The sequence below is a fragment of the Malaclemys terrapin genome, chromosome 1 (assembly GCF_027887155.1).
Source record: "Malaclemys terrapin pileata isolate rMalTer1 chromosome 1, rMalTer1.hap1, whole genome shotgun sequence".
Classification (NCBI taxonomy): Eukaryota; Metazoa; Chordata; order Testudines; family Emydidae; genus Malaclemys; species Malaclemys terrapin.
In genome coordinates, this window is record NC_071505.1 from 248,737,795 (window position 1) to 248,809,883 (window position 72,089).

Here is a 72,089-nt window from a genome sequence, read left to right on the forward strand (position 1 = left end):
CCAGGTGGCTACAGAATTACTTTGCCTTTCTGTCCCAACCTCTCCCTTGGTCCAGAGCTGTGTCATTGATAGCCCCATTGGCTGGATGGGCCGCTGAACCCTGAGGTTTGCTGGCACCAAACCCCAATGTTCCCCTTTTCTAGTCTGGGGAAGCAAGGGACCGCCTTGCACCAGGAAACTCCTCAGCACCATTGCCTTTGTCACCACCAATGTTACCATGGTAGCTCTCACCACCCTCCACTTCAGCACCATCAGCTGCTTCGGTACCGCTGCTGACTTCAGAGTCGACACCACTTCTGGCATGAGTATACTCAGTGCTAGTGGTACTGCTTCCATCATCGGGGCCGGTCCCTGCCTCATTCTGGGTAAAAGATGAGTCAGACAGATTACTCTCTCCCTCAGGACTGGCTCTACCTTTATTCCCAAAAGCCCTACACTACTCAGCATCAAGGCTAGGATCTTCCTCCTCCCGTTCTCCATTGCCCGAACCACATTGGGGACCATTTATGGAGCACTGCAGACATCAAGATTGGCACTCATCTTGAGGTTGGGATGTGGCCCAGAGCCTAATGGCCTATCCTCATCAGTGGCCACCATGGAATCTGTGTGATGCTCTTCAGTGGTTGCACTCCTCAGTTCACTTTAACAGGAGGTCACTGGGCTTCAGTGGCTGGAACTGTCGACTCACCACATGTTCAGGCACCAGTGAGCCTTCCCTGTGCGGAGTCCAAGGAGCTGCCCCTTCCAGCACCATCAGTCCAGGAATGGGAGCCAGCCTTGGCACAGTTAACTGCTTCCTCTTCATCCCTGGATGATTCAGCAGCGCCTGGCGCTTCCTCTCTTCCAATACTGGAGGATTTCAAGACCTATCAGGACCTTTTTCAGCACATGGCTGTTTCCCTGGGCATTCAGGCAGAGTTCCTGCAGGAGACCACCCATAGTGAATATCCTGCAGCCATCTGTGTCTAGGAGAGACTCCCTCCCTATCAATGATGTGCTCATAGAGCCTGCAAAGATTCTCTGGAGTATGCCGGCTTTGGTACCACCTATTGCAAAGCACATGGAGAAATGTTATTTCATCCTGGTGCAGAGATTTGAGAGATTTTACTCCCATTTGACCCCCAAATTCCCTATTTGTAATTACAGTGAATAATAGAGCTTGGAAGGGCAGGTTTTAAGCCCTTTCTCACATATGCATTACAATGCACTTACCCAACAGTCTCATCCTAAATACCAGAAAGTCAACATGGGTCCCCATACAGAAAATTGAGTTAATTGGGGCCCTAATAGTCTGTATGAGTTTGAGAGCAATTCTGCCTACCAACCATTCCCAGACAATTCATCGCCTTTGCCTCGGTTTTCAGTCTCAATCTTCCACCACAGTTCACATGTCCCTGAGACTCTTAGGCCACATGTCCCCATGCACACAATTAGCAAGGTTATGCCTTCACCCTCTTCAAATGTTGCTCAGGACTGCTTACCATCCAACCTTTCACCCTCTGGACAGGTTAATCCACCTCCCTCCATTGATCCTGGATTCCTTGCTGTGGTGGGACGTTCAGGCGAATGTATATCTATGCATTCCCTTCGCCCTGCCCCTTACCAACAAGGACTGTTGTCAACCACACTTCCCTCAGAAGCTGGGGAGCACATCTGGGATAGCTAAAGGTTCATGGCCTGTGGTCAAAGTAGGAAGCTCCACTGCATATCAATGTCCTGGAGCTTCAGGCCATCTACAATGCCTGTCTCACTTTCCTAGACTGCATCAAGGGTTCGGTAGTTCACATGCTTACCAACAATATCACCGTGGTCTATTATGTGAACAGGGAAGGGGGACCTCACTCCAGGGAGCAGCTTGTGACAGTTCTGTATGGACAAGAGTATCACTTAGATAGCGGAACACTTGTCCAGGGTCCACAATCATCTTACAGACCATCTCAGCAGGAATTTTCCCTGAACCACAAGTGGTTGCTGTAGCCCAATGTCCTGAGAATCATCTTTGCAGTGTGGGGCAATCTGATGATCAACCTATTTGCTCCAGGGGGGAACAGCAAATGCTGTCTGTTCTGCTCTCAAGGTGGCCTTAGTCTGGGCTCCCTGACCGATGCTTTACACATCAGCTGGTAATTGGCTCTCCTGTACCCTTTTTCTCTAATCCCAATCATTCCACAAGTCATCCACAAGATGAAAGCAGATCGGGCCACACTCATCCTCATTGCCCCAGAATGCCAAGGCAGTGCTGGTATTCCAACCTTCTCGCGCTGTTGATTCATCCTCCCACATCCCTTTCTCTCCATCTGCTCACTCAGAATCATGGTCACACTTTGCATCCCTCACTCAGCTCCCTGAATTTCATGGTGTGGATACTCTGTTGTTGAATGAGGAGGAAGAGTGATGTTCAGCAGCTGTTCGACTGGTTCTTCTCAGTAGTAGAAAACCCTTTACCAAGATGACCTATTCAACAAAGTGGAAGCATTTTCCGGTGTGGTCATTGGCCCGCAGATTTTAGCCAATGCTGGCTAATATCCAAAACATCTTGGAGTATTTGCTGTATTTTTAGTCATTGGGCCTTACTCTTAGCTTGTTAAGGGTGCATCTAGTGACAATCTCAGCCTTTCACCCATACATCCATGGAAGATGGGTGTTTTCCAATGCCATGATGGCAAGATTCTTCAAAGGAATCCTTCCTCTCCATCCACTGGTGCAGGAACCAGTTCCCTTGTGGGACCTTAACATGGTCCTAGCTGCTCTCAAGGGACCTCCGTTTGTGCCTCTGGCAGCCTGCCCCTTTCCTCTCTGATGCCAAAAACCTGCACTCCTCATGGCGATAACATCTGTGAGGAGAGTGTGTGAGTTGCATGCTTTGATGGCAGAGCATCCTTACACATAACTCTCCAAAGACAAAGTGATGTTGACAAAATTTGAGTCTAGAATGGTCCTTCCATTTCATTTAAACCAGGCAGTATATTTGCCTGTGTTTTTTCTCTGGAGGAACAGCATCTTCACAGATTGGCCATCAGATGATATCTGGCCTTTTATCTGGCAGAACTACATCCTTTTGGGTTTTCCTTGCCTGTTTGTGTCGTATGGCACACCATATGAAGGGACTGCTTGCAAGTCACCTAAATGCATCTACTCAAACAAGAAATGGTTACTTACTGTAACTGAGGTTCTTCAAGATGCGATGCAGACATGTATTCCACAACCTACCCTCCATCCCCTCTGCATCACAATCTAGTCTCTGGATGTTTGCTGCAAAAGAGTTGAGTATGGTCGAGGCGGCGCCACCTCATGTAGCCTGGGGAGGAGCTGTGGCCACATAGTGTGAGCGCTGCTAGGCAAGATTCTCCAGCTCCAGTGCACTGGGAATGCACACATCTAAGTGGAATACACATTTGCATTACAGCTCAAAGAACCATCGTTACAGTCAGGGCCAGCTCTACTGTTTTTGCCACCCCAAGCAGCGCGCTGAATTGCTGCTGAACATAGAAGCTGCCGCCGAATTGCCACAGCTGCGGAAACGCGCGTGCCGCCCTAACGGCGCATGTTCAGCAGAAGCTGCTGCCAAATTGCCACCACCGCGGAAACGCACGTGCTTCCCTAACGGCGCACGGACTGCCTCCACCGTCCACGGCGGCAATTCGGCGTGCTGCTTGGGGCGGCAAAAACACACGGACTGCCGCCCCATGCAGATTGCCGCCCCAAGCACCTGCTTGGAAGGCTGGTGCCTGGAACCGGCCCTGGTTACAGTAAGTAACTGTTCCTTCTCTGCCTGTGGCACACAATAGCCTAGTCTCCTGTGGGTTGCAATACCTTGAGGTCTAATTTCAGTTGTTGGGTTTTGCATGTGGGTGCTGGGTGGTATTAGTGGCTAGTGATATACAGGAGGTCAGACTGATTGATCTGGTGGTCCCATCTGTTCTCACGTTCTATGATTCTGTGACTCTATGGTGAATTTCATCAGGCCCTGCTGACTTGAATAAACCTAACTTATCTATTTATCATATGTTTCATTTAGAGCACCTGAGAATAACACTAAGAGATTCATCCCTTAAAAGGATACAATGAAAATTTGGTAACTCTGGTGACTATATGGATCTCTGTTGTGCTGTAAATACATAAGAACAAGGATTTGTAATAGTCTCACTTCTTATTCTGTTCAGTATCTTGGTACTATACTGACTAGAATTCTATAAAAACAGTATATGGGTGCTATAAGAAAATAGGTAGACATTCTACAGGCTTTAAAAATATGCATGAGCAGCACTCACACAAACAACTCTTTGGTCAAAAATAAATGCTGTCCCAATTCTGCCATGAAATATACCTGTAAATCTCCCACTGACTTGAGCTGCTATATCCAGAAGGAGGAAATGGGCATGAAGCAATTGTTGTTTTTAGGATAACACACATCAATAATCACAGGGCAAAGACAGAAAACAGCTAAAAATTTGCATGGCTCTGCATTTAAAATAACTGCGTTGGGGGAAAAAAATCCCCTTTACTAAAGACATCAGACATTAGAGTGAATGTAACACTCAAAAGTTTCACTGGATCCTGAAGAATTATCTTGGAACCTGCTAACTGGTTCCCAAATCCTGCTAACCAGCCTACCTTCATCAAGTACTTAAAGGCTTTCCTCACATTGTCAAAAGTATTTTAAGCAAACGCAGCACTCAGCTGCATACCATGACAAATTTTGCCTGAAGGCAGTTAAAGTAGCTTTAAACCAGTGAGGCACGCTCTAAAAATAATAATAATAAAAATAATATTATAAATTGTACATATTTCCTCCCAGGCAGAGTTTTTGTTTGTTTGTTTTGTTTTTACATCTCCCAAGCCTACCAATGTTATTAATTAATGAACTCACATATTTTCATTTTCAAAATACAGAAAAACTAGGAATTGCCAATCATATGGGATCCTCCTGAATTAGGTGGACGCTGACATTTGCCATGTGTCATCACAGTTGCCTACTCATGCCCTTGTAATGCTCTAAGCCAGTGACCCCTTCCTCTTTGTCACACATTTCAGGTAGCACTCAGAACTCATTGTGTGCAACTGAGGTCAACTGCCAACCAACCAAGTGCTCTGTCCTGCTCACACAAAGCTTTCCCTGAAGGCAAGAGAAAAGAATAATAAAAGGGGGAAATGGCCTGCTGAGCAAAGGCTCCGAGTCTTTTATAACAGGAGGTCGTTTTTGATTATAGGAAAAGAACCTTCTGTGGCCATGGAAACCAAAATGCCACACAAAAGCCAGAGAGTACTTGGGAGGTAAACAACTACTACCGGGTAGTATAGATGAAAGGTGATGATGCTTTTAATCTATGTAATCAATGTACTTAGGTGACTTTAATTTAATCCATGTCTGACTAGCCCTTGCCTTTTGTGTACGCTATTGTCCGCATTTTTCTCCTGCAACATTTTTAAACAAATGGAAAAAAACCCAAGATAGAATAAAAACAATGCAGTGGCCAACCCTGATTGCCATTCTGATGTAACCATCGACGTTCTCATTTATCCATATGAATGTCTAATCCTTCTTATACAAATACAAATTTGTGTGACTTTCTTTTTTAAACACCTATAGTGATGAAATGCTGGAGGTAGAGACAATGACATTTGGCAAGGAAATATTTTCCATCATAGAGATGGGCTTTGGAGTGTTCTAGTGAAAACTGGTTTTGATTTGGTTGAGTTATGAACCCTTGCAAACAGCACATCACACATGTTTAGCAGTTTTTAAATAACAGTAGTTTTAGTGACAGCTGAACATGTGGAAGGAAGTTTCACTGTGCTGTGCATGTATGCGTGGCTAATTTACCTACTCACTGAAAAACAGACTTAAGGGTAGTGCACTGATTGAACCCTTACATTGGCTTGCACAATTGAAAACCGGATGCGTCTAGTGCATAAAGTTTTCCATGACAACTGAATGTTTTCTAGGTGGGATTTTCAAAAGCACCTAAGTAACTTAGTAGCTCAAGTCCCAATGGGACCAAGAAAGGGAAGAAAAAAGTGTCAATGGGACTTGTGCTCCTAAGTCAGTTGGGTGCTTTTGTGCATAATATTCTCAAATGTGTAAGGTGCCCACACTTGACACAAGATTGTTCCTTGTGCAGTTGCACTTCAGGGGGTAGGAAGATGCAAAGATCTTCACTCCTTCCACCCTGCATGTCCCACATAAGGGCTGGCCACAGCTGCAGGTGCAGTTCTTTATCTGTGCTCCTGAGGGTACATATTTGTGCTATTAGAGGATGGAAAAACAAAACAAAACACCTTTCCAGTAAGTTAAGACCTTTTCTTAAACCCAGTAATGCAAAACCAACTGGAACAAATCCTCCAAACTTTGCATGTGCTGATAGATAGTCCTTTATGAGGAATGGGCTCTTTGCTACATTTCAGGAGGAAAAAATTTAAGTTAAAAAGATAAGTGACTGAAAAATCACCCTGAGCATGCTTAAGTCAACATCTGCTGAGATGTGTTGCAGATCATAATGTATGGTTTCCTTGCCTGGCCTAAGAAGCCCAGGTTTTGCTGCTAGGATAACTTGAAAAACACAGAACATTTGGGTATGTAGAACAACAGCATTTGGTCTAATTTTGGTTGTTGGGTTTAGTACTTGGGCTCTGGGTGGTGTTGGTGGCTTGTGATACTAGATGATCTGGTAGTCCCTCTGGTCTTAAACGCTATGGTTCTAAGAATAAGGAAGTGAGGAAAAGGCATCAATCAATACCTGGTAGAGAGGAAAGGGAAGAAAAATATTATTGGCTAGTTGTCTCAACATAAAGAGTCAGAAAATGGAAAAGCCACTGAAACTGAGGCTGACAACAATGTAGTGAATGGTTATGCTTTTTATTGGCCTGAAGGAGATGTGAATAACAATGAGACAATGAGTATCAATATGCAGATCAGGAACTGAAAGAACAGATACACAATGTTATTCTTGAGAGGTACCTGATGTATTTTCTTGACCCTGTTGCCTCCAGGATTTTCATGCCATTTGTAAATTTCTTCACATGTTTGTCACTTGTGCCCTATGTGTACTGTTCTTTGAAAATACCTTGCAGAAGGAAACACTATTTACATCTATTGTTGTGGATGCAAAAGCTCACTTTAGTGGTACAAACCCTTTGACATAACTTGGTAGGAAATAAATATACCCAACAATCTGAACACAACTAGCTCATTCTCTGAGTCCAATTCTGGCATAAATTATACTATGTAATCCTGTTTATGTCACTGACAGGATACAATTTGGTGCAATGTGTTTGAAAACTCTATGCTCATGCAAACCAGTAGAAGAATGATTGGAATTGTTCCCAGCTGATTCTTCCCAATGATGGGTGAACCTGTAAAGATTTCTAATGTAATGAAATGACTAATGTGTATGTATACTACTGGCCTCTAGAGTGGGTTGGAAATTTTCTGACAAAATAAAGTTTTGTTGGCAAATGCCAATTCATCAAGCCTTAAATGTTTGCCTAAAACATCTGGGTTTGACAAACTTTTGGCAAATCCAAGGCTGGGCTTCCACTGGACCCTTCCTGGATTCCTGATTGGCTGCTGCCAACCACAGTGCTTTTAAGGTCCATGATTTAGGGGCAGACTCATTAGGAGTGAGGCTGCCTGCTGGAGCTGAATGCCGTGAGAGCTCTGGCAGCCGCTGAGTGAAATTGACAGGTTTTGGAGAAGGAAAGGATGTTCACTCCCTGTCTATGGACTCAGATGACATGGTTATGGGGATGGTATTAGAATCTCAACAGAACAATGGATCCCTGTGAAGTTCCAAGAGTCTCTAGCATGCTGCTGAGTAACAGAAGCACCAAATGGCCAATTTATGCAGCGTAGTGACCGCCATGAAGTTGTACGGGACCATTGATTTTTCATTTGATTTGAATACTTATCCAAAACTCTTTGGTTAAGTAATTGTGCTTTGTCATACTTCTCTCTTCTTCCCCAACTGGAAATATAAATATTGTTACATTATGCTAATCCAACACCACTTACCAAGAAGCCGAGGTAAGAAAACTGGCTCTTTTAAAAATTAATGAGCCTTGGAAGGAAATGAAGCTGAGAAAGAGTCTGAAATGATGTGAATTTCTCCTATTTGGGAGAACTAACATTCATTAGACAGTAACTCTACAATGCTCAAGGATCTCACCCATTTCAACTGAAATTTTGCCTGAGCAAGGACTGTAAGATTTGGCCAAACTCAGAATCTGTGTTCCCACCTACCTGGAAAAATATATTGGCAGGTCTGTAGAGGGGAAATGTGGTCAAACAAACAAACAAACAAACAAAAACCTTTGTTAGGGCAGCAGATCCTAAATACATGTTAGATGTAATAAAATTTGGTCTTGGAATAAACCCTACATGAAAATTGTAGGCTTAGACACTGCTAAATTTGGGGGCCACCCGATGGAACATCTGCTTTTGCTGCAATTCCAGGAATTATGACATATCCACAGTGCAATCTGTAGTCCATTGGCCCTTAAATAATACGTTGATTCTCTCAGGTGTGGACAAGTGCAACATAGCAGGTTACAAGTTTCACCTACTAGAAGGTGCTAGCACCTGGAAGAAGGAAACGTAAAGGGGCTTTATATCAAACTGTATAAAAGCAGATTCCTTTTGGTTTTCCCTTTTGATATGTAATTATTTTTATTTGAGGGGAATAAAACACACTATTTTCTCTCCTCCCACTTAAAATATAGGGGTATGGGAAGCTAGAGAGACAGAGAGAGTATGTTGTGTATACTTATTTGTTTCTTTCCCACGCTTGAGCACATCCTCTCACTTCGACTAAGGAAGTGTGAGCTTCTACCTTTCTTTCTCACTTGCAGGGAAAAGCTGCCTCACAAGAACTCAGCCCCGGGCAGGAGACTAAGTAAGATAAGAATCCTTATACTTATAGTAACCTTCAGCTCTCTCCTTTTGGGTCCTTTGGACTTAAATTTTTCATATTTAGTCTTTATCCTGGGCCTGTACCAGAACAACAATGTTGGTTACTGAAATAATTATACCAGTACAGCCCTTTGCACTGTCACAGCTATACCAGTATAAAGGTGACTCATATTGATACAGCTTATTCCCATTCTCTTATGGGAATAAACCAGGCCTGTACAAGCACAGATTATACAGATTTAACTGTGCCTACCAGTTGGGGTTTGTACTGCTTTAAGTGTATCATTAGTGTATATCCATTATATATAGTTCAAGCGGTACAACTTTTGTGTGTAGACAAGCCCTAAGGCTCTGAGGTTTCTGCAAAATGCAGCTGTGTATTGTAAGTGAAAGGAAGAGAAGTATCTTTCTTGTTAATTTTTAGGAATTATGTTACCTATTTGTATGATTGATAAGTCGCATCTATTCTTAACATGTTTTTAACTATATTCTCACAGCTGGGGATATTAAAAATAATTGTGTTTTACAGACATCTTTGCCTTTTGATGTTGCATCTGGTTCATCATCAGTCACAGGGAAGATAAAGTGCTATTTACAAAGGTGGGGTCAAACGACTCTGGAAAGGAGATCTGAGAAGTGCCCTCCACTGCTGGCTTCCTAAAAGGCAAGCTGAACACAAGGTGAATAGCCAAAGGAAGAAATAGACAGAGTCTATATTCCCCTCAAACCCAGAGAATTATCGTCTTCAAAATAAAAAAGATTCTGTTTTTAAATGAAGATATATGTAATCTCCGGCAGGCCGGAGCCCATAGCATCGTGCACCTAAATCAACCTTGTTTTCTATCACATATAGTCTGTGGTCATAAAATCAGAATAATGTTCAGGCGCTGGTCACCAGAGGGAGCTCATAGAGTTCAATGGCTATATTGCCAAACTGATAAATAAAATTTAATATTTTGTACCAGGACTCACAGTGCTTACAAAGTACATCCCTAGTCCATTAGCAGCTCTACAGATGTGCATGATTTCTTGAAAATAACATTTAACTTGCCCTTTTTCCCCCCATATTCAGCAAAGAGAAAAAGAAGACAACTACTTTTTTGCCTCAGAGGCTACATAGTTTTCCATAAAAGTGACCCTGCTGCATTAATTTTTGTATGTAGTGTTAGAATGAATAGGTACATTAAAATAATACAAAAATAATCCTTAATATGTATTGCCTTAGATTTATGATAAAGCTTCAGTTGTGTACACAACAAAAAGCAGTATATTTTTTAATTGGTTACTAATGCATGCACAAATATGTTACCTCATCTTCTCTCTCTTTCTCAGTCCAGCTGTCTTTAGTGATATCTATAGCCACATAGAATCTCAAACACTACACTAAAATGGAGTTAATGTTGCGAGTTAATATTAGTAATTTAAGGTAAAATCATTACAGCTGATGGTATAACTATCTCAAAAGTAGAGCTGGGCAGGACCAGCAGTACCCAAAGGTTAGGGGGTTAAAGAAATCCAAACATTTAATGTATGGAAATGCAGTCAGGACACCCAAGCAACTTCAACTCTGCCCTATAGTTACACCATGCAGAAACCATATGATTATGATGAAGGTACTTTAGTGGTTTCAATCCCAGGTTAGTTTAAAATTATTTTTAAGAACAGATTAGACTTTTTTCTTCCCTCCCCCCCCGAGTGTCACTACAGGGCCAAGCTACTGTGAGCAGAGCAAAGCATCCAGAGCAGAGTGGCCAGTGAAGATGGTTTACAAATACTTTCCTTCACCAGAACAGTGTGATCCACCTAGAGCATGCACCCGTATCCCGCTCCTTCCTGTCCCTAGGTTCCCAGGCCTCTTGCACTTCCCTATCTTCCTCTGCACTACCCCAAATATTCCCTCCGTCTTGCACTTGCTGCATTCCCTGGCACACACATGTCCCAGTTTTCCCTTTCGTCCTGCACATCCTACATTTCTCTGTGCTCATGCGCACGCGCACACACACACACATTTTGCCACTCTCTCTTGCCATCTCTGGTGAGTAGATCTGGTGCAATGGATAACTTTTGAAATTTAAGTATTTAGGATTAAGGGCCATTTTTTCTCATTATTTTTCATAACTGACAGTTTCTGTTAACAGAGTCTGGTGCATCTTCTCCTTCAGACAAAATCATAAAATTTGCAGATGACAGAAAAAGTAGTGGAGTGGCAAATAATGGTAGGGAGAGGTCAATTGCAAGGTCATACATCTAGCAACCAGGAATGTAGATCACACTAATAGAATACGGGACTGTATTTTGGAAACAGTGACTCAGAATAGGATTTAGGGATCATAGTGGATAAACTGAACATGAGCTCCCAGAATGATGCAATGTCTAAGAGAGCAAATGCAATCCTTGGATGCATAAGCAGGGGAATACTGTGCAGAAGTATGGATGTATTATTGTATATTGAGAGCATCACTGGAACGATGTGTCCAACTTTTCAAAGGATGTTGACAAATTGGAAATGGTTCAGAAAAGAGCTACAAGAATGATTTGACATCTGGAAAATCTGCATTACACTGAGAGACTAAAGAAAATCCGTCTATTTAATTTAATCCAAGAATAGGCTCATAGGTGACTTAATTACAATCCATATGTATCTACATGGGGAGACAATTTCTGATACTTGAGAACTCTTTAATCTAGCTGAAGCTAGAAAATTTTAGGATAGAAATAAGGCAAAAAAATTTTATCAGTGAGGGTAGTTCACCATTGGTACAATTTACCTAGGGAGGTTATGGATTCTCTGTCATTTGAAGTCTTTAAATCAAGATTGGATGTCTTTCTAAATGATATGCTCTCTACCAGAAATTATGAATTTAATGCAGTAATTTATTGGTGAAATTCTATGGCGTGTGTTATTCAAGCATTCAGAGCAGATAATCATAACGGTCCCTCTGACCTTAAAATCGAATGTATGCAGACTTGCCCTTTTCAAAATGGCCACCATCGTCCATTGTTTTCAGTGAAAGTGAAGCCAAAGTAAAGCCAAAATTTTTCATTTTTTTGATAAAAAGTTGAAATTTTCTTCAGGGAAAAGAATATTCTGACCAGCTCTAGAGTGTATGTATGTGTTTATTCACATGTGTACATACACATTCACATATACACCTCACTATCATTTTAATGATGTTGACAACGGTACAGATGAAAATCTACTGAATATCTATATTATTTAGACTTTGGACAGATATACAGTGGAAAATAGATAGTTCTCTAAGTAATCATTAGTCTGATTCAGCAAAAGCAATGCTATAAAGCCACCTATATGTTCCCCTGATCCAGGGGCTTGCCCAAACCCTGTTGTAAATTAGGGCAGCTCACCTTAACTTAGGCTCCGCTGCCCACAACCTCAAGGAGATGTTTTGGCAACCAGGGGTCTCTGGAGAGTAGGGACTCCCCAGTCATGCCTGCTTTCTCCCAGTATTAAGAACTGCAAGGGAGTGTCACAGAGCTGTTGTGTGAACTCTATACCACTGGGAGCTGCTATAAGAACTTTACACCACCTGGGAATGCTCCTTACATGAGAGAACTCCTCAGAAGGCCAGATCAACTGTCAACTTTACTGCCATAGTGGGGCTGAGAACCAAAAAGTCAAGGCCTCATTTCTCTCCAACACTGAAGGATTCTTTTTTTAAACTAAACTATCTGTAGTTGGAGCAGAGAACTTCAGGTTAGAAAACTGAACAATGAACTTAATAAAGGACGGGTGGAATGCATGAAGGGAGGGTCTGTATTCAGAACCGATTGAAAACTGTGCTCTCTGCTAAGAAGGAAAATAGTTATCCTGAATCTGTGACTTAGAACATTATTATATTGGACTCTCATTAAATAGTGTAATGTTTGTTGATTTAAAATGAAGTAAATCTAATTAGCTAATCACTTAATTAATTAACCCCGCCACCACCCATTTTGTGGCATCTGTGTTGCTACATTTATTGAAAACAATCCAAAACATTAGATAAAATATAAGACCTTTTATAATCAAGAACTTTATAAACAAACACACACATGTACACACACACGTACACACAGACACACCCCACCATATCCTATTGCTAAGAATAATCTAACGGTCATTTAACCGCTTCACTGAACAGACAAGCCTTACATTGCACTCTCAAATTCGCCAAACTCGGGCTCTGGCGGCTTGCCAAAGGAAGCAGGTTTCAGAGGCACGGGCCCTCCACTGAGAATGCCCTACCACCAGTCCTGCAGAGCTGGAGCACTGCACATTCATTTTATGTGTAGTGCTCCTGTGTCTTACAACTGCTATGTTTGATATTTTCTTTATGACTTCAGCTTATTTGCAGCTTTGGCTGCTAGATGTATTTTCACACAGTACTCAATACAAAGTCTAAAGTGAAGCTCAGAAATACAGTCCATCAAATTGAACTGAACTAAACTGATCTCAAGAAATAATTTAGGGAAGTAAGCAGAATCTATTTCTACGTATTTTTAACAATTTCAGGCACTGTTACACTGAAAATCTAATGCTGGAAGAATACACAAAACTTAGTTGTGAAGATATTAGGGTCGCTATGCATACAGCTGACACAAACCCACAAAAAGCACAGAAATGAAGCCACTTTACAGTAGATTCTCCTCCACTTCCCAATATTCTCAGCTAGATATGTTTGATGTAGTGGTATATAGTGAAGGGAGAGACAGCTTGATAAAAAAAAGATAATGTAAGATTGGCATCCTTAAGAGGCAGTTGCGAATGCGGGATGTGTGGTATATGGTAGATGTGGTAATGATAAGGTGTGTACCTGTGGGTGGAAGATTGAGTATCTATTGTTAAGGTGGCTTAACTGCTCATCTCCTCCTGAGGTCTTTTCCAACCGTAATCTTCTATGATTCTATGATTTTATGATTCTATGATCTTCTTGCTTTTGTGGGTTCCTCTCAGATATGTTATATGTATAGCAACTCGAAATGTTACATAAAAGTTTTCGTGTATTAATTTCCAAGATTTTTAAATGCTTAAAATTGGTTGCACGTGTTGGAAAGAGGACAGACCTGTGGAGGGTAGAAGCACAGCTCCTGAGGGAAAAGATTTTGTCCATCCACAGCTGCATATGAACTCTTCTCAGTTATATGCAGGTGCAGCTAAATTCTTATGTGTCAGCAGCTGCACATAAAACTTTTTGTTAGTGGCATAGAATCTTTCAGAAATTATTAACAATGGCTAAAAATTACCTTAAACTTTTTTTTTAAAGTTACATGTTGCACCAAATCCACTCATGATATACCTCTTTACCAAATTTTATAAGGAGAAACAAAACTATATAGCAATTGAAAGGGCATAACAACTAGCACTTTTAGAAAAAAAAAACAGAGTTCATGTTCCAGTATAAGTATATTTTAGAACACAGTCCTAACTATGGGGTTATTATTAGGTGTCTCCATAACAATAGGCTTTTAGCACTTAAAAGGAAGAAGTATACTATGTATATTTCCTATCAATAACAATTTAAGTTCTTTCTCTGCTCAAGCGGCTTTTATTAGTACAGCAGGGGTGTTAGATGTTGGAGGGGATGCTAGAGGTAGTTAAATAGAGTAGTGTGAAGAATCTTATTTATTATTTATTCTGCCCATATCATTCTTATACTTGAGTACATAATACAGACACTTGGGTGCATAATGCAGAAAAATACTCATGCCAACAATTGTTGTAAATCAGTTTCTCTCCAATAGCTATCATTCCCACCCCAATAGCTATCACTCCCACCAACTGATGAGTGAAACAGCTGCTGCCTACAGAGCCAAATTAAGAAAAGACTAGAATGAGCAAATGTCTTTTCTGCACCACCATAATAATTGTCCAAACTGAGCTCTGGAGGGCTTTAAGTGAGAAAGACTTCCGGAACCAAGGCCCTAACTCACCACAGCACTTAAGCATGTGCTTAACTTTAAGCACATGAGTAGTTCCATTTGACTTCAGTAGAATTTAAGCATGTGATGAAAGTCAAGCATGTACTCAAGTGCTTTGCTGAGTCGCGGCCTGACAGTTGTCCATCAAGAACACCTTGCCACCTACCTCTAGGTGCTCAATTCTGAGACGGATAGCAAGAACATTCCGGTAGAACATAGCTGTAGTGGTCATTTACTTGAAAGATGGGATATAAAGTACCTGTCAGTAAAACAACATACCTGTCAGAAAAAAAAATTGATCTAACTATAAATGGGATAAACACCAAAAATCTGTCAGGAAATAATTGACAGAACAAGTTTACAGACTAGAAGGGAGTTTTTGTTGCTGTGCTTCTTTAGGACTATCACGCTGATTACAAAAATGTATGAAGTGAATATCCATGAAAAACAGTTTTCCTCTTCATAGGATAATATAATATTTATTATATAGGACCAAATTTTCAGCAACTTCTATTTATATACACAAACAGACATTGTGATGGTAAAATAGTTAATACAGAGGTACCATAATAAAGGTTTTACGGGATTAAACAAGAGTCATTCAAACCAGAAGAAAGGTTTTAAAAGAGACCATTGTACTAATAAAAAGACCATTTTGCAAATATAACTGTCCATTTTCCATGAACAAATACCATTTTTGTATGTCCAAGTGGGAATTTGTGCACATGCATCGGGTGCATTCTCCCATCTGTGGGAGCAAGTTAGGTGGCTAACTGTAAAAATGTGGCCCCAAATTAACAATGAATTTCAGTTCTAGGAGTCAAATGCTACAGTAATGGAATGTAGCAATGTAACACTATAATGACCTCAGTTGTGCAAAGTATTTTCATCTGTATAGTGGGAATAAGAGTGAAGCTTAAAACAAATATAATCATGGCTTTAGAGACTTATCGTACTTAACCCAAAAAGCTGTTAAGTAATTAAATAAATGAAGAACTGGTTTTGTTTTTGTGGCTGAAACTGTGAGGTTGTGAATTGTCATACATAATTCTGTAATCACAGACTTTGCCTAGAGTGTCCCCAGAATCCATATCAATAATAGCTTTTCTCCAGCCCCTGCAGAGCAAAACCTCCTCAGCATGGATTCATCGTGTTGAAGGGTTTTGCTGGAAACTCACCACATTTGGTCAGTGTGGGTTGGCGAGTGCCTGATTTTGTCAGCTAAGTCTGCCCACTAACCTTACCACCAAAAGCTGAACCTGCCAGAGACCACTTTCCCTGATGGCACTAAAGAGAGATTCTTTGTCAGACTTGGAATGGGCAAATCAGTTTGCATAAAATAAGAACTGACTTAAAACTTTATCCAAAATGCAAAATGTGCCCAAACCAAATCAGATTTGAGGTTCAGAAAAGCTGGGATACCCTATTCCTAATTACATTTCATTTTGCACCCATCTTTATATTTCCTGGTTCCAGTCTGGCCTATAAACAGAAATGTAAAATGCCAAGGGAAAACTTTTCCTTGTGGTATTTCTTACTGGAAACTGGAAGTACCATAAAGCTCATAAGGAAGTCTCTCTTCACATTTGTTTCCAGCCCAATTTTACAGATTCAAGAGGCTCAGATCAAACCAATTTGCATTTTACTTTTAACTAAAAATCTGCGTAGTGGGGACATCAGCTCTTTTTCAGTTGAAGCAAGGACCAGAAACTGCTAGGCTGAAGTAAGAGCTCAGCAGTGTGACCAGTGAACTAAAGAAATCTAAGTGCTAGCTGTATGAAAAACAAGAAAGTCAATGAAAGTCTGATTATTTGAGAGAATATGAGACAAAGTATATGAACAATTAGGATGACCATGCAAATCAAATCACCACTTTCCATCAACAGTCCACACCTTTTACTTGGGAAAAGCTGCTACAGGAGCAAATCTGTCTGTTAGGTCCATGTCTAGTCCAATGTATCACAGTGCCTGCAAGACAAGTCAAATTTTCAAAAGCTTGTACTGAGTACAAGTTCTTTTTTAGTACACATTTTGGGAGGTGGTGCAAGCAGAAGATGTGTAAATTCGGGATTAGACCTGATCAGAATATTTTTGATTAAATATTTATTTGTCAAATACGCTGTTTCACCAAAGCTGAAATATTTAATGATGAATTGATTTCAACAAAGTTTTTGATGGAAGATTCCTGCAGTCCAGGGTGGATTCTCTGGTTATTTCCAGAGAGAAACCCCAGATCAAAAACCTGAACTTTTTGATCTAAAAATTGGATGGTTCCACTAATTCTGTTCCACAACAATATTTTAAGTTTTGTTTTTATTCCAAAGAAGAACAAAAACAAATGTAAAAACCTCAAAAGTTGTCATGAACCTTATTGAGGATATTCAAAGAGTGTGGCTAGATGTTGCTTGCAGGGCCCGAGCTGGTAGATGCCCTCTGAGCACACCTACCAGATTGGGCTTCTCAGGTGAGTTCACACAAAATAGCTGGGGTTGGGAAAGGAGGATGAGGACCTCCCTCATAACATTTATTACAGTGGTTAGGAAACTCACCTGGGATATACGAGACCCCAGTTCAAGTTCTCCCTCCGCCTGAGGGATCTACCACCTAGTAGGTGAGTGCTCTAACCATTGTGCTCTGGGTTAAGTCCAAAGCAGACTATGAAGAGTTACAAAGGTATCTCACAAAACTGGGTGACTGGGCAACAAAATGGCAGATGAAATTGAATGTTGAAAAATGCAAAATAATGCACATTGAAAAATGTAATCCCAACTATGATGGGATCTATATTAGCTGTTACCACTCAAGAAAGAGATCTTGGAGTCATTGTGGATAGTTCTCTGAAAACATCTGCTCAATGTGCAGTTGCAGTCAAAAAAGCTAACAGAATATTGGGAACCATTAGGAAAGGGATAGATGATAAGACAGAAAATATCATAATGCCACTATATCAATGCATGGTATGCCTACACCTTGTATATGACATGCAGATCTGTTCACCCCATCTCAAGAAAGATTAATTAGAATTGGAAAAGGTGCAGAGAAGGACAACAAAAATGATTAGGGGTATGGAACAGCTTCCCTATAAGGAGAGATTAAAAAGACTGGGACTTTTCAGCTTGGAAAAGAGATGGCTAAAAGGTATAAAAAAACTTGACTGGTGTGGAGAAAGTGAATTAGGAAATGTTATTTATTCCTTCACATAATACAAGAACCAGGGATCACCCAATGAAATTAATAGGCAGCAGGTTTAAAACAAACAAAAGGAAGTACTACTTCACACAACACACAGTCAACCTGTGGAAATTGTTGCCAAGGGATGTTGTGAAGGCCAAAACTATAACAGGGTTTAAAAAAGGCCGAGATAAGTTCATGGAGGTCAGGTCCATGAATGGCAATTAGCCAGGATATTAAGGGATGCAACCCCATGCTCTGGGTGTCCCTAGCCTCTGTTGCCAGAAACTGAGGACTGGATGACATGGGATGGATCACTTGATGATTGCGTGTTCTGTTCATTCCCTCTGAAGCACTTGGCATTGGCCACACTGGGCTAAATAGACCATTGGTCAAACCCAGTGGTCTATTTAGATGTTCTTATGTTTATGTTCTTATGGATATGCTGACAGGGAACTCCTCAATCTGTACTGTTAAAGCTGTTGCACTCCAGATAAATAATTAAAGAGTCATTTGGGCCAGTGAGAGAGCATACAAGTCTGGTGATTAGAGCTGAAACCCTGGTTCCAGTCTCCCTGCTTCTTGCTAAAATTGCATGGACACCTAACTCCAGAAAAATGGTTCACACTGAGAATTACTAGCAGAGATATGTGCCTATCTGCATGAGAGAGGAGAAGGGCTCAGCAAGTACCCACATTGGCTAGCTTAGGCGGCTTCCTTCATAGCAGGCTGATTTTTGTGAATCGCACTCTAAGGTGATTCTCTCTTCCCATTCATTGTATCAGAAGCCTATGGATATTCCTGTACAGCTTTCTGGAGCCAGGAACAAGCCTCCCAGCCCAGATCAACAACTTGGGCTCGCAGGGTTCACACTAGTACTCTAAAAATAGCTGTGTAGACAGTGCTTTGGAATTGTGGCTTGGACTGGAGGTTGATCTCTGAGGCCTGGGGAGGGGGTGGGCTTCAGAGTCCAAGCTCCAGCCCGAGCCACAACTAGTGTGAACCCTGCTAGCCTGAGTCTGTCAACTCAGGCTGGGAGGCTTGTTTCCATGGGCTTCAGAACACTGTGTAGACATACCCTACATGCCAAACTCAGGCTTTGTGAATCACAGTGATTTTTCTAGGCATCTAAAAGTTAGGCGCTATGACACTCAGCGTCATCACACCAAACTCCTTTGGTGCATCCAAGTCATAGCTTATAAAAGTGTAACTCTAAAGATATATTGTGCATTACTAATCCTAAACTAGCTCCTAAGTGACTAGGGTAGATAATGTCTATAAAATAAATATTTCTGAAGCTGTTGTAGTTTTTCCTACTTGGTAGGAACATCCATGATCCTGTTGTCTTCTTGCTCTTCCCCATCACTCCCTGTTTTTTTGTTATGTTTTTATCTCCATTTTCTTCACTCAAATTGTCATTTCTTTGGGGCAGGCCTTTCTGTTTTCTTAAGGGTCATGTAGTGTACACAATATATCTGTAGTATATGGTGCTGTGCAAGTACTATATAAAAAAAAAAACACTGCTGGAATATAAGGGACAATTTTACTAGCAAAATTAATAAATAAATTGCAAGAGAGAAACTGGTAATGATGCTTCAGTAGTTTGATCAGTCAACCAAAGCACAAATCTTCAACAACTGAAATGGACTGGTTATCAAAGACTACCATCTCACTCAGGACACTGTGATTTCTCTTTATTGTTGGAAAATTGATTTTCCACAGCCTCCTCTGAGCTCCACAGTCATCCATAATTAGCTGTGTTGTACCTGTTGGGGGCTGGATTTCAGTTGGAAATACATGATGCTCTCTGTTAACCCTTTGTTGAGTATCCGAGTAAATACAGGGTGCCTGTTTTCCACCTGCTTTCTTACAGAGATGTGGGGGAGACTCATTGTCTAGAGAGAGATTGTGGCTTTACATAACTTCCAGGCAGCTTTTGCTAGTTTAGTGACACACTGAGAAAAACTCTCCTGCTATGGTTTGCTCCATATTGCTGCCCTAACAAAACGGGGGGTGAGGGGGGGGGTAAACTTGCCATATTGGTTGTTTGGGATGCTGAATGTCCAAATATGTGACTTGAAACTGGACTCAACATGTCATCTGGCCACCACATGGTTATCCAGTATCTTTATTCTGATTAGCATGCTGTCTGAGAGATCCTAGTCACCTTCTTTAATGATGGATTTGCATACAAATGGAATATGAATCAAGGGTCTCATCATCTCCCTACACCGTACTAATCTATAAGCAATTTGGCTGAATAATGGTATAAATTGGAAAAACAGAGCTGATAGGCTGATCGAATGTCTGAATATTCTAGCCATTCACCCAAATAAAGCTTGAGACTGAGGGGGTCTGTAGTGAGGAAAAATGATAAGAACAACAAATCCCATTTTTTGGCACAGTCAATTTGGTATATACAGTATGTTTCCTTTTCTTGTCTAAATTTTATAATATACATACATGCATGGGCCTCCTGGTGTATGCTTTTAATTAAATGGCTATTATAATAAGATTATTTTCCTCTGAAAAGATGTCTGTCTCTGTGAGATTTAATGACAATTTATTATTTCCATCATAACTAAACAATGCTCTAGACTGAAAACAGGTACTTTTGATATCGCCATGGGTTTCATATATGATACTGAATTACCTTCTTGGAAGTTATACATATGCATAAACCCTGCACAAATACCAGTATGGAATAATGACACAGGTTTCCTCTCTATTCTTGATTTTATGTGTATAATATTAGCATCAATATGAATATAATTCTGAGTGCCTTTTGAGAAACAGAAGGAAGGTCTGAGAGTTGGGCCAAATTCTGGGGTGAATTATTCATTGACAGTGACATTTGCAAATCATATACTCTAATGTGAAACATACAGCAAGTAAATAAATTATTCCTTTTAGATATATTAAATTCCTTATATGGAATAGATACTACATTCTCCGATTAAAAAAAAAAAGTAGATCAGAAATAGGAACAGACTGTTTGCAATTTTCTGAGATCATCAGAAACTGCTGAGCCAATTGGTTATTTCTACCCACTTGCTTATTTCTCAATTAATGCTCCTGTAACATAAAGAGTAAACAAGGGTTGCTCTGCTTGTTGCTTAATTATCCATAACAAAACTTTGTGAAATGTGGTACCTCAGCAATTGAAGGTACCACAGTTGTATGCAAGTGCCTGCCAATAACAATATATGAAAAACTTCATAGGCCTGCCAAGACTGCTTCTCAGTGAAGCTGAGGCTTCTCCAAGTTATATGAACCATTTCCTGCATATGGGTTCCACTTTTTCCTTCAACACAGCTCGAAAAAGAGATTTATCATACCCGGCTATCTTCGCTTCAGTCTGCAGTCTTGGGCTTGCTTCTGGGAAAGCTTGAATAATTCACTCTGTGTGCCGTCGGTTAAGGATGTTTCAGAACCATTTTTTTTTCTTTTATCACAACTCTATGTTGCAGCCAAGTGCTGCAGTTCTACAACATATTATAATCTATATAACACTGATTTCCCACAAGCTGCATGAGATGACAGGAAACTTTCGCATACTGTCTTGTATACTTAGGGATAGATTGTGGCTTGGTCTGCCAGGACATGTACATATAAGGGAGTCAGGCACAATAAGAACTCCCCTTAAGCACCAATGCAAGCTAGTTAGATCATGGGTCCAGCTGCACAGGAAAAAGTGAAGCTACTCGCCTGTTGACTCCCTCCTCAGAGTCGGTGGCCATGGATGGGAATGCGTGGAGCCATGGCTCCACTCTGTTGCTCACTAACCAGAGTAGCCGAACCAGCACAGAGCAGGGGGTAATTTGATCCCAATATAGGCCAGCAGTAAATTACTAGCACTTGGGAGCAAGGGGGAAACAGAGAGGAAAGTGTGCCTCAGAGAATTATCCCTGAGTGACTGTGCTTCCTAGGGCTATTCCTGAGTTGGGGCCACTTATGCACCACCCCTTGCTCAGGGGAATGTCTAAAGCTAAAATCTAGCTCTTACAGAACACCTATTATGGGCAAGCTTTTCAAAACTGCATGCAAAATTGGCCAATTTGCATACATAAACATGCATATGATTTTTGTGAGTGTATTTGTGCATGTACAGCTCTGAAAATGTTGCTCTGTATGTTATGTATATATGGTTTATTTGTGAAGATAAGTACATAGAGATCATTCCTCTGTAAATATACAGTTAGAGATGTGTATTTATATACAAATACTTTAAATCCTCATTGGCTGTAAATATTTCCTCCCGCAGTTATGTTTTTCAGAAAATCTTTTTTATTCTAAACAGACATTCACCATGCAACAAAAGCAACAGTAACTTTAATTCCAACTTGGCATAGAAATGTTCACTGTTTTCTTAGATTAAACTCCTTTCTCCAGCTGTGTCTATTTTAAGGGCCTGATCAACTCCACAGTTGGCTCTCATGCTTCCTTAGGGTAATGAAAACTTGTGGAGAACACAATGAAAAAAGAGCAGAGACCATAGTCTTTTTCCAGAGTCCAAGAGCCTCCCAAAATTCAAGATTAAATTAGCTCACAGTATTTCTCATTAGCTCCTAAATGTCTAGAGTGGATAATGTCTATAAATAAATATTTCTGACGCTATTGTGATTTTTCCTAGTTACGAGGCCCTTGGGTGAAAATTTGATCATAGTCCCAATTCAGCAAGGTACTTAAACACATGCCTAACTTTAAGACTGGGTGTAGTCCAGTTGTAATCAATGGGACTATGCACCATTTTAAAGTGAGGCACATACTTCAATAGCTTGTTGAATCCGGGCCTATGTACAGATCACAATGACTGAAACTGAGATTCAGTCCATGTTACATGCAATAACTAATAATACTTGCTGAGAAGAACCACGGCCCATCTCGTAGCAAGTCAGAAAAGAATGATTACAAATCACATTGAAGCTTTCTAATCAAACAATGCCCCTTTGTAATTCTGTTTTCAATATGTTACGCGTGTGGCTTCCAAATACCTTATACTTTATTATTTGTTCATTGATAGCATTTGTTGAGTGCCATTAGTGCATGTGGAGCAATACAGTACATACAGGGAGACACAGAGTGTGCCCAATCTATTTTAAACACCAGCCGAACAAAAAAAGCTGTCTAAATGCAGTTCAGCCTTAATTGACAGAATATATGGGCAGTAGGATATGAGATGAGAGGTACTTGTTTTAAAACTATTTATTTTGGGAGACTGTGAAAAGCAGGTTTCTCAAGCCTTATCTACTAATGTATAGTAGAGTAGCAGGTGATAATGAGTGATATTTCTACAGGTGGTAATAGAGCACATGGTAATTCAAAAGGGAGCTTGGAAAACAATACTTTAGTGAGCTTCAGTTTCATCCTTCATAATAGGCTAGCCTGCTAAACAGTTTGAAGTCAGGATTAGATTCAGTCATTAGGTTCAGCTGGTGGAAGTAGATTGTGGGCCTTTTCATCACAGATCTACACTGTGACATTTGCACCTGTGCAAAGCAATTACAAATTGGCTGTAAAAAGCTACCATTCTGCTTTGGTGGAATTTTACGCCTACTTCACAATTCTTTTGCACAAATGTAAGTGACTACACATGGTGCAAGGCTGTGACAAAATCAGGCTGCCCATCTGTGTGGTGTGTTATATTTTAGACATCAAGAGAATGAATTTTGTCAGTCTTAGCCAATATTTGCTTGCTTTATCCATCTCTCTAGCTGTTTATCCAAAATATGTGGGTGGCACCAAGCCCTATAAAACGATAGATGAGACAGACAAAATAGTTTTTGTCTTGGGCTTTTTGTTTGTTTGTTAGTTTTGGTCAGCCATAATAAATGGGGGTATGTGCGAGAGGGTACAATTTGGTTTGGAAGAATAGTCAGTAGAAAAGAGAAAATGGAAGAAAAAAATCTGTTTCTGATTAAGCTAAGTAGATATCTTTCTGTAATCTACATGAGAATAGACGGAGAACATTCATTTAGATTAGGGACATTTTAGCATTGCAGCTGGTTGTCATTTCACAAATTTTGAGTTTTTGACAACATTTTGAAATGAAAATTTGGTTTTGACCAATATCTCCCTCCTTCTCTCTTCATCCCTCTCCAAAATGAACATTTTTACAGAAGCTTTTATCAAAAATGTTTGCATTTTTCAACAAGCTATAAAGTTCATCAACACCTTTTATAATCTAAATTTTTGACATTTCAAAATATTGACATTTTTCCATTTATTAACGTGTTGCCTTTTTCTTGCCGTCCACCTCACTACTTCATCATTGCAACATTTTACCTATTGGGAAAGCAGATTAGCAGCTTTCTCTCCAGTGTGGTTCCAGGCACTGCTGTGTAGGGTGACCAGATGTCCTGATTTTATAGGGACAGTCCTGATTTTTGGGTCTTTTTTTTAAATATAGGCTCCTATTACCCCCCCGTCCCAATTTTTCACACTTGCTGTCTGGTTACCCTACTGCTGTGTATGGTGCCATTTGGTTAGCACAGTCCTTCCTGCAGACTAATATTACCACTCTCTGAGGTTTGATGCACTCCACTATATATATATATATTTAATAAATGGAGATATCCTATCTCCTAGAACTGGAAGGGACCTTGAAAGGTCATCGAGTCCAGCCCCCTGCCTTCACTAGCAGGACCAAGTACTGATTTTGCCCCAGATCCCTAAGTGGCCCCCTCAAGGATTGAACTCACAACCCTGGGTTTAGCAGGCCAATGCTCAAACCACTGAGCTATCCCTCCCCCTTGATATTTGTACATCAAGCAAGTCCACAAGTCATTCATTAATTTTATTATGCAAGTTAACACTGTACATTTTAGTGCTGATGTAATGGGCTTACTACTGACTCAGTTGGAACCATCACACCCTGTGCTTATCCTCAAGGAAAGCTATAAACTACTGCAGGGGTAGGCAACCTATGGCATGCGTGCCGAAGGCGGCACGCGAGCTGATTTTCAGTGGCACTCACACTGCCCGGGTCCTGGCCACTGGTCCGGGGGCTCTGCATTTTAATTTAATTTTAAATGAAGTTTCTTAAACATTTTAAAAACCTTATTTACTTTACAAACAACAATAGTTTAGTTATATATTATAGATTTATAGAAAGAGATCTTCTAAAAATGTTAAAATGTATTATTGGCACCCGAAACCTTAAATTAGAGTGAATAAATGAAGACTTGGCACACCACTTCTGAAAGGTTGCCGACCCCTGAACTACTGTCTATTTATAAACACTTTAAAAAGAAATTTGCCTAGAGAAAGCCAGGAATCTTACCCCTCACCATAAGATTGTTCTTTCATACGAGACATCACCTCATCTGTGTGCAGATAAACCTTAGAAAAGCTGTTCTTGAGAGATCACCTATCTCTGCCTCCCGACACCTACCATACACTGCCTGACCTTGCCCTTAGCTTGTGACCTCCACTCACCATTGTTGTCCACAGGATCATCACTCCCTTCCATCCATGCCGGGGGACGGCTGGTAAAGGCCTAGACAAAGCAGCACATATAATTTTGGATACGATGGCAGCCTGTACTGTCAGCACCTCCAAAGAGGGAGTGTTTTGGGGTGGCAAGCTGGCGCTTCCATGAAGCTGGCAGGAAGTGGAGACCCATAGGTCTGCTCCCAGATGACAGCAAGGGTGAGTCATAGCCTTGAGGTTCAGTGAGGAGGTCTCAGGCCTAAAATTCTCCAGCTGAAATTGGTCTTTTGTATTATATGGATTCAAAACAGATCATGACCTGGCATTCCTGATTCAAATATCCCTGAATACAGAAGTATTCAAATCTAGAGTTATGGCTCATCTCTACTGGAAACTAACTAGCATTTTGACCTAAAGCTTGAATGTAGCAACCATGAAAATACATCACTTTAAGTATTATGTTAACATGATTCTATTCTATTTTCAGTCTAATCTCCATCTATTTTACTATATATAATAAAATAATAATTAGTTACAGCTCTTCATATGTTGAGTCTTTCATCCAAAGATCCTAAAGCAGTTGACAGACTTTGCAAACTATGTGAATATCCTACCATCCTTATTCAGGCATATCTCCACAGGATGCAATGGGAATTTACCTTAGTAAGGACTGAATAACTACTTTCTACATAGCCCTGTAGATTCAGGGATCAGAGAACCCAGCACTGAATTCAGCCATCTTTTGGATAGATGGCAGACGCCTTTAAGCAGCTCACAAACATGCCATGCAACAAATGAGTCAAAATGAAGTATATGATGTTTGTCTCAAATTCTGGGGGGTTTATGCAGGCAAAATATATTGCTCAATTTGAATTTAGTAGAACAATCCACTTGCAGATGTGGCTTGAGATTTTCAATGACCACAGGTGGTCAGCATTTTAGTTAACATGTACTCTAAAAGAAAGCACCTCCAACAGTCCAGTCCCCCCTCAGGCCACGTTGGGAAATGACTCATTTCTGATTCAGAAGGAAGACTCCTACAAACTGTATCACCAATGCCACTTCCTATAGCACTTACATTTTGCTTGGTAGCAATCCGCCAAATCCAAAACAGTTTGGAAACCAGGAATAGAAGCTGAGATATACTGTGTCGTATATCTTATTAATCCAGTCTTCTACCTCTCTCTGGCATCTGATAATTATTCAACTAGTATAATGAAGAAGCATTACAATCATGATATCTACTCAAACTGCAGGCAATATTGCTTCAGAAATTCTCTGTAATGGCATGTGTTATGCAGGATTTCAGACTAGATGATCATGATGGTCTCTTTTAGTCCTAACAACTGTGAATGTATAAATAATTGGTTGTTATCTTTCACTTAACAATGCCCTCAAACCATTGCTTTCAATTTGATAAAGAGAGATTGCTCCTTGAACTTGGTTTTTAGAGATTCTGTAAAGGAGGTAAAATTAATCTACAGTTTTTATAGACAAAAGTTGCCTCTAATTCTTGATTAGCTGATTTGAGGAATGGTTTAATTACATTGTTTACTTGTACTGACCTAATCTAATACAAATATTCTACTGGATTGCATTAACTTCATACAAACGTGACCTTGTAATGTTAGACAGCTACAAATGTTCTAAATCCCAGCTAGAATGGAAATATATGCAATTATATGAAGTTCCACATGTCATAAAAAGAGAAGTGCTTAAAAGCATATAGTATTATTAGGCTGGATTTCCCAGAAGAAGAAAGACTACTCTGAACACAAAATCCCTTTATTTTTATCCCTTTAAATCCATCTTTGTGTTACAAATTTCCTGATTTTCAAAAAAAACCTTTTCCATGTTGGAGCTGTGCAGTCTGTTATAAATATTTCAGTTAGTACAACTGCATATAGTCCCTGGCTGATACAGTCACTACTAACTCAAGTTCAGACCTTTAGACAATGTAAGATACGATGTACCGCCAGTATTTTCATGTGTAGTGGGACTCTCATTAAGGGTGTGCCTCTTTCTCTGGGGCAGGGTAATTTGCAGGAATATTCAGCAATATTAAAAATTTCATAAAACTGTTGCAGTGTGTAAGAGACCATGGAAATAGCATGAATAAGAATCAGATACTTTCAGTCATATCCCCATATCGCTGGTAAGTTTGGGTAGGGTTCAAAATCTCTCCAGACCATTAAAAATCAGATCTCCTAAATATCCAAATTAGACACCATACCCTCATCTTTACAATTCTCAGTGTCTAGGTACAGTCATTTCACAAGAATACTAATAGAGATTTGTTGTCTTCTTCACCTGTGTTCTGTCATGAAGGTTCTTCTATTACCATAAACCTCACTGTGTACATTTATCTGAAATAGACAAGGAAGTTCCATGTCATCATTTTCACCTGCAGATTGGTGGTCCCATTATAGTACTATCCCTACCTGAAACAAACAAAAATGTACCTTAAACCTCAATAAAATGTTTATTTGTATGCTTGGTCAAATTCAATTTGCCTGGCATTTGAAAATCTACATCTGTTCTGTATACAATTTGTATTGCCATTTGTTACACAGATGTGTAACAAGACAAATACCTGTCCAGGCTTACATGTGATTCAGAAATGCATATGTTGATCAGACTGGTGGAAAGAGGTTAAGGAAAAGACAATAAATCAGCCTACAAATAGTTTCACTTGGAAAGGTCTCGGAGACCAGGGTTATTTTTATCTTAGGATGCTTTTAATTTGAATCAAAAATGCTTTACCACATGTTCAGCCAGAAGTTCAAAAGGATTGGTAACAAACATTTAATCTTTTTTATTCTGGGATTGGCACTAAGCCTTCATCAAAAAGCGTATGCAGTCAAACAGCTTATCTCCACTGAGCTGTTTCCCTTAATGTGTTCCTAATTATAATCCTATATATTGCTCACTGTGGCCGATTGAACAATATGGCAGTAATTTCTTTATAGGCCTCACTGTTCTTTGAACTATGAGTACAGAGGACTAGAACGGAACCAGATCAATGGGATTTGAGTGCTGGCAAATCAAGCCAGATGCAATCTCTGGAGAATACATTTCCAGCTGTTCTCCAGAAAGGAACTTGAGCAGCCAGCTGGGAACTTTGCTACCCCTTACAAAATATACCTAAGTAGCACTATGAAAGGTGTAACCATTGTTATCTCTGTTGGATTCTGTTTCTATGGAAGTTGTCCTATACCGCACAGAATGGGGCAAAAGTTCACAGCAGGGCAGGTGGGTAGAAACAAGGCCAAGTTTATAGGTATTTTTCTACCACTAGAATTTGTTAACCCTACTGAGAAGTTGCCAAGGATTATTTAAGATCAGTTTCATGCAAATGTTTCCATAAACTGAATACCGTATTTTAAAGGTGAATGGGGAAAAATTGAGATATCACTATTTCTTTGCTCTTTTTTTACTGTAAAGAAAGTCTGAGGGATTCATGTTTTTTTTGTTTTTAATTCTTTTAAAATTAGGAATTCAGGTGCTCTCTACCTTCTTTTTCCTGAATGAATAAATGGTTAAATGGACAGAGACGATTACGACAGGACAGATATCAAGCAAGTGACATTGGTTATGGTAATTGACATGATATTTATTCACGGTTTAAAGCACTGTGTTTTTCATTTGTTTGTTAACACATATTTAACACAAATTCCATATAAATATTCAAGATAACTTTGCTAAAGATCCAGTATCCTGCCCTTTGAATAAAAGTTCCTTTGAAGATCACTTTCATGACATTTGTACAGTTTGTGTAAGATGATGTTTTGCAAACCTTACCACAGATACACTTAAGATGAAATTACCCCAAGCATGGATGGCCCATTTTGCATCACTTAAGCCTCAAAATAGGGGTGCACAGAGCAGCAAGATGACTGAAGCATCAATGTGTTCCCAGCTTGCTGCATGGTGAGGGGCCCAACACAAGCTTTAAGAAAGCCAGGGAAAGAGGTGAGCACTGCATTAGATGGCTCTAGCAACCCCCAAATCCCATGTAGGAATTTCAGAGTGGCAGTGACCACTGTTCTAACCCAGAGGCTGAAATAGCAGCCCTGGAGAGGATGCCCTGCAGACCTGTAAGTTGTCTGCATCTGAGGGGTTGGAAGGAATGACATCTCACAATCCACATGCTCCAATACTAAGGTTCTTTACAAAAAATAAAATTCGTGGGCTTTGGCAGTTATTTGGGGGTGGGGAGTTGAATCTGCAAAGTGTATAGGGGTCATGCAGAGGTTCTAGAAGTGGAACAGCTGCAGGGGGGGTGCCTGCAGAGATTTGTCCATCATGGAAAGAGCATCGGTGTTGGTCCTGCATCAACAACCACAGAAGCAGTGTGTTGTATTTAATTTAGATTGCATAAAGGGTCCAAAGGTGTTAACATGACCCTAAATCTGTCCAACATTAAACAGTTTTAAATAAGAATTGGGATTTGATCTACAGAGACCTCAGCCTGCTTAGTTCCATGGCAGACACATTAAGAAATTCATGCTAACATTTCGAGATTTATTGGTTAGGTGCACAAGAGGAAAGGAACTAAAAGATATTCTAAAGCACTTTAAAATTGAAATTGGATGGTTACATAGAACAAACTTAACCAAAACCTATCAACATCCCCTTTTAAAGGATATCCTCTAGTGCCTGTTATTTTGTGGGACAATCTTTTTGGTGGGAAGGAAAAGGTTAGTTTTGTTGCTCAGCTCTGCGATGCTAAGAATGGTCACTTTTCCTGCTTTTGACAAAGAGATAGATATGAGGGGGAAGACAGATAAGGTAGTAAAGATGGGGAAAATATAGCTTTTGATGCTCTAGGTGGCAGGTCAGTCAGACAGATGCTTTGGGTTGGCAGGTTAGCTACGACCACTGTTGTCCTGGGCTATGGCTCCTCTGCTGGTCTGGGACATCATGTAGGTGGTCTGATGCAGAGCTGTCTGTCTGTCTCTTCTCATTATGTTGGTGCCATGTAGTACATTACAAGGTCACGTTTGTATGAAGTTAATGCCATGTAGTACAGTTGACTTCAGGATCAGATGAAAACCAGAGAGACAGACAGACAGGACAGGTCAAGAGGAAAAACAGTGGTGCAGAAAGAAAAACACAAGGGAAATGGAGACACAGAGCAGGATCTTACATGTCTCTGGCTGGAGTCTGCGCTGATGTGGTGGTGATGGCCAGGTCTCCTTGCTGATGGGCTGAGGTCTGGACTTCACAATGCTGCAATGAATTATTCTACACCACTAGACAATATTTAGTTTTAGATTTCACTTCCCATAAGATCACTGAAGGTTCAGCTTTTGGTGGTAAGGTTAGTGGGCAGACTTAGCTGACAAAATCAGGCACTCGCCAACCCACACTGCCTAGTTTGAGTGGCGGAACAGGCTGTTGATAGACTCCCTCACTTCATGGGAATCTCCCTCAGAGATCTCCAGGAAACTCTTGTGAAGATATTGGGCAATCCACTGCCGCAGGTTCCTCGGCAGAGTTGCTTTGTTTCTAGCCCCATTAACGGTAACTTTCCCGTGCCACTGTGTTGTCATGGGGGGTGGGATCATTGCTGCACACAGGTGAGCTGCATAAGGGCCAGGGCAGAAGCTGCAGGCTTGGAGAAGACCCTCCCTTGATTCCCTGCTCACCCTCAGCAACTCAAATTGATATGCAAATTAGACACAATCAATTTAGGTTTGAATAAAGCCTGAGCTTTACAAACATTGAATCTATCTCCCCATGTAAGTATTCTCACACTTCTTATCAACCTGTCTGTACTGGACCATCTTGATTATCACTTCAAACGTTTTTTTTTTCTTTTTTTTTTCTCTTACTTAATTGGCCTCTCAGAGTTGGTAAGACAACTCCCACCTGTTCATGCTCTCTGTATGTGTGTGTATATATATATCCTCAATAAATGTTCCATTCTATGCATCCGAAGAAGTGGGATGTAGCCCACGAAAGCTTATGCTCAAATAAATTTGTTAGTCTCTAAAGTGCCGCAAGTACTCCTGTTCTTTCTGCGGATACAGACTAACACGGCTGCTACTCTGAAATCTCAGCAGTGAGATATCTTCCATAATGATCGCATCCTGTGGAAAGTGTGGGGACAGGAATGATTATCAGGTCCACCCTACAGAGCTGGCTCTCCGCAAGAACCACGTGCCCAGTGTACAGCAGTATCTGGGAAGAGTGATTTACCCTCCCGCTGCGGCTACTCACTATTTGGGGGATCTTGTGGCTCATGTGTACCTGCCTGGGGTCGGCCAGTTAGTGACAGGTGTGTGAATACTGGCTGTGTTTTAAAGCACTGAGTTAGTGTTGTCTGTGTTGCAAACAATACTGCTTCTCTAAAATGTTGCATTTAAACTTCACAGAGATGACCTTGGGAGCACAGCCCTCCTCTTTGTTATCGGTGGTGGAACAGCTGCGCAGAATTAGAAAGCGGCTAAGAAGAACTAAGGAGGACTTTCTCCGTGAGGTTATGATGCACTCCGCTGCCGAGAAACAGGAATTGAAGGAGTGGTGGGACAGTGAGAAGAGGGAATGAAAGGAGAACGCAGCACACCAGAAAGAAGCCACGGAGCAGCTCTTAAACTTTATGGAGAACCAAGTGGATCCGCTCCAGGCAATACTAACTCTTCAAACCAAGCGGCTCCGCACCCGCCCTCCCCTGCAGCCGCTGTTGCAAAACTCTTTCCCATGCGCCTCCCCCCATCCCCACTGCCAACACACTGTTATCAACCTCCTGGCTCCACTCTCTACCCGCAGCATTACACTCCTCCCTCCTCACAGTCCAGCAGTGTGGACTCCCACTACCCACTGCACTCAACACCCAGCCCTCTGCAGTTTGGCCCTGCTGAAGTACAGCACCAGCTGCATTGTACTTCAAAGGAGAAGGTTGGGTGTGATCCCTGGACATACACAAATCTATAGCCGTCCTGGGACCCCACCTCCTCTTGAGACCTTCCCCTCCCCACCCCCCCCTCCCTGCTGATGTATTTTTTCATTTGGCCCTCTCCTCCGGTTGTTGTCTTTTAATAAAAGAATTGTGTTGGTTTGAAAGCAATCTTTATTCTATTAAGTGAAAGCAAAAAGAGCCTGCAAAGCAACATACAATTATGTTAAGCCCCCTTCTTGCATCATGTGCACCAATCACCTCCTAGCATTACAAGCACTGCAATTCTGAGCATAGCAACAAATATTAGTGGCTTTCAGCTTCAAATTGCTGCCTCAAGGCATCTCTGATGCTGATGTCCCTGCACTGTGCCCCTCTAATAGCCCTGGTCTCTGGCTGTTCAAACTCAGCCTCCAGGCGTTGAGCCTCTATGGTCTAGCCCTGAGTGAAGCTTTCACCCTTCCCTTCACAAATATTATGGAATGTACAGCATGCTATAAGCATAGGGATATTGTCATCAACCATGTCCAGCTTCCCATACAGCCCTCATCTCTTCTTTCAAGATGGGAAGGGCAAGGCAATTTGTGACCCCGCCCCCCCCCAGCTCTAATGTAAGTCAGAATACACCAGCTAGGACACTTCAAGGTCTCGTCTGCACAAGCATTTCCCCAAGTTTCTCATCATTGCACTAGCACCAGTGCAACATTAGTGTAGACGGGACACTGTTAACTACTTGTGTTGTACACCGTGTCATCCAGACCTGTTCTAGGCAGGTCCAGCCGGCACAGTGGCTGCAGCACCAGTGGCCTGCTCTACGCTAGTTCTCCCATGGCACTTATGCAATGGTGGGAAAGTTGTGGAAGCAGAGAAAAGAACTGACAGAAGGGAACTGTAATGCATGACGTTTGTTAGCAAGAGTCAGGCTAACTGTAACCCTGATAACGCGAGGTTTGTAGAAGCGAGGATTGTGTGAGGCGGGTGAGAAAGAGCTGTGTAAGAAGTTATGATGACCTCAGCATAGATAAAGTGTAGAAGACCTTGGGTAGATAAGGTATAGAAAATAATTGTATGTTGGCAAGAGTCAAAACAACTGAGGAAATGAGATATCAAGATGGCCTATGTATAAACAAAAATGCTGCTGTCCCTCATTATTTTTGTAATGAAAGGTATAAATGCTTGCTGTAATTAGTTACCAGGGAGAGAGACCTGTTTGCTCTCCCTCTGCACATGTGAGAGTTAATAAAGCTCTGACTTGCTGTACCTAAACAAATAGTGAGAACTCAGTTTTTCTCCGACAATTTGGGGGCTCGTCCGGGATGGCAACGCCCGCAGAGGCACCGGCAGCTGCTACGGATCGTTCCCCTTCGAACCCCATGGCGCCACAATAGAGGTAGGAGACCTTTTGAAATCTCTATTGGGGTGTCGGAGGAGGACAGTCCGTGGGGCCGTCTGCCCCTGTTGGGCTCACGCCATCCGAACTTATTGACTGTGCAGCAAGGTCAGATGCTGAGCGGCGTAATAGGGGAATTGTTTGCCGCCCCCTGTATGCATATGCTAGGTGCATAAGGTTTGCACCTGTGTTGAGGGGTTGTTACCGCCTCAAGAGGGGTTTTTACCGCCTCAAGTGATGCATCGAGGTACTTGGGAATAGTACCTGGAGGTACTCAGGAGTAGTACCTGGTATAAGGCCTTGGTGTGTGTGTGGTCTGTGTGTGTGTGTGTACACAGTGTGAATTGAGTGTTACCGGAAGACGCCCAGAGTACTCTGCGAAGTCTTTTGGCTCGTGACCAGAACTACTCTAACGCAAGCCCGGTAACTAGAGGATCTTTTAGGAGATCCGACCCATGTAGGTTGACTCGGCCTGGCATCGTCCGGCGAGGAGGCTACCTGGGTCTAGGAGTGTGTGCACCCATCTTCCCTCCCCTTTTCCTCTCCGTGTGAGCCACTGACAGTCTGATCATCTCACTGGATGCAACAGAGTAAGCGGCGCCGTCTCTCTGAGACTAGCCGACGCTCTTTGCTGAAGGGAGGTGTAGGAGGGTCGTGGCCATCCTCGTTAGTCTCTCCTGTGTGAATACCCTGTAGGGAGAGATCCTTAGTTTATGTGCCGCTAGCGCGGACAGGGCATCCTCCTCCCTGTGTGTGTGATTGGAAAATGGGTGGGGGACAGTCTAAGGATTCCCTCTCACCCACTAAGGGTACCCCAGCTTATTTCATGTACGTACATTATGGTACTAAAACCTGCAGGTATTTAGAGAATTGGAATCATTACACGCGTGAAAATTCATCTAAACAATGCCCACTAGAAGGTACCTTCAATCTAGATAAGATCATACATCTCAGAGGAGCTTTTAATCACAAAAAAGCCTCTGACACAAATGGGAGCAATTTGTCTATTGAGGAAAGGAACGGGTTAATTTGAAATTCAGCTTGGTCCAGAGATAAAGAGAAAGTTAATCTGCGTTCAAGGTCAAGAATCAATGCAGACCAGACTAAGTATAAAGAAAAACTGCTTTCGGCCCCAGCTGACTGTGAAAAAATATAGACATAGTCAAACCAAAGGCAATACAAGTTAAAGTGCTGAGATTACATTTGCAAAGCTTAACTGTCCAGTGAGATCCAACAGTCTGCCTTTGCGACCCTGGAGCTGGCGTGGTTTGGGGAAGCTGAAGAAGCCACAGGCAGCCGGCCTGGACTGGAATCACTGAAAAGACGCCCCAGGAGACCTCAGGGTGTAAAAGAACTGCCCTCCCAAGAGAGGAAGCAAGTTGGAGATTGCACAGCACCTTCTCTGAACGTTATACACAGACGTGGCCAGTCTGGACGTACGTGTGTGAGTATGAAAGTGTGTCTACTCTCAGCCGCAGTAAGTCTGAGAACCGGAGAGGGATTTAGCATTCCTCTTTCCACCCCGGCTGACCGGGAAGGGTGTCAGGTGGATCTACCCCAGTCGTAGCAGGACTGGGCAACAGAGAAGTTGGAGAAAAGGGAAGAGTTGTGTACTTGATAACTAGAATTGAGCAATTAAGAGCATAGATCATGAACCAGGCAGCAACTCAAACCTACGCCCAGGGCAAGTTGCAAGCCTTGAGACAGGACTTCCAGGCAGAAAAGGAAGCACTGGCTAAGCAAGTACCGGTCCTTCAGGGACTTGTCAGAATTTAACCATTTGTGTTTGCATATGCTGTAAGAGCAGTGTGTTTGCCACAAGAGAAAATTGAATAGTTAAATGCCAATGGGCAATGCGTTTTGCCCAAGTGGCAAGCCTCACGGGGGAGGACTTGGGTAGCCTTGTGAGTAAGAAGATAAAGAGAAGAGACCAGGAAGGGTGGGGGCTAGTTAAGAAGCCCACCCTCCTATCTAAATTGGTAGTGAAAAAGCTGGTGCCCATGGAAGGGACGGTTCAGCGAGAAAAGCAGGATCGGGCCCAAGCGGGCAGGCAATAGATAGAGAGATTGGAGAACAGGTTGGAAACTTTGAGGGCATAGTGGAAGGAAAGGAGTAAGTAATTATAAGCATGGGGATTTCAAATCCCCAGGATAATAATTGAAATGGTAAAATGTGTGTAAGACAGAGTCTTTGTACCAAGGTGCAAGGCTCTCCTTTCTTCTGCAGAATAAAGCAACTCTTCCTTATCCCTGTCTGGCTGTTATTGGCTCTCAGCTAGGTGGACCCGATATTTTGGTGACAGTTAATGGAGACTCCGGTTAATGAATTTCTGTCTTATACATTTAGGTGTTAGGTGTGTGGATGGAACTGAGCCTCTCATTCGTAATTCCTCAGAGTGGAAGCCATCGCGTGCAATGAAGCTCTGAGGTTGAATTGGGATCCTTCTGTCCCGTCCCCTGTAGCGGTCAGTATTAGTAGAAATTCCTGTAATAGGATCCTATTAGGCCATAATTCCCTCTGTTCTCTGTGTAATTCTCTGTTAGAGTGTCAGCAGGCAGATGGGTGGGTCTCTGGTAAAACTCTCTAAGGATAGCCCTTTGGATTATATGTTAAGTAAATGGCCTTTACCCGGTGTTCAGGAAAGAATAAAGATTTGAATTTGTTTTTGGGTAACAAAATAGCAGATAAAAGATCTGGTAAAAAGAGAGAGAAGGACAGTGCCCCTGGCTCTGTGTGGTCGAACTGTCACTTTACTAGGGGTGCATGGAGATTTTGTAAGCACAAAAGAAACAGTTACACCTTGTGTAGAAATTGATGTGGCTAGTGTTGTGGAAATTGAATTGTGGAGAGGATGTGCATTTTCCCCAGAACATGTGCAGTGTATATTGTAGCAGAGGTAAAAGAAATGCAAACCTACCAATATAGGTTGTGTCGTCTCTTTCAGATCACTGGGTGTTTGAAAGCAGGAGTTAGAAGTAAAAGGCAATCAAAAGTCTGGGAAAGTTAATTGTGACTTTTTACATAAGAATTTTTAAGCTGTGGATAGCTTTGGATCTGGAAGCAAGCCAGAAAGCATCTGTATTAATGCAATTTTCTAACTAATAAGGTAGAAGCCACTGAAACCTGGGCTGCCTATGAAACAAATACAAAGAAATATGGGGTAATTCCTCTGTTTTGTCTAAAATCAACAAGAGTATGTGTGTATATAAAGGAAATATTTTAAGCAATGACTGACTACCCAGAAGGGGTAGACCTCTGTTCTTTTGTCTTTCAGATCATCAGAGAAAACGGATGCCAGCTGAACAGCATTCAATGTACCATGCATTTACTGGTACAATAGGAATTATTTTTGTGTTCTTTGTCCTGTCTTGTGGTGTTTGTCTTGTGGCCAGAATTGTTGGGTTTAATATTTTCATAAGACAGTCTAGTTCAAAATTAAATAGAAGGGTTAAATCAAAAAAAGCAGATACTTGTTTTATTCAACTTGGAATACAAAAAGTGTTTGGATAAATCAGGAAAATGTGATATACTAAAGTGTAATACAGTTGCTTAAGTAAGAAAAAAAAAAAAACTTCATTGGCCAGATTTTTTTTTAATTGAAAAAAATTGTTGTTAAGAGTTGCATACCAACAGTCTTTGGAAGCAAGGACATGGAAGGTTAACCCACTCCCCATATTGCCCATGGGATCCTTCTGGCTACCTCAGATTTCTAGCCAGAGGGCTGGGGAGGGAGGAAAGCTATTGGACACCTGAGGTTGTACTGAGTGGACTCCTCAAAAGTGGGTGTGCTTGTCCTGGCTTGTTGCTCCAAAGCTCTGTAATAAAGTTATTTTACTGGAAGGGTGTACATGGCATACATTGAATAATAAGACTAATGTACTGTATAATGGCAATGTGTATGTGTTCATTGTTGGGAAAAGATGTATAAGTGAAGAGTGGAAGTTTCCTTTGTAGGTTAAAAGAAGCCAAGAAGGGGAGAAGGAAAAAGAACAGAATGAGTTAACTGAGAAAAAATAGCTAGCAAGCTCAGTCCAAAGATAAGATGCTGGCACCATCCAAGGACACTGCCCACAGCTAAGACTTGGCTGATAGCCAAGAAAAGGGGGGCCTGAATGTGCCCAAGCAACTATGAGATCTGAAAAACACTGCCAGGCATTAATGAAATGTGTTAGGTTTCTTTTCTCACAGATAAAAGAAGTGCTACCCAAAGACCCTAGCAGCCCTGCCATTCATTGAAACAAGGAGACTGAGTCTACGTAAAGTCTATCAACGAAAGACTGCTTTGGCTCCACACTGGAAAGGCCCTTTCCAAGTCCTGTTAACCACCACCACCACTGTGAAGTGCCAAGGACTACCTGCCTGGACCCATGCTTCTCACTGTAAAAAGACCCCTCCACCTCGGGAGGACTCTCCGACTGATGATAAGCCTATTTCTCCTTCTAGCTCTGCTGTGTCTTCTGGACAGCAGGAAAAAGAAAGAAAGAAAAAAAAAAAGACAAGGTGAAGTGCTAGTAACCTCTCCCTTGTCCACTGACAGACCTACTGTGCCTCTGGATTTTTCTAGAAGAAGCAAAACCATTACAGGGTGATGTGCTAGTAACCTCTCCCCTGTATGATGCTAAACCACACTGTTTCAGGAAAAGAGAAGAAGGAACACTTGCTTCATTGAAACCACAAAGTCCAGGGATTCCTGACTACAAGAGACATTAAGAACTGACCCTGGTGAAGAAACAAAGAATTATACACTGGCAGGAAGAAACTTGTGGGACCCATGCTTGGGAATGTGGTATAGTACTACACCAAAAAGAAATGTATTAGGATATCAATGAACTGTGATTAACACTACACTAGGGACTGTTAAATTTTCATTACCCTTATCCAGTTTCCAGATTACCTCTACATACCCAAATTGCTCACAGGGGGCTGCCATTAGATTAGCACAACAGAGGGCTTGGGTTATTTCTTCTAGAAAGAAGAGAGACTTGACCGGATCCCTGTGGGATGGGGCCAATAATGCAGTAGCAGTCTGGAATATTTTTAAGAACCAGGAACATGATGAGAAATTGGGCCAACTAGAGAAGGCCATAGGCCTTGTTTCTGGAGCACAACTAACCCAGGTACAGGCTGGAGTTGGTGAGTTACATGTTATTTCTGCCCTTAGTTCAATGACCCAGAAGTTGCTGACAGAGATGGTATTGAATATCACTGAGGCTGGGAAGGCATTGCAGTGGGATCTAGCATGCTCAGAGATTCAGGATTTCTTGAATGACCAGCTAATGGCCATTCGGAATGATCTAGAGCACCAGGCTTGGCCCACTGCCCTTACAGACACGTTAGGAGTACCATCTGATCTGTGGCCATGGAGACATACTTGGAAACTTTCTGGGTGGAAGTGTGGACGTTCTCAGTGCTCCTTCCAAGCATATGGACCGGTTCAGGGGGTGTGGGCTCCCACATACCGAATCCTGCCGGGTCCATGGGGAGGATGCATGTGGGATTGGGTAATTCACCGAGACATCTGGGAAATTAGACCTCCTGGTATGCCCAATCGATTTTTAGTCAGTGCTCCTGGGATTACATCTGACATTTGGGTGGGGTTAGGGAGACAATGGACATTTTGGCCGTTACAACCCCCACAGCTTCAGTGTATCCGTAAACTGAAGCCAGGAGAAGTTGTTACTCTTCATGACTACATTTGCTGGGAGGGTAGGGGACAAGGAACTACCCTGACAGGACACTTATTTTTTTAAGCTAATGATAGCTGTGTGTATGTTAAAGCCACTACATTGCAAGACATACATTTTAATCTCACTACCACTGCAGGCAATCATATCATTTATTGGCCTGCAGATAGAGTTTTTCAAGTAGCCCTTAGGTTCCAGATACCCTTTAATTGGACTAGCTTACTATCTGATAGATTTCAAAATTTGCTTTCATTGTTACCTGAGATTCAGAAAATCTCTGAGGTACAAGGGCAAATTCACATGCTTCAAAATGTATATCAAGTAGAAAAGTATGCCTTTCACACTGCTTATAGAGTAGCTACCTTATGTACTAAATATGATGTATTGTGCTTTATGACAAAGGCTGTACAACAACCCCATTATAGTATTGCTATGGGAATGTTATTGCTTGTATTGTTATTAGTTAGTTTAGGATTATCTTATTGTTGTTGTAAAAGACGTAATAATAGTAATACCTTTCATGTTCATGCTAATCATGCATTGTCATTGCATCCAATCAAAACCCCTAAGGTTGAAGCATCTGATTTAGAATCAGAAGTCCAGGACTTGATGCAAATAGAGATTTGAGAATGTTTGTTGTACTAGAAGTACAAAAGGGGGGGTTGTGGAAGCAGAGAAAAGAACTGACAGAAGGGAACTGTAATGCATGACGTTTGTTAGCAAGAGTCAGGCTAACTGTAACCCTGATAACGCGAGGTTTGTAGAAGCGAGGATTGTGTGAGGCGGGTGAGAAAGAGCTGTGTAAGAAGTTATGATGACCTCAGCATAGATAAAGTGTAGAAGACCTTGGGTAGATAAGGTATAGAAAATAATTGTATGTTGGCAAGAGTCAAAACAACTGAGGAAATGAGATATCAAGATGGCCTATGTATAAACAAAAATGCTGCTGTCCCTCATTATTTTTGTAATGAAAGGTATAAATGCTTGCTGTAATTAGTTACCAGGGAGAGAGACCTGTTTGCTCTCCCTCTGCACATGTGAGAGTTAATAAAGCTCTGACTTGCTGTACCTAAACAAATAGTGAGAACTCAGTTTTTCTCCGACAAAGTTAAGAGAAAAATGCACAGTCCAGGAAATTTTGTTGACATGGTAAGTATGCCACGAAACACTCCTCTCTCAGTCAGCAGAGAATGTGCATGCATCTCTTACCCTGCCTCCCAAAGGAGAAGTTGGCCAGAGTTCGGGGATTGTCCTGGTATCAGACTACACATCAAACTAGTCTATCATGCAGCTGTGATGAGAGGGCATCTAAAATGGAAGCCATGCCAATGCTTTCCAGAAGAACAGCAGGTTTGGACTGTGGCAGCAAGAGAAAGTGAGTGCATGTGTATTGGAGAGGGGAGAATGACTGAACCAGTGTGTCCTCAATTCAGGTAGGTTGGGTCTAAAAGTATTCAGTTCAGATAAAAAGAGTTTTGTAGCTTGTGGGCTTTTTTTTTTAAGGGTTGGCTCTGATTTTCCATCACCCTGTGCCTTGCACACTCATTTTCACCCATGCAAAATGTATGCCAAATACTGCCATTCTGATTTGGTCATATTTCACACAGGGGTAAACATATGCACAAGGTGCAGGCTGACAAAAGAATCTGACACTTTGCATTTCATTATGTTGTAATTCCAGTTAAAGTGGTTTGTTTGTTTAAGTGGCTAACTAACCATTTGGGTGCCCTGTTTTGAAAATCGATGTCCTGGCTTAGATGCACTCTAACTGAATGCTTAACTAGATGGTGTGATTATTATTCAAACTGTAGTAGCACCCACATTGTGCTAAGTGCTTTTCAAACATAGAGAAAGACAGGATCCCTGTGGTGTGCAATGTACAACCTATAGCCCTGACCTTGAAATCGGATTTGTATAAGTGGACCCTTCAGACATGTGCAGATCCCCATTGACTTCAGACAGAAACCATAACAGGATTGTCTGTGTGTGAATCCAGTTGCAGGATTGGGGCCATAAAAGCTGAAGGCTCAATTTGGCATTGCACTGGAGATGAAATTTTAGAGATGCATTGAACTTTAAAGCTTATTGGTCTGATGTAAGTCACATAGCACTACTCGATTGTTTTCCTTAATTTAAAAAAACCTGAGAACTAAATAGAAGTTAGCGTTAATGCAACATTAACACTGAAATCTTTATTGAAAAGTCAGCCTAATTCGCCCCTCCATTGCATCATGTGCTTTCATTTGCACCTCTGCAAAGTGCCTGTAAATTGTTTTCCTTTTTATAGCATTTTACATTCTATTTGCACTCTTTGCACAGATCTAAATAATGCAAAGCACTGCTAAATATGGCCCAAGAAATTTTTTTAAAAGGTTGCTTTTATAACTTTAACTTGGCTGTGTGGCACATACAGCTATCTAGTCCAGTTTTCCTCTTAGCTATAGAGTATTTAAGTTCTTAGAACTTGCTATGAATGAATTCCATGTTTTATGCCATAACAACTATAGGGTGCACAAATTGCCTGAGGACTTGTCTACACTGCAGACTTTACAGTGGCACAACTACGGGGGCTGCAACTATGCTGCTGTAGGGCCTTAGTAGTGGAGAAACTTGCTACAGAAATGGGGGTTTTCCATAACTGTTGTTAATCCACCCCCTGAAGAGGTGGTAGCTAGGTTGATGGAAGAATTCTTCTGTCGGTGTAGTGGTGTCTATACTGTGGTTTAAGTTGATTTAATTACTGTGAATTTTTCACACCCCTGAGCAACTAAGCTATGTCAACCTAACTTTTAGATTTAGACCAGGCCTTAGTTAATTTTGCATTTGTTGATTTTCAATGTTTGATTGATCGTCTTTGCGTGTTTCAGTAACAATAGGGTTTTATGTCTAATTTAGTAAATATTTATCTTGCCTCTGATATGATTAAAATGCTGCAATTTTCCTTTAAACTTGGATATGTGATTAAAAACCATAGAACATACTAGGAAAATCCCATGTTTGCACTGCATCAATGGCCGGGCCATTGCAGTTGCCATGTCCTGTGCTCTGATTGCAACCTTACTAAATCCGATCAAAAGGAAACAGATGAGGCAGAAGGTTTTATAACCCGGGCCAACAGAATGTGTGGGAACAGATTTTTCCATCTAGATTGTTTCAGACTAATCAGACTGAAAAGTTTTTCTGCTAGTAAGAGAGAGGCAATTAAATAAGCAGTTTAGTAATTCAGTCACCCCAACTCATTTGATGTCCCCATGAGATTATCAAATCAAATGAAAATAGTACCTTTAGAAAGTGCTGAATACAGAATGCACTTTCACATTTTCCAGACTTTCTTCGCTGGCTGCTGAGTCTTTACTGGATCATTTGTTTATTTTAATTATAAATGAATTAACATTAATTTACAATGTTCACTATCTGCAGAATGTTGATGATTTAATTTTTTGAAAAGGAAACCAGCTAGTAAACTCTTTAGTGCAGAGTATGCTGCTCCCTCCAGGGGATCGTCACTCACGCTTTCTGAATGAACATTACATTATGTCAAGATGTTGAAATAAAAATGCATCCTTTTATTAAATTTTCATAAAATATGGGTCTCATACTGGGAGGTTGTGAGAATTCTCAACTCCATTAAGCTTCTTGATTGGGGGCCAAAGAAATGGGCTCATATTTAGATATAGTTTTAATCCACTTTGAAATGATTCATGCTTAGTACTGGCACAAACTGGAATGATCCACTCAGTTTTCGTTGTAATTCCAGTTTGCATCTTAACAGCTCATTGATATAATATTAAAAAACTCCAAAAAAAAAAAAGTCTATTGGATCTAATTAAGAAAAATACAAAAAAAATTGAGAAAAAATGCATGATAAATGTGTCCTTTCTTGTTGAAATTTTTTAAACTTGAAAACTCTGCTTGGTACAGAAACAACATGAATTTTTCATGAAAATTTACATGGAAAAATGGTCCATTTTTATCAAAATATGAAAATTTTCAACCAACTCTGTTAAAAATATTGCTTATATATTATAGCCTCAGGGCTTGAATGTCCATTCCACTAGATCCCATTTCCACTGCTCTGTGGGTGCTAAGGGGACACAACTCTTGTAGAACTGGCCAGCTGGGTATTCCATCTTCCTAAGAAATTTCCTGAGTGGAATACATCTGCTATAGCATTTCTATACCAGCCCCTCCCGATTGTAGAGAGGGTGGCTGGGAAAAGAGGGGGCCATCCTAATACTGTCTCTTCCTGGCTACTGCATTGGCTCGTTGGACTTGAGGCCAGCTCATCTTAAGAAAGAGCAGCCCTGAAGCCGACCATAATTAAATTATGTTTAGGGGAGGGCTAATCAACCAGGCTGGCTCCAGTAACAGGGATCTTCAAAGGCAGCATAAAGCCACAGGTCCTGTGCTGTGTGCACCTTGGTTGGGGCCAGAATTTCACCCTCAGTATTTGTTTTCCCCAGTGGGCAGGTGTTGACCTGGTTGAATTTTAGGCAGAATTGTTGGCTTGGTTTATGAATTAGAGACCAAAAGCTGCAGCCTTGCCCAGAAAGTGGAACAGAATCCAGTCCTCTGGATGGGATTGAATTGATGCTACCGGGTGATGTTCCTGTGCAACTTGGGATAGTCAAAGTAAAACCTCTCCTACAGCTAGCCAGTCACCCACCAGAGCCCCTGCCCTTGTGAAAGGAGTATGTGTATCCCCTGAGCTAAGGAGGGGAATTAGACTGAAGCTTGTGCTGGAGACCCACTGAATTCTGAAGGGGACTGTGATACTTCCAAGGCCCTCTTCAGTAAGAGAGGCCAATAGCTTCTCTTTTCCCTCAGACTTCTATTTGACCTTATTTGCTGATTGTGGACTATTCCTTGAGCTTTGCCTGAGAGGGGAAGAAACAGCCAGGAGGCCTTGGCTGGAGGATTGTGCGCCAACCTGCTAAAGGGACACAGCCCTGCAGTGCCTGCTGGGTGAGGGTAATTGGACCCACATGTTTGTGCTTCTCATGTAGTTCCTAAAGGGGGTGCTCTGCCAAGGAGAGATTTGTGACACTGACCCATGGGACAAGAGGGGAGAAATCTCTCCAAATACTGGTGATAACAAGGACTAGGGGAACAAAAGGGAGGAGGTTAAAGCCACACCTGGTTGCGGCGGGACTACACGAGTATACAGAAGTGAGCAGAGAATCAGTGCTAACACCCATGGCCCAATTAATTTACAATCCAGATAAATTAATCTAGATTAGCCTCCAAGATGTATAATCAATCATACAGAGTGATCTTGTTCTAAAATTACCTGATCATCCCATATTCTTTGCAGGCCATAACAATGGGAAGAGGATCCAAATATATGGAACATCTATAAAAATAGATTAGCTTCACAAAACAATTCAGTGCTGGTAGCAAGCCTTTCAGAACTGGGCTGTTATTAATTTTTGTCTTATTAAAACTCAAAGCAATGACAATTCAAATGTAACAGTATAAATATTTTGTCTGAATTGTCTTCTTTTGGAAGACTATGTCCTACACTGGCAAAGGGATGGACTTGCTGTTTTAACAGGCTGTGTGGGTCTCTGATTACTATGATCCTTTGCTCCACCAAGCTGTGGTGGCAAACATCCATCACCCTCTACCAAGTGTAGTGTACTGAAAACACATGTTCAAGCCAGATATTTACCAAATCTTACTTTTAGCTCAGTTAAAAAAGAACAAATCAGTCAATTAAGATTCCACTGAAGTAAATTTATGCTAAGGCTCCTTTACCCCACTGTGGTGGGATATGTTGGCCTTAATGAGGGAGTAAATAACATTTACATCTGCTTTAAGGTCTCTTTACTCTGCCAGAGTGCTGTGAGACTCAGAAGAGAGTCCTTGATTCATGCTGTAGCAGAACTTGTGCATCCTGCCTTGGAGTATCTGGAACACATGACAGCCATCAAGGCCTTAATTACAAAAAAAGCTTTTAGATTATATTAAAACAATCTGATGGTCTATTAGAAAAGAATACAAGCAAGGAAACTCGGAGTAAAGGATATGACTACTTTATCTCACACAAGGGGACACAAGTAGGTGTCTCATAGGGTGTGAGCTTATGTTTCATAAGTGATGCAGCACAATGAGAGATGTTAGGGTGGAGTGAATGTTGTACAGACAAAATCCTGTGGTCCTTACTCAGCTTTTATTCAGCCAGGTCCCATGAATTTAAGGGATGTTTACCTGAGTCAGATCTGAGTAAAGGCTGAGTAAAGCCTTCAGGATTTGGCCTACAGTAACTCAGAATTTCCTTGCTTTTGTTAGTCTGGGGGGGGGTACTAGGAAGAGTGGGAAATGGAAACACAGAAAACTAGAGACTGGGTATGAGACATGGAGTATAGTCTGTATCATTTTGAAATAAGAGGCTTGTTATGACTGTTGAAATGCATGTGGTACTAATACATATTGGATTCAAACTCATCTGACTTTGGCTTCATATTCTTGTACGTTTCCAGTTACTCATTCATTAAGGATGAACACAATTGGTGCTTAAAAGTATGGCATTTCTTTTTCTTTATTCTTATTCTCTCTACCATGGACAATTTGTCCAGCACAACCACACTGAGAAGTGTAGAGGGGAATTTGGGAGTAGAAAGGACATAGCATGGAGTGTGAAAGTTGAACCACATGGCATATGTCTTTACGAGCTGTATAGGCTGTAAAATAACACCTGAACTATTAGCCTACAAAATAAATGCAGTAAGAGTTGACAGGCTGTGCTTTATCACAGAGTAGGTAGTGGTTGGTACACTGAGTACAGTACATGGCATTGGGATGGCTGAGGTGTGACTTACACTGTTAGAACAAGGCTGTGGTTGTGGCATTTGGCCAGTGGTTGAAGTGAAAACTGAAAAGTGACAACAGTATCCTGCAAAAATCTGGTATTGTTCCCCAGCCTCTCATTTTGTTCCAAAGGTCATAACATACCATAATCAGCCAACTCTGCTTCAACAAATTCTCACTGAAGGAAAAACATTTCTTGACAGAATAAGTACTGATTTCTTTTCTTTTTTTTTTTTTTTACAAATCTTCTTTGTACAGTAATAGACTTCTAAAGTAATGTTCGTGTGCAAAAAGGTGAAATCCAGTGAAAAACGAGGTTCAGTAAATGGATAAATCTTGTAGCTCAGCAATGCAGATCAGTGTTTTACACAGGAGGAAATCCTCTATGACATGTATCTGATAATGGAATCATTTTATATAAGGAAACTTACAGTATGAGGGCTCTACTGTCCAAGCACTATACAATGGAGTACATTAGCAGCATAGTACCAGTTTAATGCCAGGTATTGAAAGCTGACCCCTGCTTTCAGTTATTGCATCAGCATGAGTTAAAGGAGCCTTGTTCTAGACGTGAAGGCCAAAAAGGCAGGGTAGAGAACTAGCAAATATTGAGGAGTGAGGTTTTTTGCATAGATTGGATCAGATTCTCATTCCATTGCCATTTCTTACATATTGACCTGTGATTCTTCAGGAAAACATTCTTCCCCCAATCCTCCTCATTGCTAGTTTTGAAAACCTGATCTATCTTTCTAGGTCTTTATATGGCTCCCATTACTGTGTTAGCTGAGCACCGCCAGCATATCTGAGCACCCAACATCTCACGTTATTTAAGCGGGCTATTCAGAACAACAAACCCAGTGGCTGGCTACTTAGTACTATCATTGTTTGATTAATAAATGTGATGCTATAATTGTTAAGCATGTGTTATGGAGGCAGGGAAAGCATTAAAAGTTGTGAGTCCTAGATCACTGCTAAAGCTAAATGGTTTTTATAAAAACCAGGACTGGAATAAACAATGACTTTTACAGCTAAATGCTTTGCATTTAATGACATGAACAAAATATTAATATTATTTTAAAACCTCCTACTGATAAATGAATGGAGAAACTGGTCTAATTTTGAGCTGGATTTCCTCCCCAATTCAAAGATACCAGAGTTTTAAGGGCAAGATTCTGCCTGTGGGCGTCATGTGGCTTTGTTGTGTCTGGAGTCCCCAGGAGGAATTCAGTCACAGTTCCTCCTGGGGATTCTCAGGAAGTGCACGCTGGAGTAGCAGGTCCACCACCATCAAAGAGGGTGCAGCGTGAGCTGCCTGTTCTCAGCTCTGCAAGAATGGTTGGCCATTTGGGGGTGGGGCAGAGCAAGGGCCCCACTCTCCTGCTCTCCCTTTCAGACAGCTACTGCCCAGCAGTGAGGGAGCAGGTGCTGTTCTCCCCAAAGGAATTCTAGCCAGCCCTTGTGCAGGAGCATAAGAGGAGAAGCAGCCTGGGCCTGCCACAGCAGCCAGAATCTGTCCATAAATATTTATTCTCTGTATACCTGTTGCAGTCTCGCCCCTGTTTATTTTCTTGGGATCATACTTATCCGCTCACACTAAACTGAGGCTGGAACCACTGCTTTTTAAAACTGAGGCTAGCCTATACCTACACTGCTATCGAAGGTGTGATTGTAGTGCAGATATGCCTACCAGTGCTAGCATTAGCCTACTTGGCGTGGAGAACAATAGCAGTGAAGAAAGCTGTGAATGCGTGACAGGGGATGGATCACTTGGTGATTACCTGTTCTGTTCATTCTCTCTGGGGCACCTGGCATTGGCCATTGTCAGAAGACAGGATACTGGGCTAGGTGGACCATTGGTCTGACCCAGTATGGCCGTTCTTATGTTCTTAAGATGCAGCAGCATGGGCTTCAGCACAAACTAGAAGCCCACTTGGAATCCTGAATAATCCTCACACTGCTAGCCCATGCCAGGGTCCGTGTCACTGTATTCTGATTGCTTTTCTTAGCCAGGCTAGCTAGATAAAGGTAGGGCGGGTGTACCGACAGGAGCTGCACTCACACCTCTGGCTGCAGCGTAGACACGCCTCGAGAGTCAGGGTGAGAAAACGGCTGATCTTGGCCTTTACTGAGAATATTTTACAAATTTTTATTTGACTGTCATGGGGTTCACTCACCATTAGCAGCACTCCTGATGGCTGTTACCTCTTCATGGCTTGGTCCTCTGGCAAGGTGACTAAGATTCTCTCCTTCTGGGGAATTCAAAGATTTTCCAGACCCCCTGTCTGGCTGACGTCTCCAATGCCCTTGCCACTTCCTGGTGGTTGGTAGGGGAAACTAGCCCCTCCCCCCACCCCCTACACTGGGTTCCATCCCAGGACCCTATAACAAGTAACCACAGTCCCTATACAATCCTATCCCTTGCTGCTGTTTTCCTGGGCTTCTTCCTACTTATCTGGGTTCCCCCTCTATGGGTTTGCCAGCCTCCTCCTACACTCAGGGAATGATCACAACCTTCTTCCCTGCAGCCTTTCCCAACAGCAGCCCCAATCTGCAGCCAGCTATCTATAGGCCCGCCTGCTCCTGCACATGTGAGCATGTTCCTCTAATCAGGGCTTTCCTCTCAGCGTTCACTCGACTAGGTTATTTGCTCCATGGGGCCTCCATTAACCCCTTCCACTCCTGTATGGGGTGGACACCCCTATCATAGATCCTTTTGGGGGAATGGGGGGAGGCTGAAGGCCTGTGACTGTTTGGCCAATTTTCTTCTTGAATGGCTTGCCTCCTGCTGAGAGCTGCAATTAACACGGCAAATCCCTCCCATTGGCCAAGGGAGACACAGAAGAACCAAAGCAACTCCACTGGAGGGAGGTCGGGGGCGCAGGTCATGCATAGTTGCCAAACTGAGCTCCCATTTCCCTTCTGAAAGTATAAATGCCAGCCCATCAGGCCTGTCTGCTACCTCCCCTGCTCTCCTGCAGGCCAGGTAGGCACAGAGAGAACATTTTAAAAACACTTTAAAATTTGCCCCTGCAACTTCTGTCTATTCAGAACTTCCCTTCCACACAGCAGTGCATGTCTCCTGTCTGCAGGCAGGGAGGGGGACTTGAACACACTAGTGTGACCAGGGACAGCTGCCAGTGAGCCCTAGTGCCTGCCCGAGTTAGCGGGGCTGGGGCCCTATCACCACACCAGAGGAATGGCCAGGGCTGGGCACTGGCTCCTGTGAGCGGCCGTCTGATATGCTTCTGCTTTCGCCGCTGCAGTTCCTGGTAGAGCCCTGCAGCACCGTGGATATCTGCTTTATATCCATGGATATCCGCATCTGCGGATATAAATTTTGTATTCGCGCAGGGCTCTAGGCATTCACGCAGGGCTCTTGTAGTTGACATATTATAGAATTTAAAGTAATCATGTTCACTGATGGCAGAATTATTCAAACACTTAATTTGAACTCAGAGGGTCAAATTCCCTTCTCAGTTATACTTTTACATTGTTGCTGAAGTCCGTAGTGTTACAGCTGTGCAAGTGAGAAGAGAATTTGGCCCATAAACTGCTGAGCATAGAATAAAGCCACCAAAAAATAACAAAAGTAGAGTGATCCCAAAGTGCATGTTCCTTTATAAAAACATCTCTGATATCAGATTATTTTTCAAAATATAAGTTAAAAATACTGATACTTTTTCTTGGGAAATCCCACAGTTTTGTTTATCATCCAGCATCCATCTGATTTTTTTTTAATTGAGCCCTTATCTTTGATGTGAATGCAAACATTTGAAAGGAATAAAGCAGCAAACAGGCTCCCTCTTTCACCAGTGCATGAAATATTCCTTTTGTCACTTAATTTCCACACTGTATTCATTTGTGGTTACTCACCTTCTCCTCAGAGGTCTCTAGGGAGCCAGAAAGCTGGCTATCTTATGATCTGGAACATGAACCGAAGTATTGCTCCCAATAAATTACATCTGAAGTGTTTACCGGAAAATTAGCTCCTCTTGGGTACTACAGAATGTTGCAGGCCTGAAGTGCCCACATTATAGAAAGTAATTCATACATCAAACATGTGGTAATCCCAATGAGGATGTGATGGGCTACAGTGGCCTGGGAAGAGAGGAGGTTTGTCTGTTCACTGTGTCTAACAATGCTGAAATGTTTTTTCCCTGTCCATTCACTTTAACAATGTGCCATTCTGTACCTTATAAGCACTTAATTTATTCCAACTCTTTGGCCTGACCTGTAATCCCCCCTTCTCCTTACCCATCTGACCCATCTGTGTTTCATTTCCCACTCATCAGCATCCAAAGAGCTAGGCCCAGGCCCCGTTTGGAACCATTAGACAGAGATTGGCACTGTTCCCTCTTCCTGCACCACATCCTCTGCTGAAAAAAATGACCATCAGATCAGAGAACAGAGCCTGCTTTGTCCCCAGCAACCAAGATCTGGAAGCACTTTCAATCATTTGCACTCTATACCCACTCAAACGCATTAATGTGATCAACATTGGGCCTGTTGTGGGCATTTTTTCCAGCAAATAGCTTGCTAACATTCCAGGCATGTACTTCCCTGAAAACAAGACTGAGACAGGGCCCTGAATATTCAATTGGAAAATCACCAAGAGCAAGAGCTTAGCTTGGCACGGCTGGTGTTGATTCTTAATAAGTGACTTCCTAAAGCTGAGGCATGGGGCTTACAGCTTCAATGACTTGTTTGAAAAATATTTTGTAGGTGTCTCATACCACTTTATTTCCTGTGGTATGCGTCATATTGTGAGCTATTCTGAGCCAAGCTGTTTAAGCACACTAACATTTTTTTCCAAGATTGTGGCGTTCAACTAAAAATGTGCTTATACAAGATGAGCTCATAGTTATTAGTGCTGATGTAGTTTTAACTACTTGGGTACCAATAGCCCAAGGCCTAAAACCTGCTGAAAAAAGAAAATACCTGAGCAAAAACTTCTCTCGCAGTAGTTTAAGGCTTTCCAAAGACAAGATAACAGGTACAGTATTTTCTTATGGGGGAAAAAAAAAGTTTCAAAATTCAGGTCTTGTTGCTATACGATCTTTTCTACAGTACATACCTTTCATTCTCATTAGAAAGGCTCTCTGTTCTAAGGATCACTGAAATAAAGGTGTCGGCGAGATTTGGAACATCTGATTAAAATAAGTCCCTTTAATGTTTTTGGGTATGCTATGTATACTATGTGTAGGAACAGCAGCTTGCCTAGGGCATTTGGACTGACTAGATACGTCCTAATGTTTTATTCATTTGGATGGGCCTTTCATCAACATTGCTACCATGACAAGGAAAGTTTGTCTATGCTGAAGGGGGCCAACTTAGATTTCTGTCAACAAGCACTGATGGAGGGAGGGTGACTGGCTGGCTCTCTGGCCCAATCACACAGCAGCATTGCTTTGTGGTGCCCCACTGAGGGGATCTTTCAGTTATGTTGTGGATCTGGCCCCTCATTCTCCCAGATGAAAGAGGGTGGGTGGGAGAATTGTGTAGGAAATTGTCAGAAGCTTAGGTAGTATGGGCTAGCTGCATATGTGACATCTCAAAACTCTTGCTGATAAAGAGGCAAAAGTATGAGTCTTTGAAGGGTACCTTGCTGCTGTCCTTGTGGCCAAAAATGTCACCTTCTTACAAGGTCTGTTTAGAAAAAACTAGGAACATTACAACTAACAGGATAGTGTTAGGATCTGGCAGGTGTGAGAGAATAATGGCATTAGGGAGTGTGGGCTAGGAGCCTAAGTGAAGTAAAACTCTCTGCTCCCTAGGCCCAATATCTGTGTCCCTAGCCAAGTCTACTTCTACTCTTAGGAAGTTCCACTCTGAGGGGTAAGACAGAGAAAAACCAGTGGTTATTGTGTAGTGTTCATTATTATTAATGTATTAATAATTAAATGTATTATTTAATATTTGTTAGTTATATAGCTTCCCAAAACACATCAGATGGGGGTGGTGCTTCCTTCTGGCGAGTGGGATGATCACTGTTTCAACCCAAAACCAGCTCAGAGAGAGAAGATTCACCCTTGCTATAGCTTGAGTGTATGTGTATGTGTTTGTGTGCACATGTACGTAACCTCATCCAAAATGCTGATTGTGTGTTGCTCCATAACAGTGCAAACTACTGACAAAAGATTTACAATATAATATGCAATTAGGAATTTTTCATAATTTGCATTAAAAAATCCAGCTCAAATGTTTAGACTAACTGTATTATAATTTCATTGATCTGAATTTAAAAATTCTCTAACAGAGATCCTGATAGTTTTTTTAAATTAAATTAACTAAACAAGAGCATCTTATACACACCAAGTAACTCTGGCTTCCAAAGTTTGTAGTCCCATTACTGCATTTTTTGGGGGGATAATTCATGGAACTATATTAGAGAATTAGTAGATTTTTGACACTCATTAGCCATGTGTGCATCAATGTGTAGACACACACATGCCTAGAGATCGCCAGAAATTTACATATATATAATTTTTATTTCTGCGACATGAACAAATATCAGATTAGTCATTATTCTACACCACTAGGCAATATTTAGTTTTAGATTTCACTTCCCATAAGATCACTGAAAGTCAAATTTTTTAACTACAGTCCTCTATCTTTCTATACAGTCTGTTTATTACAAATTGCCTTGTTTTATAATACAAAAATTAAGGCTTCCCTACTCTAGCAAATGAATGGGAAGAGAATGTGTGTAATAAAATGTCAAAATAACAAATCCAGTGATCAATCATGGTATCTCAGGATAAACTGGTTATTACTAGCAATGTCTGCTAGAGTAATTCTGAAGTTCTAAACTCCTGATGTTTGGGTTGATTTGAGTTTTTCCCTTGCTCAGCCCCATAACAGAGCTTTAATGTTTAACATGGACATAAATTCACTGTGGCTCTCAAATGAAGACTGTATTTGAGAACTGAATAGAATGCTTGAATTTACTCTACAGATTACACTTACACCAGCAAGTAAAGTTCCAAGTAACTTTCCTTCGCAGGGCAGCTCATACAAAATCTCAGGAAACAGCAGGGCTTAATTAGGACCCTGGTTTATAGTTTCACCTGAAAAAATACATTTAAAAAATCATGTATGTTTGGCTGTGCAGATTTTCTAGTCAATAAATTCTTGCTAATTAATCACATTAATGGCATGCCTTAAAAGTTGAAACAAAATCACAAAACAAACCAAATTCCCCATAAATATCAGATATAAAGACCTATTCACTGATGCATATTCTGTATTTCTAAAAAGAACTTTACAAGTGTTTTCTTCTCTCTTTTTTTTTTCCATGCGCTGTGCAAAAATGACTGCCACTATCAAAGAGCAATGTTGCAGGAGGTGAAGAAGAATGTGATTTCTTTGCAAAGAGATTCAATTCTGCCAAATTATATCATTTTTTCTTTAGACGATGAGTTCAATTCTTGCAAGTACGGCTGTTTCAGAATTTCAGCCACAAGTGGCTACACTCACCTCCCCCAGACAAAAAGCAAAATGTCTGAGGAGGTCCTGCTCAATCACTGTATTGTTCCAGGGTGCAGAAAGCAGTAATCCTCAATGCAAACTGTGCCACTGAATACTGTGCTACTATCTGCGCCTGTCTGATATAGTGTTGATGACACAAAAGCAGGATTATTTTAGACCAAGCCTACTAAGCGATAAATAAACAGAAACTGTTTTACTTTGCAGGACATTCATTTATAACGGGGATCTGGTTTTATTTATTTTTAAAAAAGAAGAACCCAACAACTTGTAAACTGACAAACTACTAAATCCAGTAACATCTCCCACATATGTGATTGTCTGATTGTGAACAACAGCTAAAAACCTATTTGTCACTCCTTTTCTAAAGGAACAGCAAATAATCCTCGTGATAGAATTTCTCCTGCACTTCAGTTCTTTTTGGCCTGAGAAAAAACATCACTTGCTTCTTTTCATATGCCAAATACGCTTTTACATCAGCATGGAAAACCCTGTGCAGTTTCAAAATGTGAACAGACTTGAGTTAACGTCAATTCTTTTGAATGCTGCCTGTTAATCTGCCTGGGCCACTCCCTGTTTATATATACCTACAGGGTTAAGGGTCTGTCAGCACTGCTGTTCTAAACCCCCTCAGAAATGGGCTTAACAACTCTGCTATAAACATTTGATCTTGGCAGAAACTTGACATATAATAAGATCTCTGCACATTTTTTTTTTAACTCCAAATGTAGAAATCAGTCATTTTGACTGGTGTCACGTTTGGTGGGCAGCAAAACAAGCAGGAAAACTCAGTGATGTTAGATGCTTGTGACCTTCTCAGCTGTCCCCTGCTACTGGACACCTTTCATCCCAGAGGGAACTCTGAGGGGACCATCTATTTGTATCTGTTTTAGTCCCTTCCCCCCTTGAGGACCTGTATTGTAGGCACCATCTTTCCAGCTAAGGATTGGTCCCCAGAATCCAACATTGCTACCTTTTAATCAACAACCATTATAAAAATCGTAATAATTATTATCACTCAGTATTACATCATGGGCTTGTTGTAAAAACAAAACAAAACAAAAAAACAAATAGCCTTTACAATGTAAAGCTCTTTAAGCATAAAAAGAGGAAGGTTAATGTCTAAAATTTACATGATCAGACACCAATAATCCTGACCATGAAGTGACTCCATAGGTTTGGGTAATCAGGAGTTTTGTTAAGCCCTCCTCAGAATTCCTGCATTTTAGGTGCTTAAATGCACTTGCTCTCCTTTGACTTTCCATACAATTCTCTCAGTGTCTAAGACAGCTGACTCCTGGAGGTCACTGACTGTGATTTCTTGCACTCCTAGCATGTTCCAGAGCGGCTCTTTCATTCCCTTAAGGAGCTCCAGTGCTCCAGTGCTCCAGTGATCACTGAGATTGTCTTTGTTCTAGTTTTCCATAATCATTCCACTTTTTGGCAATGTTCTTCATACTTAGCCATCTTCTCTTCCCGCCCCACTTTTTTTTAATGTTTCTGCCTGCTGCTATGGCATCATCAATTAACATGGTCTTATTTGTCTTCTTTCCTACAACGACTGTGTCCAATCTGTTTGCCTGCACAGTTCAGTCTGTGACAATTGCCAGAGCCCATAAAATCTTACCCTCTTCATTCTCCAGAGTGCTTTCAATTTGGTGATTGTAATACCTCATGGTTCATTTAAATCTATCCTTGCCACAGAGGGTTCAGTGTAGACACTTGGGACCACATATATTCTCTCCCATACAGGCTCCTCCAGGAGCTCAACACATGCTCCACCGTTTCTTCCTTTTCAGAACACATTCTCCAGTTCAGGGAGCTGTTCTGTTGGTCAGTTTGTTTCAAACATAATTAGGCCTTAAGGACTGGTCTTATGCACTCATGATGATGCTCTCTGTATCTTTTTTGAGGTATCCTTCTATAAGTCAGGAGTCTGTTAATCTTTGATCACTAATGGATTTGATCTCTCTCCGCCATTGTCTGTGCTTTGATTTCTGTGTAAATTTTTTGAGTCTTTTTTTGGCTATTTGTTTTCTCCTTTCTTTTATGCTTTTTGGGGTTGGGATGCACACTTGGCCATTGTTTGCTTTCGCAACCAAATGATCTTTTACTCTGGCTGGCTCCTCATGTATTTTGATGTTTTATTCTTCATTGTCAATTGCTTCCTCCACAGATAGCAAACCTTTTCCTCCATCACATTGGCAGATGTACATCCCGTCAACATCTTGACTGATATTCATTACTCTATGAATCACCAGAAGCTTTCTTGTTTGGATGTTGTAATAGGAAGAAAGCCTGAGACATAAGCTCATAAGCCCATGCATAAATCCCAGAGGCCCCGGAACGTCACGTAATCCATGACCTCCATGACATCCTTAATTATAAAAAAATGATCAAATGCTTATCAATGTTTTAAATGTAATTGTTTGTACTTATATAGTTTGTAACACTAACTAAGTATAAAGGTCTCCTCATGTCACCCACAGGTTATCAAAGCACAACTCTACACCCCACGCCTCAGTCATGGTCCCAGCCTAACATTCCCAGGTCCACTATAAGGGACTAAAAACAATTGAAAAATAAAATCTGCCCATCAGTCGTATGAAGGAATGTGCAGACTAAGGTACAGATGGGGCCTGAATGTATGGATGGCAAAGTAAGGTGGCCACATAACAGTGTTCAGCCCAATGGGCCATCTTCAGTCCATGCATTATGCTTTGCCAGGACGATGGGTAAACATCCTCCCCATAAAAAGACAAAAATCAGAGGAATGCAGTAGGAAGAGAGACTGAGACATAAGCCCTTGTATCAGAGGCCTGGTATAAGGCAGGACCTGCTCACAAAATCTGGCAAAAAGAGTGCAAATGTTGCAAAAATACACATTCCTAAGAAGTACTAAGCACAAAGTACTCAGGCAAACACATTCCGATATCAAGTGGTACCAGAACATCCCGATATCAAGGATGGTACAAAAACATTTCCCAAGGATAACAGGAACACACTGACTCCTCCTAAAAGATAAGGTCAGGATGACAGTACATAATAAAAATGTTTTAATTGAACCAAGATGTACAAGGTGATGGATAATAACTAGCCATGTCAGGGGGCAGTAACTAACTATGTCAGAGGCAATACTAACTTGTTTGTATCAGGGTATAAAGATGTATCTCAGAGGGAATATCTTTGTCCAGCTAAGGAGGGAATGGAAAATCCTGCCATTCACTGAGCTGCATCCATTGTCACAGGCATACATGTCTTAGTATCCTTGTAGCGTCTGCCAGGTGCTATTATTGTGCTTCATCAACAATAAACCTGGCCAGGCATCTTCACACCTTAACAAATCTTGCGGTCATTGGGCAGTTCACTCAAGGTCTGCTGTGCCAGTTTTCTGCGCAGAGCTGGGATGACACACAGGGAGAACACACACCCGCAGCTGAACATCTGATGACAGATGTCAATTTTTTTTTCACTCTTGATTCCATTTGATCACTCTTCGTTGTGTACTGTACTACTGATATCGCCAACATGTGAATGGCTCAGATCAAATTCTTTGAGTTAAGTTTTGTCCTTAGAGTAGTTCTTATTCTTCTGTAATATTCTTACTTCACTTCTTCTTTGACTTCCTTATGTTGTAACTCTAACAATTCCCTAATTCCAAGGTATTTGAAGGAGCCATGCTGAAAGATGTATTGGATAGTACCTCAGTTAACTTGTATGCCATCTGATTGCACCAGTTTGTCCCTTTTTACAGATGCTGATGCACATTTAGCCAACCAAACTACTAGGTTTATAGCTTCACCAAACTTTTCTACACATGTCATCAATCTCTATATCTCTCCTTTTGTGGCAGTCCATGTAGTTTCAGATCATCCCATTAGAGCTGAGTATTCCAGTTAACTATAGATTCCTGTAGGAAGGAGATGATCTTTGGATGAATCTTGTGCATTTTAAGTGTCTTGTTGATCCACAAATGTTGGAAGCTGTCATATGCTTTTTGGTCATCTATTCACACCATCTCTACATTCTTCTTTTTGCATCTTCTGTGGTCATCCTGTTCAGCCTGCGGAGGTCTTGTGTCCCTTTTGTGTTTAACGTGCAGCCCTTTTTGCTAAGAAGGCAGCATTCCATTGTGAGCTAGCACTCTCCAGATCTTCTTTGCCAGAATTGCCATTAGAAGTTTCCACATACTTGGGATGATCAATCTATAATTCCTAGTATCAGTCCAGCCTTCTTTCTTTTTTTGTATGAGGGCAGTTCTCCCTGTCACCATCCATCGTGGACACCTGTTCTTCAGACACTTATTAAGCTGTCCATGCAAACAATCATAGCGAGTTGTTACTATCATGAAGTCACAGTCTCGGTGCTCTGGAACTGCTCTGAATAAAGTTCAGCCAGGACTCTGGTGCGACATGTCTCACCTCAGTTCATGCCTTCACCAGGGCAAGAAGTCTGCTCGGCTTTGGCACTTCCTGGTCCAACCTCAGAGCAGTCAGCACCCTGTTCACTCTGTGAGCTCCCCTCAGCGAGCCCACCTAGATGGGAAGCCTTACATGCCATGCACCCCAACTTCACAGTCAGAAGTGACTCTCAGCCAGCGGTGTAAAACGGAAGGGATTATTAGTCACCAGGAATACAGCGTAGAACAAATCTTGTTAGCACAGAAATCAGGAACATTCAGCAAAGGCCACCTTGGGAGGACCCAGAGCCCCAGGACCTTGGCCGTCACCTCTGAGTCCCAAACCAGGAGACTGACTCGCTTCCAGCTGCCTGGCCTCAGTCATGCATGTTGTTCCGCCTCCATCCTTTGTCTTGTTCCCAGGCAAAAGGATCACCTGGTCGCCACCCCTCTCCTTTCTCCAACTTGTCGTAGCCAGATGGCTCCTGGGGTGAGGCCCTCCGGCCATTACTTGCCAGGTTACAGAATGTTTTGGCCACTATCTACGTGCAGGCAGCTAGAGGCAGCCAGACCTGCCTGCTAGGGTCTCTGCAGCAATCACACACCCTTAGCTCACCAACTAAATACTTGAGTAATATATAGGGGAAACTGAGGAACACACAGTATTCAGAGAAAACATTAAGAACATTCCCACTTCGTCACAGTTACACATTTCAGTCAGAACCCATGTACAATCTGGTCAGAGTGCTTTCCAATTGTTCATTCCTCTCAGGACCTCATCTATTTCTTTCTTTGCTATCCCTGTGTATTTCTCTATGGTGGGTATTTTTAATTTCCCTTACATTTCCTCCCCTCCTTTACAATGTTCATAATAATTATTGATTTGCCTGGAATCGCCGCATTGTGTTGGGTTGGCAAGCTATACCCTGCTGGGTGCCAGTATTTCAAGGCCTGGGGGGGGGGGGGGGTATTATTATTTATTTAACATAAAAACAAGCACCTAAAGGCTACAACCAGGCTGAGTTCCACTGTGCGAGGTGCTCTATTAACATATAATAAATGACAGTCCCTTCTCTAAAGAACTTGTAATCTAAAAAGGCAAGTTGCTACAAGTCCATGTGATCTACAAGTGAACCAAGGTGGAGTGGGGAGACAGGATATAATGAAATAAACAGTTGTAGGTGCTAAATTCTAGCCAGTCAACAGTGGTAAGCACAGCTCTCCACCTGCTTAGCCATTGTCAGATTGTACTTCACTGTATGCATGAGGGAAGAGGTGAGTTTTGGGGCGAGATTTGACGGAGGAGAGAGTGGTGACTAAGGATTTTGACTGGGAGCTTTTGCCACTCACTGGAGCAGCATGGGAGGAAAGTATGCCACTACTTCTCAGAGAAGCGGAGAATTGGGTGACCAGGGTTGGCATCACTGGAGCAAAGGCAAGGGTTGACTTTGCAATAAAATAACAGGTCAGGATTGTAGGTTGTGGCTAAATTGTGGAGGGCTTTGAGAGTGAGGACAAGAAGTCTATGCTCTTTATATTGGAAGATGAGGAGCCAATGGAGGGATTTCAAGAGTGCGGTAATGTAGTTTGAGTAACAAGTCAAAAAATAATTTTAGTAGCTGCCTTCCAAATGGATTTGAGGGAGTAAGATTGCAGGGATCGAGAACAGAGAGGCACTTGTTCTCTTGGTTATTAAAACCATCCCATCACTGCAGTGGCATAGACAATTATTGCTTTAACTTTTGCCTTGCAAGAATCAGATGATGGTCAAGTGTGCCTTTGGAAAATGGAAAGGCAAATGAAGATGTCTTTTGAAGCTCAATGATATTAAATATGTCTCTGATTTTGCTCCTGCAGGGTGCATTCCCCACCACCTTTCTGAAAACAAAGGGGAGCTTTTCCAAAGAGAATGGGCTTACTTCAACCTCACATTGCTGTGGTGGGTGAAGACTGCTCTGCTACCAGTATAAAAAATAGAACTGGCCATAAAATAGAATTTCTGTTCCTCAGAAAATGTTGAGATTTCAGAAAAAGTGGTCATCCTGATTGCAGATAGAAATTAAGGCCTTTGACATTTTTTGTGGGACAGTTTTTTTTTTAATTAATTTTAGGAGAATGAAATTTTTTTTGCAGCTTATCAGTGTGTACATGGAAGTTTCTTGTCAATTGCACCTTTTCCTGCAGAAAGAACCTTCCAGGAGGACAGATGGAGCACTATCATTTTCATTTTCCTGATGGAATGTCTTTTTGAGAAACTGAAATTTTCCTGCATGTGTAAAGGGCCCTTTCTGTAAAATAGTGAAAAAAGGGAACTTAACGTGTGTGACACTCTGTACCTCAAAGTAGCATCCTGAAGTTCCCATATTCACCACTGTCATATGATTATGGTATGTTTTGTATAATGAATGCCTTGATCGCAGCTCCCACTGGCCACGGTTTACCGTTCCAGGCCAATGGGGGCTGCGGGAAGTGGCACGGGCCAAGGGATGTACTGGCTGCCACTTCCCTGCGGACTCTGCAGGTAAACAAACCATCCTGGCCTGCCAGTGGATTTCCCTGATGGTCCACGTGCCAAAGGTTGCCAATCCCTGATCCATCCTTGACAGGTGTTTGTCCAACCTGCTCTTAAAATTACCCAATGATGGAGATTCCACAATCTCCCTAGGCAATTTATTCCAGTGCTTAACCACTCTGACAGTTAGGAATTTTTTCTAATGTCCAACCTAAACCACCCTTGCTGCAATTTAAGCCCATTGCTTCTTGTCCTATCCTCAGAGGTTAAGAAGAACAATTTTTCTCTCTCCTCCTTGTAACAACCTTTTATGTACTTGAAAACTGTTACCATGTCCCCCCTCAGTCTTCTCTTCTCCAGACTAAACAAACCCCATTTTTTCAATCTTCCCTAGGTCATGTTTTCTAGACCTTTAATCATTTTTGTTGCTCTTCTCTGGACTTTCTCCAATTTGTTCACATCTTTCCTGAAATGTGGTGCCCAGAATTGGACATAGCATTGTGTGAGACAGCCCAACCTGGAGAGTCAAGGGGAGACAGAGGTCCCACCATTCCAGGGATCCTGTCACAACGTGTTGCTAGCACAACTACAAGGGAGATGGGAGAAGAAAGGGATGATCTGAATACAACTATGAACTTTCACAGTAGGAATTGAAAACAATGCCTAATTGAATGAAATTTTTAACATGCTTCTGTTTGGAGACAATTATGTTAAAGAGTTTTAATTGTTTGTTATATGGAACTCAGTTAAAATTAGTTTGCACAACCAATTCCTCGTGGTTTTCATTGTGTACCCAAACTCACTGCACAATCTTTAGTCAACCAAACTTTTTCTGCCATACACACATTAAGAAAAAGGGTCAAAACCGGCGGCATGAGACAAAAAGATGAAGCCAGAGTGGAACAGAGGTCTGCTTCCACCCAAACACAGACATAGAATCATAGAAATATAGGGCTGGAAGGGATCTTGAGAGGCTGTCTAGATCATCCTTCCTCTCTCCCCGCAGCAGTGCTGAGGCAGGACCAAGTATACCTAGATCATCCCTAACAGGTGTTTGTCTAACTTGTTCTTTAAAACCATCTCCCTTGGTAAGCTAGTCCAGTGCTTAATTATCCTTATAGTTAAAAAGTTTTTTCTAATATCTAACCTAAATCTCCATTGCTACAAATGAATCTAATTACTTCTTGTCCACTCTCAGTGGACATGGAGAATAATTATTTACAATCCTTTTTATAACAGCCTTTTATATATCTGATGTCTGTGATGTCCCCATCAGTCTTTTTTTCTAGGCTAACCATGCCCCATTCTTTCAAACTTTCCTCCTAGGTCAGGTTTTTCTAAACCTTTCATTATTTTTGTTGCTCTCCTCTGGACTTCCTCCAATTTGTCCACATCTTCCTTAAAGTGGGGTGCCCAAAACTGTAGCTGAGGCCTCACCAGTGCCAAGTAGAGTGGAACGAGTACTCGTTGTGTCTTATATACATAGGTGCTGGAACTAGGGTGTGGGGGTACTGCCATACCCCTGGCTTGAAGTGGTTTGTTCCCATTATATACAGGGTTTACCACTTGGTTCATCACCCCCAGTATAAAAATTGTTGCAACACCCTGGCTTACATACAACGTCCCTGTTAATACATCCAGAATGATATTTGCCTTTTCCGTAACAGCATCACACTGTTGACTCTTATTCACTTTGCGCCATATTGCTGCCTACCCACTTATTCCCCATTTTGTATTATGCATTTCATTTTTCTTTCTTAAATGTAGTTCTTTTCACTTATTTCATCTTGCTGATTTCAGATCAATTTTCCAATTTATCAAGGTCATTCTGATTCTAATCTTGTCCTCCAAAGTGCTTGCAACCCTCCCAGCTTGGTCTCATCCACAAATTTTCTAAGCATATTCTATTCCATTATCTAAATCATTAATGAAAATGAATAGTACAAGACTCAGGACAGACTCCTGAGGTACAGCTTCCCAGTTTGACAACGAACCATTGATAACTACTCTTTGAGTATATTTTTTCAACTAGTTTTGCACTCATCTCATAGTAATTTCATCCAAACCACATTTCCCTAGTTTGCTTATGAGAATGTCATGTGGGACTGTGTCAAAAGTCCTACTAAAATCAAGAGATATCACATCTACTGCTTCCCCTTCCCCACAAGGCCAGTAAACCTGTCCAAGAAAGAAATAAGATTGGTTTGGCATTATTTGTTCTTGACAATTCCAAGTTGGCTATTACTCATTGTCCTATTATCCTCCAGGTGCTTACCACCTGATTGTTTCATAATTTGTTTCAGTATCTTTTCTGGTATTAAAATTAGGCTACCTGGTCTACAATTCCCCAGGTCCTCTTTGTTTCCATTTTTAAAGATAGGTACTATGTTTGCCTTTCTCCAGTCCTCTGGGACCTCCTCTGTCCTCCAGGGTTCTCATAGATAATCATTAATGGTTCCAAGATTGTTTCAGCTAGTTCCTTAATTACCCTACAGTGAACATCCTTCTTGGTATTGTCCATTATTAGTACTTCTTCCCCACAAAGTAGAGGACCTACACTTTCCTTCAACTTTCTCTTGCTCATAATGTATTTACAGAACCTCTTCCTATTTCCTATTATGTCCCTTGCTAGGTGTAACTCCTTTTGTCCCTTAGCCTGTCTGATTTTGTTGCTACATGCTTGTGCTGTTCTTTTGTACTTATCCTTAGCAATTTGTCCATGTTCAACTCTTTGTAGGATTCCCTTTTGATTTACAGGTCATTAAAGAGCAGCCATATTATTGTCCTACTATTCTTCCTATCATTCCTTCACTTTGGGTTAGTTTGTAGCTATGCCTTTAATATTGTCTCTTTCAGAAACTGCCAGCTCCCCTGAATGCCTTTATCTCTTTGATTTTTTTCCCATGGGACTTTACCCTACCAGTTCTCTGACATTGTTAAAGTCTGCTTTTTTGAAGTCCAATGTCCTTATTCAACAGTTCTCACTCCTTCCTTTCCTTAGAATAATTAAATCTATTGTTTAATGATTATTTTTAGATAATAATATAAATATATGGAGATATACCTATGTCATAGAACTGGAAGGGACCCTGAAAGGTCATCAAGTTCAGCCCCCTGCCTTCACTAGCAGGACCAAGTACTGATTTTGCCCCAGATCACTCCCTCAGGGATTGAGCTCACAATCCTGGGTTTAGGAGGCCAATGCTCAAACCACTGAGCTATCCCTCCCCCTGTTAAGCAGTAGGGATAGCTTAGTGGCTCCTCCCTGTTAATCCGAATCAAGTCTAAGATGGCTGTTCCCCTGGTTACTTCCTCCACCTTCTAAAGCAAGAAATAGTCCCTACTACTTTCTAAGAGCTTATTGTACATTTTGAGTTTTGCTTTATTACTCTTTGTACAGATATTTGAGTAGTAAAAGTCCCCCATTACTAACACATTTTGTGTTTTTGGATACTTCTGTTGTTTGTTCTAGAAATGCCTCATCCAGCTCCTCCCTACCCTTCTAGGGTAGGGATTGGTAGTGGACGCCTATCCTTATCCCTACCCTACCCCTACCATGACATTGCCTCTGTTCTTTTCCCCTTTCTATTTTCACCCAGAGACTTTCAACTGGCCTGCCTTTCACTTCCTTCAGGATCTCAGAACAAGTGAATATATTCTTGATATAGAAGGGACTATCTCCTCCCTTTTTCCCTGCCTGACCTTCCTGAAAAAGTTATACCCTTCTATACCAATATTCCAGTCATGAGTTTTATTCTACCAAGCCTCTGTGATGCTAGTTAAATCATAATTTCACGTATGTAGTAAGATTTCCTGGTCTTCTTGTTTATTCCCCATACTCCTTGCAATTTCTAAGATGTTGAACAGATTCCCCCATTGTATTCCCCCTTGTTGCTCCTCTGACCCTACAGTAGTTTTCCATTTTCCATGTATAGGTGACCACGCAGAGGGGTGGGGAAGAAGGATAAGTTGTCCCTGTGAATGAAGGAGCCATCAGAAGGAGTGGAAGCTGCTAAGAGACTGGAATTATTTGACTGAAAATTCAATTATTAGTGTATCTGGGTGGGTTGATGCAGACATTTTTCCTATTGCTGGTTATTTGTAAAAGTAGTAGTGAATGTTCACCCTATGTAAGGCCCTTTCTTTTCAGTTTTTATTTATGCTTTTAATTTCCTGGGAATTTATCAGTTTTTATTCAAAAATTTTAAAAATCAGGAAAAAAATCAGTAAAAAGTAAAAAGGAAGGGGAGTGGGTGGGGGAGATGGGGTGGCAGTTTCAATTTTCACTTTCTGCAGCAGTGGACCTGACTCCCTGCCTGAATTGCTCCCCTCCTGCTCCAGGGAAGCAAACTGGGCTATGGTAAAGGGCAGAGATCAGGAGGGGATCAGAAGGCTGAAACCCATGAGTACTTGCCCGCTTGCTGGACAGAGCCCCAACCTGACCCCAGACCTTGAGCATGGCTCCGTTCATTTCCCCTGCATAAGCTCTGTCCGGCAGGGGAAGCAGACAGGACTCTGTGCCCAGGGGCTCTGCTGAAGGGCTAGGATCAGCACGGGGCTCTGTCCAGCAATGGGGACAGTACTCACGGGGTTCAGCCTTCCGCTCCCTGCAGGCCTGTCGCTGAAGCACTTGGGCAGTCTTGGCTGCTGGGACCTGGCTCCCTGCCTGTCTTGCTCCACCAATGTGCAGAGGAAGTGGACAGGGCTGCACAGAAGGGCTGGGGTCAGGAGGATAGTGGGAGGCTGCAACGCATGATTACTGGCCCTCTGACCAGACAGAGCCCCTTCAACGCAGTCCCCTCAACTTCCCCTGTAAAAAATTCCTGAGTCCCAGAAAAAACTAAATTTGGGTGAAAATCGGTAAAACCCAAATACTGGCTTTTTCAAGAAACAGGAAATTTTTGGGGAAAATCTGTAAATAATTATAACAAAGGGCCTTAATCATATGGTATACTGAGGCCTGGTCTTCATGCTCCATCCTTTGTACTTCCTTCTTGTGTGCCAGGTGTTTACAGTGCCTTTCATCTGTCCATCTACAGCTTCTTGGCCCTCTTCCTTATTTCTTGCTGAAACTGAGTAACTGACACTCTCATGACCTCCTCTTCCCCTATAGGAGTTGAGGGTGCCCCTAGGGACTTTTCTAGTGTGATCAATTTTATATGGAAGGCACTGAGATGTTAGTGTGGTGGGCAGCACTATATAACCAGAAGACAGATTTTGGATCTGTCCTCTTCTTTCTCCTTTATAAAGTACCTCTGTTGCTGGTAGGTACCTCAGTACTTCTTCAGCCATCTCAATATGTACCATCATTTTATTTTAGGCAGATGAGTAGGGAGTGACGATGAGAGGGAAATTTTTAAATAATAAAACTAAGTTCATTTTGCTACAGATTTAATCATATCGGAACAGCTGCACCACAGCAGAAAGTAAGGCATGAGTTTCCACTTTTTAATTTGTCCTTTGTCTCATCTATCCAACATTCACTTAAGAGAGCTAATGTCATGTTTTCTTGGCTCTTGAATACATTGGAGGAGGCAAGCTCATGGAAATAACAGAACAGGGGAATGAAGTTCAAAATTAATTAACATAACTATCTTTTTCAAATGGGTTGAGTGTTTTATTAGTGATATTTGCTATTGTTTGTTGTTGTTATATTATTATTATTATTATAACAATCAAGACTTATTAAGTTGTTGTGAAGTTAAACAAACAGAATGAAATCCTGTTTGGATTATAGGTCTTCTATGCACTGGTACCCAGATGCTTTTTCCTACTGCCTTTCATGTACATTAAAATGTTGCTATCAAAACTGAAGCCCTTGTGGTTTGACTGTAATAACTGAATAGTTAAAGGACTGAGTATCAGAACAGTTTGGGTGTGAAGTGGCTAGGAAATGTGATCTTTTGTGGCTTGAGCATCCTCCAGAAATAAGTTTCTATGACTGTGTAAGACTTTTCCCCCCAGGGATTAGTGAAACTGAGCCACATCTGCATGGTGCCACAAGATATCAAAAAGCGATTGCAAATGGAATTGTGAAAAATTTTGTAAAAATCCAATGTTATTTAATATCTTATGTTTGGTCTGGAACATAATCCATAGTGGTTCCACAAAAAGTAGTTTAAAATGTTCACCTGGCCTGCTGCTTCCACAGTTTTGTTAATAATTTCAGGCTCGGTTAAACTTTTCTAAAACAACTAAGCATGTTCCTTGTGGTTTTCTTTTCTCTTTAACAGGAAGGGGCTTAGTTTGATTTCACATAGGCATCACTGATGTTAATAGGAGTCATGTGGCCTATTAAACCCCAGTTTTCAAGAAGAGAATATAGCATACCTCTTCATTTTGACTGACTAATTTCAATACCCTCCCAACTGTTCACCATAGACTGCCTTTGATCCTCCACAGACTTCAAACTGATACAGATCAAAGGCAACCCTAAATAAATATATAAAACATGATGGGGGAAAAGGTAGTTGACCAAACTGCACACACCTGTCTGATGGCAGAATTTGAACACCCCCCTCCCACACACACACAGCCTTACTTTTTAAAAACTCATCTGCATTCTTTTATTTTTAAATGAGGTGAAATTAGAAACTGTAGCCCGGGGACAGTCTAAAAGATGACTTAGTGGATGCTAATATCATTCACCTGTTTGAGTTTAGAATCTAAAAGGAAGGCAAAGTGGAAGCTAGCTATCAGAGTTGAGAAATATCTGGTATACATAGAGTTCTGGGCCTACTGCTCCCAGAGAGAGGAGATTTGTGAATTTCTAAAACCTGCAAAATGACAGAGCTAACACTCAATCAAGAGGCAACCTGGAGGAAGGAAGGTCTAAAGGGTAGTTAATAGCAGGAAGATCAGAGTACTTGAGTCACACACACATTCTACTCAGTGTAAATGGAGAAAGAAGGAAATTTATTCTCTCCTGAAAATATTTAAGTAGCATTTGGGAAAATTTGCATTTATGATAATAATATAACCCACTCTCCATTAATTTAGTGCTTTTTATTTTAAATCTGAAAGTACTTTAATAACAGTAATTAATTAAGCCCACCAACACCATTGAAAGGAAAGGCAGTATTATCATAGACATTGTTCAGCTGGGTAAAATGAGACATAGGGAGGTGAACTGGCTCAAGACCACATAAAAAATCAGTGGCAGAACAAGGAATAGAATCTAGGAGATATGAGTGTCAGTATATCACTCTGACCATTGGGCACATTCCCTCCTGGGCTGTACTATTGTACTATATCTTTCCTATACAAATTTCCTATTCTGTTATATAAAGACTTAATATTCTGTTCCTTGGGTTTTTTTTTTTGACATGACTACTATTGTATATACATAAATTAAACTTTGCCCTCCTGCATAGTTACACATAGATAATGCAGTGTTTTCTCTGCTTCATTGAGTACTTCCTGGTGATCTGTGAAGCGCTGGTGAATCCTGTGGTATTGGCCCTTTCTCAAAAACCCTGAACACCTGAGGAAGCTGCTAGGAGGGGGGAAAGAGACAGACAGAGAGAGGCTAACAGCCTCTATTGAAGTTACTGCTATAAGAGGAAGAAAAGAAACAGAAGTTGTCTTTAGAGGCCTGAGCCACCTCCGGGTGCCAATGAAAGCCACCCCCACAAAGCAGAGCTGCTGATCAGGGAGCAGCCAGGAGCTACCAGTAGAATGAGAGTCAATAGGAGCTATTAGTGGGAGAGGACTCAGAGTATGTTTGCACTGCAGTATAAGCCCAGGGTCTCTGGGACTCAAGTGCACAGACCGTGTTTCTAAACCCACACTTGAGCATCCACACTGATTAGTGACCCTGGGTTTACAATTTCTGGACTTGAGTCTCACATCCATACTTATGTGTCCACACTGTACTATGCAGCTCCGAGTCAAACCAGCCTGTCCGAGGTCTCCTAGCACCCTCCCCAGCTCTAGCCGTTCTACCCCTATATTCATGGTGCACCATGGGAAAACTTGATTATCCATCCCACTGCACTTTCTCGGATGTTGTCTCAGCTTGCCAACACATCCACCCAGCCATCTTTTGGGTTTCCACTTTCCCAGCTACTGGAGCCAGCAACATGGCACTGTTTGAAGCACCCATCCTGCTTGCACTTTCACTCCTGTTTGAGGAAACAGGCAGAGCATCCTGTGGATATTTTAGTGGTGTTTTCTGACCTACCGAAGATACCTCGAGGAGGAGGAGACTCCAGCTGAGTGCTGCTGCTCACAATTCTCAGGATAACTATTGATGCTCCTTTTGTAGACCAGCACTTCTGGAGCAGGGCCACAAGCACAGACAGGTGCGATCACATCAATATGCAGACCTGGGATGACCAGCAGGGGCTCCAGAACTTTCACACTCCTTTCCATACCCCTAATAATTTTTGGTGCCCTTTTCTGAACCTTTTCCAATTCCAATATATCTTTTTTGAGATGGGGCAACCACATCTGCACATGGTATTCAAGATGTGGGCGTACCATGGATTTATATAGAGCCAACATGATATTTTCTGTCCTATTATCTATCCCTTTCTTATTCATTCCCAGCATTCTGTTCGCTTTTTTGACTGCCACTGCACATTGAGTAGCTGTTTTCAGAGAACTATCCACAATGATTCTAAGATCTCTTTCTTGAGTGGTAACAGCTATTTAGACCCCATCATTTTATATGTATAGTTGAGATTATGCTTTCCAAAGCGCATTACTTTGCATTTATCAACATTAAATTTCATCAGCCATTTTGTTGCCCAGTCACCCAGTTTTGAGAGATCCTTTTGTAGCTCTTTGCAGTCTGCCTGGGACTTAACTATCTTTAGTAATTTTGTATCACACTCCAGCACACACAGCCGGAAAGTGTCCCTGTCAAAAATGGAGCATGAGGCATACTTGCACTAGAAATCAGGGATGCTTTGTGCACTCACATGAACTTGCATGGCCAGGGGATGAGGGAGAATAGTGGATGAATGTAGGTGTACTGTAATATCAACAGTGAATGAAGTACTATTATTGTCTGCTACAAGTAGGGGATGAACCATGATTTTTACTTATGGATCTGAAAAGTTATATTGAGACATATGACTTCCGCCTCATCATGTTTTTAGGTTTATTCTTTGAAATGAACGTTATATAGTTCATCTGTGGTGATGGTCATAAACTTTGCTAGTGAAGTCAATGCCTTTATTTTTTCAACATCAAGGTACAAGAAAATGACAATATTAAAAAACTGATAAACAGGCCAGCTGCCATGAAAGTCCAAAACAGAGATAAAATAAAGTGAATAACACAAACAGTGAACAGTAAAATCAATGCAAAACAAATAACAATGCATATAAAACTCTCCTACCTTGAAGTGGCCCCTTTCCCCCTGTTCTCCTTTGCCCTACTAGTGCGTTTTGAACACACCTGGCACTGCTGCACTGGGGTGGAGGACTGCACAGGGCACCACTTGACCAATTCAGCTAGTATTCACTCCTTGTTGCCTGGACTGCTCAACCATAGAATTGTCCAATGAGTTCCTGGTCTGCAGGACAGGGTAGCATGGAGGGGACTCAGGACCTGGGGCTGGAGCAAGAGGTGCGGGTGAAACAGGAACTTTTGTGGCCATGAGTGTCGGCAGCCTCTCAAACAAGTCCTTCTGCTTCATTCTATCTTCCTTCCTCAAGCAATGTTCCTGCTCAAGGAACTGTGCTGCCCATCTCCCCTTGCACTCTGAAGCCTCTCTCTGCCTATCACCTTGATATCCATCCTTCAACTTCTCGGACTTTAGCTGCTGGCTGGCCCTGTCCAGGATGTCAACAATAAGGTTGTTGGAGACACACTTCTTCTTGGACTGCATCTGGACAGTGCGACCCCACCTCCAGGTTCCTGCTGGACTCTGACTGGGCTGTGGAGGTAGAAGGGCCTGACCGCAGGAATGAAACAGTCCATTATTGTCTCACTATTTCAGAACAGTTTCTCCACATCATCAGCAGATGTGTCTTTTGTCCAAGCCCAAAAAATGATATTTTGTATAACTGTGCTTCAACATGTTCTGAGATTGACATATTAGTTCCTTGGACACCACTGAGAATTAAGCCCAGCATAAAGTCTTCACACGTAATGGTAAGGTAAAATTTACAACATTCATTTAATGATATATCTTTTAAAATTCCAGACCATTTTAGCCCTTGTGAGGAGGAGGAACTCCCATCTGGAGTTCCTACTATGGGAAATGGTTACAGCTATCAGCCCTGAGGATGCTGTGTTGGCTTCCATATGGATTACTGCCTCCCCGCAAGCTGCTGAAAGCTCTCTGCATTCATGAAGTTACCCTGCTGCAACTATGGCTTATGACACAGCCTGCATGGACTAGAACTATCTGTGGACTACCTGCAAAGACCCCCAACAATATGGAATCTTAAAATGGCATACATGGACTATATATGTACCACAGGGACTACCTGAACTCACAACAGGGAATGCAGCACCAAAATTCTTTTTGCTCCCACCCCCGCAAGCATGCATCTGTAACAAAGAGCTGCAAAGCACCCCCCGCACCCACTCCGCCACCCATCCCCAGCACATTTCTGGACTTCATACAACTCTCTGGTGTATTTTGGACAGTTAATTCAGCACCTGTGAACTATATTCCCCCAATGCACCACAGTATAGTTTACAGGTGACCCAGTACACTCTGGCATGGCTGATTTGTATGGTGCAGTGTACTGTCATTGCAGCCAATGTAAGACTCTTACTTTGAACACCCCAATGCATCTGTGTAACTGCTTGACAGTATATAGTAAAAAGTTCATCACAACTGCTTGTTTAACTGTTATTTGCGCTTACCAGTACCCATTTTGAATGCCACATTGGGGATAATTGGGGGTGGGGGTAGGAGACACCAAAGCACTGGTTTGCAATCTGCAGCTTGTAATACAAATGTAATTGGCTCATATGCCAGAAATCCCTCCCCATTTGTACATTAATAACAACAAACATGGATGCAAAAACGTAGCAGGCTCCAGCGTTACTTCTGCCTCTTCTATTTCTGCTGCCAGTTCCAGGTGGGCTGCTCTCCGGAGGGGTCATCAAACAACTGCTCCAAGTATGGATCCAGGATGTGCTGTAGCTGCTCCGGCGGCAAAGCCTCCTCTGGGACCAGGCATGAGCACCAGAGTCACTTTGCGAGCCTGATCTGGTGGCTGTTGGCTCCCCTCTAGAGTGCTATCTTAGATTCGGAAGTTAGATGGTTACGGTCCCTGCTGATCAGACAGTCATAAATGGCTATGGGCTCAGTGCTTGGCACAGTTCTCAGCATCTGATTAAAAGTCCTCGTGAAAGAGACAAGAGTTTCCAGAGGTGTGGTTCTCATCTCTGGCTTTCCAATAATCAGTCTGGAGCCACTTGATCTGCTCTCGGCACTAGCCACTGGTCCCTTGAATCCTCAATACTGCCAGTTTATCCAAAAAGTTTCTCGGTACACATTGTAATGTCTGTA

General features: G+C 41.7%; 1 long non-coding RNA gene across 1 annotated transcript; it reads left to right on the top strand.

The window, feature by feature from the left end:
- Window positions 1-33,774: 33,774 nt before the first annotated feature.
- LOC128827767 (uncharacterized) lies at window positions 33,775-40,478 on the top strand. Its single transcript, XR_008443099.1, has 2 exons — window positions 33,775-35,164; window positions 36,067-40,478. It is a non-coding gene; the product is annotated as an uncharacterized LOC128827767 (long non-coding RNA).
- Window positions 40,479-72,089: the final 31,611 nt, after the last annotated feature.